The sequence below is a fragment of the Pseudophryne corroboree genome, chromosome 6 (genome assembly GCF_028390025.1).
Source record: "Pseudophryne corroboree isolate aPseCor3 chromosome 6, aPseCor3.hap2, whole genome shotgun sequence".
NCBI classification, from domain to species: Eukaryota; Metazoa; Chordata; class Amphibia; order Anura; family Myobatrachidae; genus Pseudophryne; species Pseudophryne corroboree.
The window spans coordinates 15,006,240-15,078,328 of NC_086449.1; the positions used below are offsets into that span (position 1 = coordinate 15,006,240).

Consider the following 72,089-nt stretch of genomic DNA (forward strand, 5'->3'; position numbering starts at 1 on the left):
TAATTCAAAATTATAGAAAGCTACTATGTTCCCCAGAATAGGTTTATTGATCTGTATTGTGTATAATGTCTCAGATTTTGTAGGATTTGTGCTTTTCTACTCATTGTTTACAAAACAGAGCCATTTACAGTAACACAAGTGACTAGAAGTGAAATACAGTATCTCAGAAAAAGTTAAGCAGTAAAAATTATTTGCATTCTTTAATAATGAATTTGGGAACCACAAATAAAACAGACATTGACTTTTTTATATAATCTAATAAATTACCTTCTTTTAGTCACAGAGAGAGCCTGAGGTATATTGATTAAAACAATTTTGTTCACAAGACCTTTTAGATGTAAGTGCAAAGGAAAGGAGAGCTGCACATGAAATTAGACAAGTTACACAAAATACAAAAAAGAAAAATTGGTACTTAGTACCTCCTGGCGCCAATTTTAAATGCTCAGTAATTTAAAAACAGTCTGTCTGCAGCTCTCTTAAATTAGAGGGACCACCACGCCCTCCACAAGTGAGCAATACAGAGAGAAACAACTAAGAAAGCGCTGACACACTGAACAATACTAAAATTCAATCACTTTTTATTAAAATATGTAAAATACATAAGGACTGTTCCTAGACCACCTTTATAAACTATATTGAGATCTTGATCAATCCCTATCAATATATAGACATATTAGTTCCCTATAATCACAACACTATGTGTTTTTTTTATAACCCAAACTAAATGTAATAGATATATACAGCAAGGTTAGTGCACTCAATACAGCCAGATGTTTGGATGGCAACAAAATAAATAGGTATCTTTGTAGTAGTAACTGTTGCAGTATTTGTTTCATGTAGCACAAATGGTTACAGGTCCACAAAGTTATCTCCAAATATTGTAACAAAAGTTCCAGTTGTTAAATGTTAGTTTGCCAAGCAAATTTAGAACTGTTATGCATGCAGAGTTGAAATGTATTACAGAGTTATAATTGTTAAACTCTATTAGGCATGGCCATGCTTTAAATATCTGATTGTTTTTACCGCGACCTCCCTCTGGTAAACGGGTTCCAGTCCACTCCCGGCTCTGGTGCTCCACGACCTTATATCAAGCCCTATCCGGAGTTAAAGACGGTCCCAAAGGCAATGGAGGGTAGTGATCCAGCGGTACAGAGAGGGAACCTCAGTGCGGGTCTCAGGTCACAGTCCGTATGAGACACGTTTCCCCAGCTTAGAGCAATTCAGCATCGGCGATGCTGAATTGCTCTAAGGTGGAACCCGTTTACCAGAGGGAGGTCGCGGTAAAAACAATCAGATATTTAAAGCATGGCCATGCCTAATAGAGTTTAACAATTATAACTCTGTAATACATTTCAACTCTGCATGCATAACAGTTCTAAATTTGCTTGGCAAACCAACATTTAACAACTGGAACTTTTGTTACAATATTTGGAGATAACTTTGTGGACCTGTAACCATTTGTGCTACATGAAACAAATACTGCAACAGTTACTACTACAAAGATACCTATTTATTTTGTTGCCATCCAAACATCTGGCTGTATTGAGTGCACTAACCTTGCTGTATATATCTATTACATTTATTTTTGGTTATAAAAAAAACACAGTGTTGTGATTATAGGGAACTTATATGTCTATATATTGATAGGGATTGATCTCAATATAGTTTATAAAGGTGGTCTAGGAACAGTCCTTATGTATTTTACATATTTTAATAAAAAGTGATTGAATTTTAGTATTGTTCAGTGTGTCAGCGCTTTCTTGGTTGTTTCTTTCTGTATAAATTACACAAAAGTCTTATTTTTATGCAAAATGCACTACCACAAATCATCACAGATAAATTATGTTCCTCAAAAACTTTTCATTATAATTAATAATGCATAAATTATCCACAACGTTAAATTTAGTTTTTCAGCCAAATTTGCATATTCAAAATCTTATCACTTCCACATTGAAACCATCTATAGCATAGAATATGTTCTTTGTTATTTAGATGCTACTCTATTTGAACATATTCTCACCCCTTTCTGTTTTAAGCACTGCAAATTATCACAGACAAATTATGTTCCTCAAAAACTTTTCATTATAATTAATAACGCATAAATTATCCATAACGTTAAATTTAGTTTTTCAGCCAAATTTTCATATTCAAAATCTTATTACTTCCACATTGAAACCATCGATATCATAGAATATGTTCTTTGTTATTGAGATGCTACTCTATTTGGACATATTCTCACCTTTTTCTGTTTTAAGCACTGCATCATCTGCAAAATAAAATGGAGCAATCTGTAGCCCTTTTGACATCTGAAAACAGTTATTTTTTATGATCTCTAACCAAATTTGTGATTATATAAAAATGTAAAAATGATTGAAATTGTTTCATTGATTATAGGAGGATTATCTAGTTTATCTGTTTGAAATATCCTTGATATATTTATTAAATGCTTTATGAATGTCCTTATTTCTGAAGCTATAAATGATAGGGTTAATCAATGGTGTTACCACAGTGTACAGCAGAGACAGAAGCTTACTTAATCTTTGTGAATTTGCTTTTTTAGGAACTGAATAAATACTTGTCAGGGCCCCATAAAATATAAAGACAACAAGCAGGTGAGAGCTGCAGGTAGAGAAGGCCTTATGTCTTCCAGTAAGTGATGGAATTCTTAGGATGGTGAAAGCAATATAGATATATGAAACAATAATGATGAAGAAAGGAAAAATAATTAATGGGATTGAAAGCAAGTTACATTCAAATTCAACTACATAAGTATCTGAGCAGGAAAGTTTCAGCAACGGGTAAAAATCACAAAAAAAATGGTCAATCACATGTGGCCCACAGAACCATAACTTAAGTACTGGTATAGCTTGATTAAGTAACACTAAATAACTTATAACCCAGCACATTATAACCAATTTAAGGCAAAAAATGTGGTTCATTATAGCACTGTAACGCAGTGGGTTACATATGGCCAAATAACGGTCATAAGACATCACTGCCAGAAGGAAAGACTCTGAGCTTCCTGAAGAACAAAAGATTAAATATTGAGTGATACAGCCCTTAAGAGAAATGAGGCCTCCATCATTGAGGATAACATAAAGCATATTGGGGACAATATCTGTGGCAGAAAAAATGTCACACATAGAAAGCTGTGTAAGGAAGAAGTACATAGGAGAATGGAGATTCTTGCTGTTCACCACCAGTGAGATTATCAGGAGGTTACCACATATTGTCACCCAGTAAACAACAATGAACAGAGAGAAAGATAAAATCTTATATTGCTGGAAACTTGGTATTCCTAACAGAAAGATATCTGTGATTACCGTTCTATTCCTCACCTGGAAGGTATAAAAAGAGCAGAAGTGTTTTACAGCTCATACCATACATGGTTCTATGTACTTTATTGATCCAGACTAAAAAAACAAACCAAGGTTATGCAAGTACTGTATGGTGGAGTTGATTCTGTAAGTATGTATGACAATGGTTTTCATCTCCAGTTCTTAAGTACCACCAACTGGTCATGTTTTGTGGTTTCTAAAATCATACACTAGTGAGTTCCTTTATGTTGCTAGGACAGCAATTGTCCCACCTGCTTACATAGACAGAAATCCTGATAACAAGACCTCATGTGGGTTCTTGAGGGTTAGAATTAAGAACCAATAATGCAAAATCTGATTAGAAAAAAAAGCAAAATCAATTAGTTGAGTGGATTGCTCCCAGAATCATGGTAATATCTGGCTTATTAATGGATGAATGTCTAAAGTGTTTTATTGGTTCAATAACTTCCATCAGAGCTACTGTATATCACAGACAGCAAATGCTATACAATGTGTACTGTTACTTCTTCAGCGAGCATCTGATTAGCAGAAATAGGATAAGTCATGGATCAGTATGTAGACACTAAGGGCTGGATTTAATTGAACACATTTTAATTGTCAACTCTTCTGACAACTGAACTACTTTAGTGTTGGCATTGCAATATAACAAATAATCTTTGGCAACTAAAATATAAATAATAATATAATAAATATTTCATTATTTCGATATGACATACCTAGCCATATGTTATACAATTTTTTTATTAGTTGAAAGCAATTTAAAAAGAAAACATACAAGTCTTAATTACTGTAATACGTGAGAGCTAGAAACCATGCAATAAGCAATTTCTGGTATATCACTGATTAATTAGAGTTGCACTTGTTTTTAGATATATATACTGAACAATGTCATGGTTAATCATTCTTTTTTGTACATTTGCTTTTATTTTTTCTTAAATATCTACCCTGTGTTAGAACCCACTGGACACTGCTGCCCTTAAATAGTCATCAGGTTCTATTGCTGTGCAGCTCCTTTGTGCAGTGCAGCTTAATTCTATGGTTACTGGGAACTTTTGTTAGGGTTGTAGTCTTTGTGGTATTCTTAATGATCAGCTGATTGTAAGAGTCATGAGAGTGAGCTCGGTGAGGCAATCAACCACCTGTATAGCCTGGACTCACTGATTTCTCAGTGCTGGTGATAGTCTGTTTTTACCTCAGTCAGTGGTTTGAACTCATGTAAGGTAAAGCCATGTCCACAACCAAAGACTTTGAATCCTTGTTACAGCTTCTTGCTCAAAGCAATGTCTGAAATGATCTTGTCAACAGCCACAGACTTTTGAGCTTGATCACAGCCTTGGATTGTTACTTCACCTTTGTATGTTAATCAGTGTTTGCTGCCAATACCTGCTGCAAGTGAAAACAGTTACTGGATTCCTCATTACATACCCCTACATCATCTATTGATATACAGTACTTGCTAAATACCTCACATCACAGCAAGTGCTACGTATATAGCAGTCAAGTACAAATTCTGCAAGATAACAGGATTCCCTTGCCATTATACACTAATCTATATAACTATATGGGCTGCCTCATCTCCCTGCCATTCACTCCTGCTCACTGATTTAACCTGTTACAGTGTTGCTGATTATTTCAATGCACTGCAAACTAATGTGATATTGATCACTTACTTTCATTGTATAGTGGTTATGCTATGTCCACACTTCATGAAATAGAACTGTTATTAAAAGGATTGCAGGTCTCTTATACAGTATCCAATAAGACTGAATACTGTGGAAAAATATGTCACACTTTCTGCTGAGTTAGACCTTGTTCATTACAACATGGGGGTGGGTAAACAAGAATTTTGGGTAATATATTGTATGTCAGAGAGCTTAGCAATTTGCAACCTTTTCTATGTATTGGTAGGTGTATACACTCTACTGAGTTGTATGGTGTCACAGATGTTAAATTCTGACTATTTGTGTCCTGTAGCCTCCATAGTGTCCACAATTGTCATAAAATATATTCTAAGTGTACAGCATTATTAGAACTTACCTCTGCAGCAACATGATTGAGCGCAGTGTGTCCTGTAATATTTGTCTCCCCACTGTGATACTGTATCGAGTTACCCATTCCTGTAGTAAATGGAGTTCAATATAACAATTTCAGTATTATGAAACAAGAAGTGTCACATTTCTGCTTTCCTATTAGAGACAACAGAACATCTTACCCACAGCAGGGGGATACTGTGAATGATCATCTACAGAATGATTCTTTTTATAAACCTCATGCAGAAACCCCAGGAGACCTCCAGTATTTATTCTCTATACACCTCATGTGTTTTCCTTATTAATTCAGATTTGTAGCTATACAATCTCTAGTGATTTGTAAAAATAATAATAATTATGTGATCATGTTTGTGAAAACTAACAGTTAAAAATAATGATGTTGATGTTATCCTGATTAGTGTCTGAGAGTACTTTTTCAGAATAATATTGATACTAATGATGACACTTGAAGATGATGGATCAGGGCTGACTTTGTTGTTTACGTGTGACCTTAACTGACACTTTGACTAACCCTTTGTGCACACAATACATATTTGACCATTGACATGTTCTAAATGTGAATCTATTCAAAGGCATCTTGAATTTACAGACTACTGTATATGGCTTTTTTCTCTAAGTAGATGATTGATTGGATTACATATGATATCCTGATGGTCAGGATGCCGGCAGTCAAAATCTGGACTGTGGCATACCGGAGCTGGAAATCCCAACATTGGAGGAGAGAGGTTCTTATATTCTAATCTCTAACCCCTTAGCACTAACCCTCTCTGCCCACAACCTAAACCTAACCCTCCCCCACCAGTAGCCTAAACCAATCCCTCCATGGTGGTGTCTAACCCTAAACCCCCTTCCCACAGCCTAAACCTAACCCTCACTTTACCATAGCCTAACCTTCCCAGAGGTGCCTTAACCTAACCCCCATCCCCACAACCTAAACCTACCCCCAGCCTAAACCTAGCCTCCCCTCTGGCAGCTAACCTATCCTGAGTGGCAGCAGTTCCTAATTTGGGATACCAACACAGGCGTTGTAATCCTTTTAGGGATCCCAGTGTCGGTATTCTGATCATTGTCAGGATTCCGGCATCGGTATTTCAAATGGTAGTATTCTGATTGCAGGGATCCTGACTGCATCCCACAAGATTGATAATAAAGTTTTAAGTCATTCAGAGCAAGCATCAATGAGTTGCTTTTTTAGTTTCCCTTAACCCTTCACACATTACATCTACCCTCATTATTTTCTAAGACCCTATTTGTACGTCAAACTACTTTTTAATGAAAGGTTATTGAGGCTTAAAACAAAAAAAAGATAAGGAAATGTCAGCAATAATCCCATGCAAGGGATACAGAAAGAGGAAGATAAACAAAAGTCAATTGTTTTCTGAATAAAGTGCCATGCAGCAGATGCCAGATTATTAAATAACATGGAAATGGAAGAATGGGGGTTAGGTAGAGAAGGGTAAAGAGGGAGGGAAACATTAGATATCGCTACCTAGTGGAGGGAGAAATGAGGGGTGAAAATGTCGGTCAACCATGAAAAGGTGTGGGCAACACACTAAAAGAGAAGAGCTGGGAGATAGGGGTGTTAAAACCAGGGTTCTCAAGTTTTGTTTAATGAGCCAAAGGAAACTGGTCATCTCCATCTTGTTTTGGAACCATATCTTCTGAATAAGAGAAGCTGAGGAGGTGTGTTAAAAGGGGGCTCAGGGATTTCCAGTTAGCAGCAATGAGGCATCTGGTAGCTGTCAGGACATGTCTAGCAAGCCTGCTTTGATGGTGGGACAAATCAGGGAATGGTAGGGGGAGTAGGAAATACTTGGGAAGAAAAGGTATATTGGGGTGAGGGGGGGGACCAGAAGGGAATACATTTTAGGAATGTCTGTTGAACAGGACCGGGTCCATCAGCTATGGAGGAAGGACCCAGTGGCCAAGCAACCTCAACAACACAGAGAGGACACTGATGGAAACATATTGTTGAGTCTGTTTGGAAACAGGTACCATTTATATAATTCATAAACATTTTCCTTTAAAAACACACAAATAGAGGACTTAGAAGAACCAGACCAAATGTCAGATCAATTATCCATGTCCAGGGGACCACACAAGCATTGTTCTTACTTCAATTGATGAGAATCTGTCTGAGAAGAAACATAGGTACTGTATGGACAATAATGAGATTAGCCCCTGTGGCAGGTGAACAGTGCAACAATGTTGTTAAAATAGGTGACTGGTCTAGAGGAATGTCTATTGGAGTGCAAATTGAATCAGTGTTGGAGCTGTAAGTATTGTTAAAGGTAGAGGTTGGTAGAAAGAAGCCGTTGGAAAGTTGGTAATATACCTCTGACAGTAATATCATTAAGAAATGCAACACCAACCCTAGGCCATGAAGTGAATGCAGATGGGGGGCCCAGGCAAAAAATCAGGATGTCCCAAAGTGGCATGAGAGGGGGGGAATTGGAGCTATAGAACAGAGGGCATTGCATCTGTGCCACAATGCAAGAAGTATACCTATCACTGTCTGGAAACAATACTCAGGGGTTCAGTTGGAGAGCAGGGATCAAAGATTTGCAGGTGGGGGAGATAATAGCTGTTTCCATGTCCACCCAGACCCAGGGTCCCAAGGACACATGCTAGAGAAACGGGCTTAGTATCTGCACACTCAATATGATATAAGTGTTGTATGGATGTGTGAGGTTCGTCACCACGCATCCATTGAATAAAGACCCCTCTATCCAAATAATGAATAATATTAAATACATTCAGGGGGTGCTGTCAACTACAGTATGCATATACTAGAATTTGAAGAGGAAAAAGACAGAAGGAATCTGTAGTGTTGACGCACTAACTAAAGATAGAGTATTTCTTAAAACATAACCTTTATTAGATGTTCATTAAAAATGAATTTATGAATAATTGGTCCAGACTACAGTGAAACATAGAGGTTAAAAATTACAAGGACTAACATATAATTGACTTAAGAAAAATGAAAGAATGAGAATAAAGATTTAAAAAGCGTGTCCACGTGTGTGTTTCAATGTAAGATCTCCTAAAATTGCTGTATAAGCATATATATTGCCAATATCATTCGTTTTTGTTATATTGATATCTCAAAAGATTCATCCCCCCACTGAGTCTCTATTTCTGCATACTCCTTATATACAATCAGTGTATCAAAATTTTTCTGAGATGAAAGTAATGATCCTGAAATGGAAATGATATCTTCTGATTTTAGCTGATAGGTAGAGTTCCTTTTAAGTAATATAGCAATTCCAATTTGCAAGTATCGCAACTCACATTTATATTAATATTTTACCCGTATTTGCTCTGGCTGACATTATAAGGAGTATTGCTTTCGTTAGTGGTATACCAATCCCAATTTAATTAGAAAGCAAACTAGAAAGCAGTTGACCCGCAGTGTCCTTATGTAATTTTATCAGTTAAGATTCAGAATAAGCCATATTTACTGTGTAATGTGTATGCTCCCAATGTGTATTCAAAATCTTTTTTTCAGATGTTATTGGCCAAACTGTGTCCATTGCTTTCGGATCCTTTGATACTTTGTGGTGATATAAACCTAATTTCATCTCCTTATTTAGATAGAGCTCAGGCACCCACTAGACCCTTTACTTTGCCTAAGTTAGGAGTCCATTGACTGAGAGATGACAAGCGATTGACATATGGAGGGCCCTCCACCCTATAGACAAGGAATTTACTTGTTTACCGGACGTGCACCACTCCCTCTCTAGGATAGACTATATATTGCTGTCACATTATCTCCTACCTCAGGTAACAAGTTCACACTTTGAGGCGATTGCCCTCTCCAATCATGTACTGGTCTCAACTACCCTTCACTTTCCAGACACTTCCACATCTACTAAATTGTGGAGATTTTCCTCATACTTGGCGAACTCTCTTAAATTCCAGCAATGCTTGGAATCTGCTTGAGAGACCTTCAAGAATGACAACTTACCCCATTTAGATGATGACCCTCTCCTGTTTTGGATGATGGATAAATCTGTCCTTAGAGGCGATATTATTTGTTATTTTAGCCCCTTTATTATATTATAGAGGGCCCTAATCACCTTTGTATGGTCTGAAGTATGGAATGTATGGTCTGAAGACTGCATTTGGACTTCATACCATACAGTGGTGATTGATTGCTGCTCATCAATGTAGGACATTGGACAACTATTATGAATTTTAATACATTCTTCTAAAGATATTAGCTCTAATTTATGTGTGGAATCCAATTGAGATTATTCTGTGTATGTTTTTAGCACAATTGTCCGCTTTTGCCTATGGTCTATGTCACTAGATCAACATCTGAGAATGAAAATAATTCCTGTCATCAAAATATGAAAGCTCAATTGCCTGAGAATTAACACCCCTGAAGAAGCCACCACAGATGAAATGCGTTGGGGGAAATACTCTATTATTGTATTAACAAAAAGTGAATAGGCATACAAACCCTTGAGTTGTTTAAATTTTTTCGGTGTTTAAGAAAATGTTTATGAAAATGAATTATTGAATATTTTATTTGTATTTTAACAATAAACAAAAAGTTTGTGTACATTTGGTGTACTTGTACTTAAGGTAATAATAGAAAATCCTATGTTCATATCTATAGCAGAAACATCTATTAAATTAGAGCTCTACAAGGAACAGAATACTCTTCAGCTTCTGATCCCATAAATGCTTCTCAGAACAGTGGGGGGAAGGGTGCTAGGGGGACATGTGCCCCGGGTTCTGGAATAAAAGGGGTGCTAGGAAGGCTGGTTCTGGAGACAAACTGATCTGAGGACACTGCACGCTGCTCCTGCTGACTCCTGAAAGCCTGTTGGTTTTTTGTATGGTCTCACAGATGGTGTTTGTCACATTCCACCCCCACTCGTTTCCTAGTTTGCAATACAGTATGTAGTTCTTTTTTCCCCAGCAACTACCGTGTCCCAGATTCCTATCAAAGTCTATGGCGTGATGAATGGAACAATTTTGCACAATGTTAGTACAGATGTATTTGGACAAATCTGATCCTAACGATAACAACATCCAAAATAGAGCTAATAATATTATTGTACCTAGAGCCACCCTTGAAATCTTCTAGTCCTGTTGACATCAATTTTATAGAATACACAATTTTTAACAAGATTTACCAAAAACCTATTTCTATGCTCTCATCATTTCCCACCTAAACTACTGCAGCAGCCTGGTATGCTGTATTCCCCTCAATATCTATCACTGCTTCATTTCACATAAATTGCTTTAGCAAGATTTATCTACCTATTTTATGGCTCCACATACATCAAGACATTCTGAAAATCTCTACATTGGACCCCTGTGTCATCTAAATGGAAATTATTCTTCCTAACGCTTAACTACCAAGCCTTCAGCAATGACTTTCTATATTTCATGTGTAATCTTGAAATTATACCTCTTATGCACCACTAGACCTATTGTACCTCTTTTTACACCTGAACTCTGATAACCACAACTTAATTGTACCTACAGTAACACCTATTCATCAAGACTTTAGCCCTGTAATGATCAGGAGACACACAGTGTGTTTCCATGCTACAGAGTGAAGTGGCTAATTCTGGGTGTCTGTGGGCTGGTTTCTACTCCAGAAATGGTTTCCAATGGTCATTATCTGTTTATACAGTATACAGGAAGTAATTTTTTTACTGGAAATAATCTACCACCAGAAATTAATTTCTAAGTTAGAAAAACCTCAGACCCCTGCAAAAAATGTTACATAAACTACATAATATAATTAATCTACAATTGATAAGAGATGGGACAGAAACATTGAAAAACGATATAATGTAATAATAGGGATAAAGAAGACCATATTGTTTAAAATTCAACAATGAGGGAAACACTCTAAAATAGCAGGGCATAAATGAGATTTTGTATTTTATTTATTTATTTATTTTTTCTGATGAGAGAGTGATAGATGTATTGAATAGCCTCCAAGGATCTGGAGTGGGGGTACAATGCCTATAAGAAAACTAGAAAACATAAAACAAACATAGTTTTACTGTTAAGACTTACAAAATCTAACAATAAAAAAATAACAAATTAATAACATGATGAAACAACCAAAGCAAACACACACAATGAAAAGCCAATATTATGGACTCATTGTTTTTTTTACTACTGGCAAACTGTAATTTTCTATAGTATGTTCACACAAAATTGGAACTTATTTCAATATAGTATGTTGAAATTGTTATAACTATAGGGGCTAATTCAGAGAGCAACTGTGTTTTTACTGTATATGCAGTGGCTGTGTGAAATTATGCAAATGCTGCTGGAGGTGTCATGTATAGCGTCGAAATGCGTTGGTGACAAGGCAGCCGGAGAGTGACAGATTTGAACAGCAGCAGCTGGTGCAACATACAGAAGTAAGTCCCGGGATTCCATCATCTCCTGCTATGCTGTATATGTAATATATACTTTTTGCCCATATGCATTTCTATTCTGTCACTCTGGCTGTATTACCCCCTGTTTTTTGTTATTAAAATAATGCTTTTAATTATCCCACATATACTCACCGTTTGCACATGGCCGTAGAGATTTGGAGAGCAAAAGATAGAGGGGAAAAGAAACCTTTAAGTGACTGCATATCATAAGCTCACATGTAAGCAAAAGTAAGCATCTATTTGCCTTTGTGAATATCACAGGGTGTGATTGTTCTTAATACTAGGGACACACAAATATCAGGATTTTGAGTGGAGGAGAAATCACTGTATTCCACCTTATACATCATGAAGGAGACCTATCTTGGTTAAGAAAAAGAAACAGAGAAGGTTTTACACATTCTGTGTTTTTATCTATTTGTTTTATTCACATATACCTGTACACATTGGAGTCTAATCATGGTCAAGGACTAAAAGACTGGAGATTTTATGTTTAGTATATGTGTTGAATAAATGTGGAACATTGGCTTAGCACCGTCATTGTCATATTTCTTTCTTATACTACTTTAGACTGTCACTCAGTGCCAGATTAAAGGGGAGGGCAGGGGTCAGTACCCCCAGGCCCCCATTTCAGAAAGGGGCTCTCTGGCTGGAGTTGATGCCACTCAGATCTGCCACCAAAATCATCTCTCTTGAGTCCCAGCAGCAGTGCAGGGTCATGGAGCAGTTGCTGGGAAGAACACTGAGTCCATCAGAGGTGCTGCAGGAAGTACCCTTTTGATGCCATGTCCTTGGCACCCACACCTTAGACATCATAATATTCAACATGACTCACACAATATCCCATTGAAGCCAGGAAAGAGGAGGAATAGGAATCAGGAGGAGAGAGGTGGTTGGACTGGAGAGAATATCAGGAGGCCCCAGCACTGCAGCAGAGAGGGGAGTGACACTGAGTGAGGTTGAGTCAACCTTCACAAGTTCCCAATAGCATGCTGCTGGGCTGAGGAACAGAAAGTTGAGGTGCGGAGAGGGGTTTGTGAGATACATAGGGGTGAAGTTTGGGTGAGGATGCTGAGAGACAAGGGAGATGAAGCTGAGAGATTGGGGTATGAGGATAAGAAGCACAGTGGGTGAGGATGAGTCTTAGAGACACAGTGGGGGAGGATGAAGGATAAGAGACACAGGGGGAGATAAGAGACATAGAGTGGGATGTACTAAAAGACATTGCTGCTCATCGCCGCTTATCATCACAATGCAAATCGCATATGTACTATAATTACATATGCAATTAGCATTGCGAAGGACAGCTCTTCCGATATGAGCTGTGTATGCGATCCCCGGCGGCATCCTGACATCCGGGTTTCAGCCCCGGTAGTCAGTCTCCACATGCACAGAGTGACGGGGGTGTTAACGTGTATGCTGGGAGGGATCTGATCAGATCTCTCACACCAGCACTGTGGCGAGAAGCCCATAGGCTTCTTTGGGGTATTGCAAGCAAAAGCTGGCGATCCCCTCCGCAGCACGGACATGGTGGCTGGGGCTTAGTACATTTGGAAAATGTGGCAAATAAGGGTTTACCACATTTTCCATTAAGTATATCCTGCCTATAAGGCTGAGAGACAATAGAGGGGCAATGAAGCTGAGAGATAGGGATAAGGCTGAGAGACACAGGGGGTGGGGATGAGGCTGAAAGATGGAATGTGAGCCTGAGAGATACAGGGTGTGAGACTAAGAGACATGGGGGAAGATGAGGCTGAGAGACACAGGGGGTGAGGATGAGAGACACAGGGGAGATGAGCCGCTGGCTCCCTCCAGAACCTAGGCCCTTATCATCTCTTGACAACCCTGCAGGAGTGTAGGTAGGACCTGCTGAATCATGGAGGTGGTGGGAAGATGCACACAAAGTGGGCACAGCCAGTTGGGTAATGCTGCCAAGAGGAGATGGCCCCACTATCTAAAGTGTCTTGGGCCCCACAATGGCTCAATCCAGTCATCACTCACCCGGCATCTGCAGCTGTACTGCATCCATCATCACTACTCCTGTTCTGCACATGAGCAGTGAAGCACCTGCAGATGCAAAGGTCAATAAAATAAATAAACTGAAAAAAACATTGCTACAGTACAGCATCCACCTCTGAATCAGCCCAATAGTACTTAATTGGTAATATAATGTAGCATTTTACATGCAGTGAGGTCACAAACTTTGTATATAACTTAAGCTTGTTTCTGCCATTTACAGAATTAAACTTATTGCTTATTAAAGAGTATTTTAGTTTTATACCTATATTACTGTTATTAAATAATTAAAAAAGCTAAATACTTTGTAGACTTATTTTGATATGTGTTTAGGAATACTGTAACTTATTATAAAATAATACGTGTGGAAACAAATCTATACTCTCTAATAATTTTGTATCTGAATGAATTATAATAATAATAATTACTATTATTATTATTATTGTTATTCTTCTTATTATTGTATTTATATAGCGCTCTTTCTCCAATAGGACTCATGACTCATGAAACAATGAAGTACAGAAAAGCTTTTAAAAAAATGGGACAATTATGGATTCTTAAATTATTATAGTTGCAGGTTGCCTTCCTTCCATAGACTGTACAGTCTAATTCAGACCCCGTCGCTGATTAATTAAAATTGCTAGGTAGCGATTTTTGTTCATCTGCGCATGCGCGTATGCCGGTAGCAGAATTCAATTTAAGACCTGGAAGGGGGAGCGGGAATAGGGTGTCGACACCGTGTTTTGTGGGCATTGAAGCTCTGTTTAAGGGGCATGCTCTGGACAATGCAGGCATGTCCCGACAGTTGCTGGGGCGGGTCGTGGTGTCTGCGTGACATCAAACGCAGCTGCTGCAACCAAAATCATGGTGGGTAGCCGCCTGCCACTGTGCGATGCTTTCGCACCTCTGCAGGGGGCATAGGGCCTGGCATGCGGGGTGGACTAGCCCTCTTCTGGACATCCCCACACATGTCAGAGATTTGGATCGTAAATGTGCGGGTGTTTTGCACATCTACGATCAGCTTTGAATTAAGCCAAGATCATAGATGTGCAAAACACCCGCACATTTACTAATTAAGCCAAGAGTTTGATACTACCACATTTAAAAGTGTCTGACCTCCTACTGGACCAAGCTTATCATGCTCTTCCGCCTGTTAGTCATCCACTGCATGATGTCATCATCTGGATGCAATTCTACAATGTCTAGTAGCAGCTGACGACCATCTCACAGGCCTCCCTCTGTTTCTGCTATGAAAAAACAGAGGTGCAATTCTACAATGGCATTGCTCATTCTACTTTACAGGAAGAGAAAGCTCTGCTGGATGCCATTAAAAATCTATGGCAAAATGGTTATTATTACCAGAGGATTTTTCCATCTTAGCTTCAAGTCTTCACCAAGACCAGACCTCTCTTTTCTAAACCTGTGGAAGATGGTTCTCTCTTACTCTAAGAGCTTGGACTTTATTCCTCATTGAGATCTCTTCCTCGTGCTGGATCCTATCTTACCAGCAAGACTAATAGCACTCCTACTTTTGATTGACAGATAGTTTGAACTCATTGACTGTGTTTGTCTCATTTTGTTGCATTTGCCATTTAAAAATTTATTTCTGCATGATCTAAAAAATAAATTGGGTAAAATTTATTTGTCAAATCTTGCAATGGTCTCGAATACTTTACATTTCCTGAGAAGCCTGATTTTACCAAATTGGGGAAATTCCCTTCACATTTGCCACTCTCACTTAAATTTAGAAACTGTTTGGAAGCTTCCTGGAAAAAGTGTAGGAATGACATTTCCCATTTTTAAAATTACCAAACTTATGTTTGGATATCAGCAAAATCTGTCATGAGCGGAGTTATTATCTCTTTCATCACAGCTTCTAATCAGAAGTACTTATGAACATATGTAGAGGTGCAGGGGTCCCTGTCAGCATCATATCACCTTGCCATCAGACTCTAGACAACAACTAGAGAGGGATTGACCTGGTTCATCAATTCAGTGCTGCTAAGGCCCCATCTCTTGACAAGGCTTTGGATGCCCTCTCTCCCCTTTGTATTTGCCCTTATTATGGAACTCCTGGCAGGTTACAATTAGGGCAACGCTCCTACTATCTCTGGTGTTAGAGTTGGTTGCAAGGAGTATACAGTAAAGCTGCTCTTTATGTCGACAACATATTCATAACCATAGCCAAATCCCCTACCTACCATCTGAAATTATCCAAGGAAATCCTTAAATTTGGCTATTTTTCCAATTTCAAAATCAATCCAGACAAAACTAAGTATTCAATTTCTTCCTTCCTCTGCTGACTAAAAAGCTCCTGGGCCTCCACATTATCTTAAATTGACAGCTTGCTTGGATTAAAGAATTATAGTCTCTCGCTTTAAAAATAAATATACTCTGCTTCTTACATCCAGAAGTAAACTGTGTCTTAGATTGGTCATATTATTTACATTTAAATTATTGTTTTTCCTAGGATTCTCTACCTGCTTCAGACTTTGGGGGTAATTCAGACCTGATCGTAGCAGCAAATTTGTTAGCAGTTGGGCAAAACCATGTGCACTGCAGGGGAGGGGGGCGGGGTGTTTGATGTAACATGTGCATAGAGAGTTAGATTTGCGTGGGGTGTGTTCAATCTGAAATCTAAACTGCAGTGTAAAAAAAAAGCAGCTTGTATTTACCCTGCACAGAAACAAAATAGCCCACCCAAATCTAAGTCTTTCTGCAAATGTTAAATCTGCAACACCTGCACTGCACATAGTTTTGCCCAACTGCTAACAAATTTGCTGCTATGATCAGGTCTGAATTTCCCCTTTGATGGATAATGTTCTCTCCACTTTGTTTTCTGCATCTTTCAATATCAAATTAGTCCCTTTGTTTGGTAGTTGGCCATGGATCGAGTTCAGTGTCCTGCAGCACCCTTGCATTTGTAAAGGTTTGAATATCCCCTACTTCAAGAATGAATTTTACAGAGCTCAACTACTCTATCTCCTTGCATTCTCTGGCACTCGTCCTTGGGGCTCCAGGTCTAATTAGAACAGCTGTTCTTGCCCATCACTGCCTTGTTGAATTCTTTGGTCCCCAAGCTCCTACAAGCCCTCTAAATCTTGCTCCCACCAAGTGATAGGTTTATATCTTGTACTGTGGCAGAAATGTAATGCTCTCTTTAGTACCAACACCATACCCTCGAATGCCACTCTTGGCTACTACATCTGCATTCTTCTCTTGTTCTAAGGTGGGTATTACATTTATTAATGATATTACTATCAAAGTTACAGAATATTCCAAACTTTCCAACAGATTTTTTTCTCCTAACCTCTGCAATTGGTCAGTATTTAGAGCTCTGACACTTCTTCCTCATACACTCCCATAAATATTCTGTTACATTGCTCATGCCTTTCACACAACATTGTTGTACTGCTTGTCCACCTCAGCAGCTCATCTCATTCTTGACCTCTGAAGTTCCTCAGAGATATTCTCATGATTTGAAGTGGGAGGCAGACTAGGGCGGTTGCCTGGGTGGTGGTAATTGGTCTGACTGATTAGTGCATCTAATTCCTTGTTTGTTTCTATCACGAAAAAAATGCTTACATGATACCTGGTCCCTACTAGACCTCACAATATATTTTCCTCAGCTTCCTTGTTGTGTTGGTGAGTTTGCTTGGCCATCTCCTCCTTCCTCATACTGTATCTGGTGGACCTGTCCTGTTCTATAGAACTTCTGGATAGAAGTTAATTCCTTCCATGATGATCCATGAGTGGAGACAGAGGAGGAACAGTCAGAGAGGTAGGAGGACAGCAAGGAGAGGAAAGTGTCACATACTGTAGATCAAGGGAGTGAAGGATTTGCAGGAGGAGAGGGTGGTCACAGTGTCATAATCAGCAGAGATGTCTAGGAAAATGAGCAGAGTAGTGGCTCTTAGATTTGTCAGCAAGTAGGTCATTGCTGATTTTTGTGAGGGAAGTTTCATTGTAGTGGACAGATCAGAAGCCAGACTTCAATGGGTCAAGCAGGAAGTGGGAGGAAATAAAGGTAGTAAGTCCGTTGTAGCGAATATGTTGGAGAGGTTGATTAGATCATGGGTAGGTTTTTTAAGAATAGGGGAGATGAATTCATGTTTGATGGCAGAGGGGACAGAGCCTGAAAAGAGGGAGAGATTAAGGAGGTGGGCAAGGTGGGGACATGCAGAAGGAGAGAAGTAGCGGATGAGGTGGGAGGGGACAGGGCCAAGTGGGGAGGTGATGATGAGGTAAAGAACGGATGAGGGCCATGACTTCCTCACCAGATACATGGATGGAAGATGTCAGAGTTGGTAAGTGGGATGAAGAGGGTTAGTAAGGGATAGGAGGTGGCTGGTTGATGATGGTCTGGTGGGATGTGGTGTCCTGATGTATGGAGTCAATTTTGTATGTTAAGTAAGTGGCAAAGTCAATAGTAGAGAGTGAAGAGGGGAGATGAGTTGGGAGTGAGCAGAGGAGGGAGTTGACAGTTTCAAAGAAGCACCAGTGGTTGAAAAACTGGTAGGAAATGAGATTCTTGAAGTATGACTGTTTAGCGAGGGAGAGGGCATGCAATATTATTCATATGTATCAAATTAACCAGGCAGATTTTTATTGTACAATTTGATATATATTTAATGGTAGCTGCAGAAGGAGTAACATGTATTTGATCAGTAGAAAGGTGAAACTTCTCCAAAATGCAAATAGAGCAGCTTATTATAAAAAAAAATTAAATATTGCAAAAAACACATTGTAAAACTACACTGTTTTCAAAAGTACTTAAAAAAAATAAAACATTTTTAATACATTTCACAATAAATACAATGCAAGAAAATGACGTCAAATTACAGATTTAAATTGCAATGAATGTTACAGGGGCCCCTAAGTCTGTTCCCTCAAATTAGATCTACAGAATTTGTATTGTGAGATACTGTAATTACCACAAGTGATAAGGAGAGAAATCTCACAGGAAGAGTTATGGAAGAATAAGATATTTTACATTAACTCAATAAGTAATTTGGGAACCGCAAATAACGCAAATATTGAGCTTTTTAAAATTTTTTATACATTACCTTCTTTAATATCAGCGAATGCCTAAAATGATTCAAACAATTCTGGTCACAAGATGCTTCACATGTAGAGTTAATACAAAAGAAAATGAGAGCTCCATATTCTAGGTAAAGCAAGTGATAATAGACATAAACTATAAAAATATAAAATAGCACAAAAATTATCCAAGTTCCACAACCTTTGTATTTCATTTTTTTTCAAAATTCCCAGATTCAAACTCTTTTCACTTGCACATTTATAGCATTTTTTTTTTTAGCATTAAACATGTTCCCTGTTATTGAAGTATTATCCTATTCGATCATACTCACACACTTTCCAGCATTACATACTGCAACATTTCATGGGTTGATCTATAGCCCTATTGTCAGTAATACTGCAGGAAACACCAGCCTTGTGTTCTGTGAGGTCTTGTTCATCTGAAAACAGTAATTTTCCATAATCTCTCTCCAAACTTGTCATTATTAAAAAATTCAAAAGAAGCTGACAAATGGTATAACATGTTTAAATCTTGAGGCAAGAATCATCTAGTTTTACTCAATGATATATTCTTGATGAATATATCAATTGCTTTATGGATGTCCTTATTTCTGAAGCTATATATGATTGGGTTAATTATTGGTGTTACCACAGTGTACAGCAGAGACAGGAGTTTACTTAAACTTTGTGGATTTTCTTTCGTAGGTACTGAATAAATACTTGTTATGGTGCCATAATATATAGAGACAACGACTAGGTGAGAGCTGCAGGTAGAGAAGGCCTTACGTCTGCCAGTAAGTGATGGAATTCTTAGGATGGTGAAAATTATGTAGCTATAGGAAATAAAAATGATTAAGAACGGCATGATAACTATAGGTATAGAGAGCAACTTAGTTTCCATTTGAAAGGCATAAGTATCTGAGCAGGAAAGTTCAATCAAAGGAAAAAAATCACAGAAAAAATGGTCAATCACATGTGGACCACAAAACCATAGGTTAAATGATGGTATAGCTTGAGATAGTAGTAATAGAAAACTTAATACCCAGCACATGAGAACTAATTTAAAACTAAACATGTGACTCATTATAGCATTGTAATGCAGTGGGTTACATATGGCCAAATAGCGGTCATAAGACATGACTGTCAGAAGGAGACACTCTGAGGTTACTGAGGTGCAAAAGATTAAATACTGAGTAATACAGCCTAAGAGAGAAATGAGGCCTCCATCATTGAAGACCACATAAAGCATATTGGGGACAATATCTGTGGCCACCAAAATGTCACACACAGAAAGTTGGGTAAGGAAGATGTACATAGGAGAATGGAGATTCTTGCTGTGCACCACCAATGAGATGATCAGGAGGTTCCCCCATATTGTCACACAGTAAATCACAAGGAACAGAGAGAAAGTTAGAAACTTATATTGTTGAAGACTTGGAATTCCTAACAGCAATATTTCTGTGATTATCGTCATATTCCTCATCTGGAAAAATAAAAGATAAGTGTTCAGTGCCTCATATATAAGTTTATTGACCCAGACTGAGAGATAGAATAAACAAAAATGACATGAGCACAAAACCAAAACAAATTGATGCAAGTATTGTAGTATATAAGAATTTAGTAATTTATTTGAACAAAACTGTAAATCTGTTTTCTCTGAATGATCTGCTCCCATCAACTACAGTATCTAGCATTTTAGGTGACCTCAGTATAACACCTCTTAGTCTATAGTGCTGTGTTGGTCTAAAACAGTCTGAACTACTGGACATGAAGATTTGCAGAAATAATCAGACAAAAATTCACTCAATTGGCGGGATGTAATGTCGCCCGAGTCCAGAGGCCATGGTTTTGCCTTGTAAGTGATTGCCCCTTTAATAAAATATTTGAGTCCAACTGGCATTCCACTGAATGTGTCTTATTATCACTGAACAGAGTATTTACTCTGCACCAAGAGGACAATGCATGTATCAGGGTGTAGAGATCATGGGTAGATTTGTGTCACATTTTAAATTTCAATTCTTCTTAAAACTGTAATAGTGTTGGCATTGCAATATAACAATTCACTTTGGGCAATTTGCTGATAATAAAGAACACATTAAATTCTTAATTAATATGTGAGGTATAGAAATCATGCAATAAGCAGATTCCGGTATTATTAATTTGAGTAATTCATCCTTTAAAAAAAAATAAAAAAGATAACACTAGTATATACAAACTTTTGAACCCTCTTTTTATCTAAATATATTTTGTGGTTGGGTGAATCGGATCGTTGGAAAATATATGTCAGCTGATGTACCATAGCAATATGTGATATTTTCTGGTCGGTGTATACTCTCAACTGTGGTGTAGGGAGTCAAAAAGTTACATTTTGGAATGGCTATGTTCAATGTTGGCCATACTGTCCACAGTGCCCATAACATAAATTCTTAACATAAACATACAGTACATATAGTACAGAGTTAATGGTACTTACCTCTGCAGCAATATGATGTAGTGCATTATGTTCTGTAATAATTGTCTCCCTATTATAATACTGTTATGAGTCCTTATTTTCTGCAGTAATTTGAATAAAATAAAACTATTTAAGTAACATGTAACATGAAAAAGTGTCATTGATTTTGATTTCATTACAGAGACAACAGGCCGTCTTACCCACAGCAGAGAGAGACAATGAATGCTCATCTACTACTATTTTTATAATGTAATGAGTAAACTCCAAGGGCTTGTTTATTCTCTACATTCCTCCTTGCCAATCTAGATTTGAAGTTATACAATCTCTAGTGGTTTGTACATAAAAACTTAATAATACAATTAACCCCTTGCCTGGCATGGTCGCACCAGATGCAACCACACCAGGCTGGGCTTTCCCTGACATGGTTGCATCTGATGTGACCAGTCAGAAACCTCACTGTGCAGCAGCAGGAAGTGAAGCTGTCTGCAATTGCTGCTCTCAGAGAGACCTCTGGTCCCTCCACTTCCTGGTTCCCTCCCCTCCAGTGTCTGCCGTGCTGCCAATCATTGCTGGTCAGTCAGCACGGCAGCACCCTCATCCAGCGGCTGCAGACATTAGCAGCCGCTGGGGAAATATAACAAAAACACAGCCCCTCACCTTCCTGAAAGGATTTGGGGGCTACTGAGTGGCACATGCCTAAAACGAGAAGTCATGATGGTCACGATGTCCCAATCATCAATTAGGATATATATGGTCTATAATCAGTGGTGCAAGTGTGTGGGTACGGGTGGGTATGGCGTACCCATAAGAATTTAGCCGTGTGTACGCCGTACCCACACCGACGGGCCGCCGCTCCTCTTCCCTCCCTCCCTCTGCTGCTCCCCGCCGTCCCCGCCGCACCGCTGCTGATGTGAGGGAAGGAGAGCACAGCCTGCGCCTCTTCTTCCCCTCAGTCTCCGGCGGGTGTCTCAGTTTAATTCAGCGCCGATCCGTGAGCCAATCAGAGCTCGCACCACGAGCTCTGATTGGCTCACAGATCAGCGCTGAATTAAACTGAGACACCCGCCGGAGACTGAGGGGAAGAAGAGGTGCAGGCTGCGCTCTCCTCCCCTCACACAGACAGGACGGCAATAGCAGCGGCAGCGGTGAGCAGGGGAGGGGGGGCATGTATACCTGACACTGGGGGATATCTGGCACTGGGGGGGGGCATGTTATACCTGGCACTGGTGGATATCTGGCACTGGGGGGCATGTATACCTGGCACTGGGGGATATCTGGCACTGGGGGCATATCTGGCACTGGGGGATATCTGGCACTGGGGGGGCATGTATACCTGGCACTGGGGGATATCTGGCACTGGGGGCATATCTGGCACTGGGGGATATCTGGCACTGGGGGGCATGTATTCCTGGCACTGGGGGGGCATGTATACCTGGCACTGGGAGCATATCTGGCACAGGGGGGGACTTGTGTACTTGGCACTGGGGGATACCTGGCACTTGGAGCATATCTGGCACTGTGGCCATATCTGGCACTGCGGAGACATGTGTATCTGGCACTGGGGCATATCTGACACTGAGGGTATATCTGGCAATTGGGTCATACTTGTGTATCTTGCACTGGGGGCATTTCTGTATCTGGCACTGTGGGCATATCTGGCACTGGGGGCATACTTGTGTATCTGGCACTGGGGGCATTTCTGTATCTGGCACTGGGGGCATATCTGGCACTGTGAGGGCATTTGTGTATCTGGCACTGTGGGGCAATGTGTATCTGACACTGTAAGGCAATGTATATCTGGCACTCTGGGGGCATTTGTGTATCTGGCACTGTGGGGCAATGTGTATCTGGCACTCTGGGGACATTTGTGTATCTGGCACTCTGTGGGCATTTGTGTATCTGGCACTGTGAGGCAATGTGTATCTGGCACTGTGGGGCAATGTGTATCTGGCACTCTGGGGACATTTGTGTATCTGGCACTCTGTGGGCCATTGTGTATCTGGCACTGTGAGGCAATGTGTATCTGGCACAGTGAGGCAATGTGTATCTGGCACTATGGGGCAATGTATATCTGTCACTGTGGGGCAATGTGTATCTGGCACTCTGGGGACATTTGTGTATCTGGCACTCTGTGGGCCATTGTGTATCTGGCACTGTGAGGCAATGTGTATCTGGCACAGTGAGGCAATGTGTATCTGGCACTATGGGGCAATGTATATCTGTCACTGTGGGGCAACGTGTATCTGGCACTATTTGGGTCATAGGTGTATTTTCCCCTCCCCCATATGTGTATAACGCCCCCATTTTCATTGGCCACACCCCATGTTGCATTTGGCCACACTTATAAGGCATTTTTTCTACTTGCACCACTGTCTATAATATATATATATATATATATATATAATAGACCATATATATCCTAATCATATTGTTTTCAGTTATATATGAGTGAAATATAACTCACAGGTCTAATATATACAATTAAGAACTAACAGGCGGCACATGGCTTTGTTTTTAACATTTCTTTATTATTTTTCACTAGGACAAAACAAAACTTTTTTCCTTTGTTTGCCCATTTTTTCTACATCACATCCAACTATCTTTTATTGTTTTTATATTTCGCAATTTGTGGCCTCATATAGAGGTCAAAAAACTTCATATGAAATACTAATAAAGTTGATTCATTCCATATGGGTATTGGTAAAGTACTATAAATTGAGTGTCAACTCATATATATATAAAAAGTTTAAAGACACAGATACATTAATAATAACACTTTGTATTCATGGGAGTGAGTGCACCCACAGAAACTGAGCACTGTTCTCTTTTTCTTTTTTTGCATATATCTTAGGAACAGTGGGTAGCACCAGTCTACAGATTCATGTGTGCATGATAGACAAAATATAAAGAGACAATATCCCTGGAATTTTCAATTTATTAAAATAGGTCTGGTGTGGGACTTCCTTTTTCTTTACAAATAGACAAAGAATGCAAACATTGAAGCCACAGTGTGCAACTCAGAATCGGGACCTTTGTTTCCTGTGAATTTGACTAACACCTGAATTAACCCTCTGTGTCCATAATACTGTACATATTTGACCATTGGTATTTTATAAATTAAATTTTGTGCATAGGCAGCTGTAAATTTCCTTATTCTGTAACTTGATTCTCTTTCTTAAAATAGTTGATTACTTGATTATAAAGCACTAAGCAAAGAAGTGATAACATCAGTAGCTATTTCACTCATCTATACTGTATATATAAATGCAAAGGCCCTAACTCACTCACTCACTCACTCACTCACACACTCACTCACTCACTCACTGACTCATCACTAATTCTCTCACTTCCCAATATGTTAGGAAGCTGAAATTAAACATAGGCATTCTTCAGGTAGGAAATAGGAAATCTACGTAATTAGAATTTTAATACACCTAGGTGCATGAAGAGGGGGTTGACATAATGATGTCATTACCGATGCATGGCTTGTGTTGCGTGAACAATAACACCCAAATGGACAATCGGATCAAAATTTTAATTGCACCTCCAGTGTGTAGAATTTAATAAACTACAAAAATGGTCCTGTCACTTTTTACCTTATCTCTCACTCACTCACTCACTCACTCACTCACTCACTGACTCATCACTTAATCTCTTACTCCCTGATATGTTAGGAAGCTGAAATTTAACATAGGTATTCTTCAGGTTGAAAATGTGAAAACTACTTAACTAGAATTTAAAAAAAACTTCCCCTAAGGGAATGAAAAGGGTGTCGGCATAACAACGCCAATACCAATCTGTGGCTTGTGTTGCCTGAACGATAACTCCCAAATTGACAATTGGATCAAAATTTGGAATGCACCTCCAGTGTGTAGAATTTAATAAACGACAGTTCAAAAATGGTCGTGTCACTTTTTACAGCATCTGCTACGGGTGCTCTTCGGGTAATGCCAAGAACCATGGATTAATATTTACTTACGTTATGACATCTCAAATTTACATCTCTATAGATTTACCAAATTTTTAACACTCATTTTTATGTAAAGCCGTGAAAATCAGAAACTCCCGTCCGAAGAACAGGTAGAACAGCTAGTTATACAGTGTAAACAAACATTTTCCTCCAGCACACCACAGTGGACCAGAAAAAAAAGACATCCTACTGTACATGATAAAAATATGCAGATATCTCAGTTACATGAATTTGCAAATATATATTAACCCACAAAACATGACAAGGAATCTTTGCTCTGGTGGTCCTACACTACATCATAATAGCACCACTTTTGGTCATAGGTTTATGAATTTCTACATTGAGAGCCAACTCACCTGGCACTACAAGGTTTAGAATACTCTCCAACTTCTGATCCCATACATGCTTCTCAGTACAGTGATACACAGAATTGTGGAGATGCCATGCAGTAGCTGGTGGCTTACAAAATGTTTGCAAATGTATGTAACTGAGTTCTCTGCATTTCTGTCATCCTGTAGGAGGTAAGTCTCTTCTAGTCCACTGCAGTGGGCTGGGGGAATATGTTTATTCTTAGTGTATAATGTATTAAAGAGACACTGATACTAGCATTTCTTTACTGAAAGAGTAATGATCAAGTAATACTTTCAAGAGACAGAAACCACATAGATAATGATGAAAATTCCAGTTGCCTTTGCACAACTTGCCATTTATAAAATTCCAATGGTCAAATATGTACTTAATATGGACATAAATGGTTAGTCCAAGGATAAGTCAAGGATACAAGGAAACAAAGTGCATGACTTTGATTTGGACACTATTTTAAACAAAGTGCAAACATTTGAAAATGAACATTTATTTCAAGCACAGATATTTTTTGATAAAACATTGAATCCTACGGCATTGGGAATATGGATTATTGGTGATACAAAAACTACAAAATTATTAATTGTTGGGTGTATAAGACAAAAAATTCACATTCACTTTTTGGTTCCTTTTATTGAATTTCAAATAAAATACAACTTTTTTGGCATTTTAATTACAATTTTTTTACGTATTAGAAAGTTAAAAAGAAAATTTATTTTGTGAAAGCAGATTCTTCTAATAAGAAAATATGGTGTAATATGTGTGTAAATTACATACAAATTACATAGATATTGAAGATTGAATGGCATGAGTACTTACATAAAGTTGTCCCTTGGGGACATCCAGTAGTGGAGGGGTATAGAATTATTTTTTTGCATCAAACAGTCCAAGTCCAATGCCATCATTGTGGGTGCCAATCAGTCATGTTTGGCCTTATAAATTATGTAAATGTGAGTTTTGGAATCAAAACCAGACTATTTTGTCAATATATTTTGGCAAATATATTTGGCATTGGTCTATTTTTTTAATATGTTGGTAATCTTGAAATACAAATATATATCAAAAAAGAAATTGGTCAGAATATTTGATTTAGGAAACCATATTAGAGTTTGTCTGTTATAATTGAGCAAACATAGCCAACAGAACCACATATACTATATACATGAGACATAAATTCTGCAAATATCTAATCCAGTTTATAAAGGACCAAACTAAACAAATGAAAAACATAGCGACCATCATTTAAAAAAATAAGACATGAAAGTATAGATTCTCAGTTTACAAGAAATTGTCTAGTAAACATATTAGAAAGACTAGACAAAAAGGGCAGACGTGTATGCAAGCATATATGGCCATGTGATTCATTACTGGGCACATTGGGCATTCTGTTGCTGACTGGAATGATTGCCCAGTGCTCCCTGAGCTCCCACCACATCCCTATCCTGCCACCTGAGCTCCAGAGTAGTCTAGAGACTTCAGCCTACTCGCTGCCCAGAAGCCACAGCCTTGAGCTTAGGGCTCCCGTGGCAAGTCCTGCACCATCGTTACTGAGGGGAGCTGCCGGGTACTGCTGCTGCATGTGTGGGGCCCCACTGGCTCTTACCTAACAGACCCCACTACTGTTGTAACCCTCCTGCAACATGTGTACACGTGAGAGTGGATGGGGATGGTGCTGGAGATCACAGGGAGCTGCAATCTTGGAGCCAGTTTTACAGCCCTGATCTTCTACAGCACCTGGTCTACTCTGCTTGTGGCTGATGGGATTTATCAGGTACTTTATTTGTTTCTGCACTGGACGCTTATAGCTGGCTTCCCTTCTCTCTCCTGCAGTACAGCAGCCATCGGTGCACTCAGACCCTCCTCATTGTTTTCCACTGGACGGCTTACACCAAGATGTCGGTGTCTGTCCTAGAGCCCTGTGATTTATGAATGGCCTCCCTTTCCGTATTAACACCTGTCTACCTGTTACATATTCAGGGGTGACTTTGCACCTAACATCCAAGAGACCTTTGTGATTTCTTCATGCTTACCTGAGAACCTACCATATGCTATGCTGACCTCTCTATTTGCTGATTTTTTTTCTGTCTCAACATGCCATCCAAAAACTCTAAGTTGGACCTGGCTCCTTCAACCCTGTTAACTGCCCATAAAACTCTGGAATCAACAACTTCAAAAATGTTGCTAACATCCTCACCGCTGGCTCCTACAATTGGTCCTCCTGATCCTCCAGCCCCTGGCTCTGAGCCCCCCCTCCACAAACAGTCCAATCACCATCCGCACATTTCACTAAATGGTTCAGGCCCCCCATGCAGACTTTACTGTTTACTTTCAATCCTCTGTCTATCAACTTTTTAGCGGGAGGTGTCTGGCTTTGGTGATCGCACCAACCACGTGGAGAACACTATGCTGGAGCTGATGACTTCCAAAAATGAGATCCTAAACTCTCACAATGCTTTCCTTACAGAATTCTCAGCAGTTAAAGACAAGCTGACTGATGTAGAGTACAGTTCCATACAGAATAATATCAAGATTCGAAAATTGCGGTTTTCAATGATGCTCTTTGTGATTACACTTAGACCCTCTTCCAGAAGCTTCTCCACTCCTCTCGAGACAGGTATTTCATTATTGATCAGATTCACAGACTGTGAAAACCTCACTCTGCTCCCAACAATGCATAATAAGATACACTTCTTAGGGTACATTTCTTTCACATTAACACGGGTATCATAAAAGCGTCTCCACTGGTGGATGGTATGAAAGTCCTGGGTAATCTTCAGCTCTTTAGAAGGAAGGTTATCCAGCGCTCATGTAGGTGGGTATTTGATTTGCCCTAAGGCTGCTACCTATTTGCAGAAGTTCCTCAAACTTCGATAATGGTAGGTACAATATGGGGTTAGGTGCGCCAAGGGGACAAATTTGTGCTTATTTGAAAGGGATGATGTTTGAAATGATACTCAAACTAATTGTTGAATCTCACAATGGTGTTCTTTATTTTGGTCAGAAAATGGGGGGGGGGAGGGGTGGTATCGGATATGGAGGAAAGGGGAGTGAAAGAGCTGGGGGGAGGGGGAATGGAAAAAGGTTGTAATAAATAAGCTGTAAATGTAGCAATATCCGTATTGGCGGATATGTTTTTTTGGTTAATATAACGTATTGGAGGCACTCAGGTCAGTGGCGTCCCACCTCTGTAGTGCCTAGAGTCTTGTAATGCTGTCCAGAGCCTGTGTGTGGTAAATTTGTTTGGTCAGAAAAAAATGTGGAAGAATTGCAGCAAAAATGGTGGGGGTCCCCCCGGAGGGTCGGTGCGGCAAGGGGTCCTGGTGATCACTAAGGGTTAGGTAATGAGGGCTCCGGACATACCGTCCGCCCCTGGGCTCTGTCAGTACACAGTGTCGCTCTTTTGAGAACACTGTGACTATCTGTGCCAATTGGGGAAGCGGTCACCGTCTTGGAGAGGGAGAAGGACGACTGCTTCTAGCCCTGCTGGGCTGTCTGCCGTGTCCTTTCCTCTCCTACAGAGTCCCTTACCTTGTCCTCGTAGTCCCGTCTCGTTCCCTCTTGCCGGCGGCCTTCTCCGTTCTTCTTCGGCGGCGTTGTCCTCTTCCTTCCGGGTTGCTCCGATCACGTGATCAGGGTGCGAGGTCGCGATGTGTTCGGTCCGTGAAGCGGCGGCTCCCTCTCTTCCGTTTTCGTTTGCTTTACGGCTCTGTTTGTCTGGAGGTTATATTGAATATTAAAGTCGTGGATAAAAGCAAGGTGCTATGGTTCCAACGCGTATCGGCCCTTTCTGGCCTTCGTCAGGGAATCTTGTTCGGCCATGTTTGTTGTGGGCTATTTAGCCCATCTTGGAAAAAGGTCTGCAAAACTCTTATGCACACTGGTATCCACAATCACCCTTCCCCTGCAGCCTGTGTTTTCATATACATGCCCTCCAACTAATTGAACCTGCTCCTCAGACCGCCCCCAAATCAGGACCAATGAAAAAGAGAGACCTTTTTCCAAGATGGGCTAAATAGCCCACAACAAACATGGCCGAACAAGATTCCCTGACGAAGGCCAGAAAGGGCCGATACGCGTTGGAACCATAGCACCTTGCTTTTATCCACGACTTTAATATTCAATATAACCTCCAGACAAACAGAGCCGTAAAGCAAACGAAAACGGAAGAGAGGGAGCCGCCGCTTCACGGACCGAACACATCGCGACCTCGCACCCTGATCACGTGATCGGAGCAACCCGGAAGGAAGAGGACAACGCCGCCGAAGAAGAACGGAGAAGGCCGCCGGCAAGAGGGAACGAGACGGGACTACGAGGACAAGGTAAGGGACTCTGTAGGAGAGGAAAGGACACGGCAGACAGCCCAGCAGGGCTAGAAGCAGTCGTCCTTCTCCCTCTCCAAGACGGTGACCGCTTCCCCAATTGGCACAGATAGTCACAGTGTTCTCAAAAGAGCGACACTGTGTACTGACAGAGCCCAGGGGCGGACGGTATGTCCGGAGCCCTCATTACCTAACCCTTAGTGATCACCAGGACCCCTTGCCGCACCGACCCTCCGGGGGGACCCCCACCATTTTTGCTGCAATTCTTCCACATTTTTTTCTGACCAAACAAATTTACCACACACAGGCTCTGGACAGCATTACAAGACTCTAGGCACTACAGAGGTGGGACGCCACTGACCTGAGTGCCTCCAATACGTTATATTAACCAAAAAAACATATCCGCCAATACGGATATTGCTACATTTACAGCTTATTTATTACAACCTTTTTCCATTCCCCCTCCCCCCAGCTCTTTCACTCCCCTTTCCTCCATATCCGATACCACCCCTCCCCCCCCCCATTTTCTGACCAAAATAAAGAACACCATTGTGAGATTCAACAATTAGTTTGAGTATCATTTCAAACATCATCCCTTTCAAATAAGCACAAATTTGTCCCCTTGGTGCACCTAACCCCATATTGTAATCTTCAGCTCTTCCCAAACATCACAGTCCATACCATTAATAAAAGACAGTCCTTTCAGCCCAATACTATTGCACTTAGGGTCAAAAACATCTGCTATCATTGTAATCCCTGTAAAGTGCCTCATCCGTAAACATGTATCCTCTTATATTGTTTCTACTTTGGAGGCTCAGTTCAAACTCCTTGAGGAATGTCGAATCTCTGTTTATAATGTTCATCCTAACTCAGCTCTCCCTTTTCAATCAGAATGTACTTTGTTGGGCTGAAATAGTGATTTTACTTCTGCTAGATGTCATCTTTGTGTTCCCAGCAGACATGTCACTGCTTTAGGGAGCTATACCCCATTTATGCTAGATTCTACTGACTGTTCTACCCCATGGATATTGCTTGCAGCATTACCTAAGGTACTGGATGGTTTACTTTGTACTCATGGCCTGCGAGAGTGTGGTCGGCTTGTTGCAAATATCTTTTTTTATTTATTTCATTGCTATTTTTGTTTTGGACACTATGACATTACCCAATGGGTTTCTGTTATATATAGTCTCTATTTAACCTACAGTGTCCATTCTTACCCGATTTTTGTGAATTCTCTGTTATGCCTCTGCAATTTTTCACTAGACATTAATTCTATAGCATTCATTATGGTTTATGTTTATTAAGTCTGTGTTTAATATATATATTTTTTGGTATGGTCTCACGGGTTACCTAGTTTTCCATTTTTTTTTCAGCAACTACTGTGGCGGAGTTTCCTGGCTAGATGAATTTTTTTTATCCTTCCCCCTTTTTCACTAGTTTTGAGTCCTACCCTTTTTTCTCTCATGAGACTGTCTCACCTGCATTATTATACTATACTTCACATATGTCCCATGCTAATTTGGCCTATTTATCAGCAGCGCTAATAAGTTAATGGAAGTCCTGGACAAGAAAATAGCCAGCAGTGGGTGACAGGGAGAGGGTGATGCCAGAGAGAGGTTGACAGCAGTGGGTGACAGGGGTGGGTGACACAGGGGAGAGGGTGAAAGGAAAAGCATGATGCCAGGAAGAGCATGACACCAGGGAGAGGGTCACCAGGGAGAGGGTGACAGCAGTGGGTGATGCCAGGGAGAAGGTGACAGGGAGGGAGATGCCAGGGAGAGGGTGACAGCAGTAGGTGATGCCAGGGAGAGGGTGGCAGCAGTGGGTGATGCCAGAGAGAGGGTGACAGGGAGGGTGACATCAGGGAAGGGGTGAAAGCGGGGACAGGGTGAAGGGGAGGGTGACGCCATAGAGAGGGTGATAGCAGTGGGTGATGCCAGGGAGAGGGTGACCCCAGGGAGGGGGTGATAGCAGTGGGTGACACCAGGGAGAGGATGGCAGCAGTGGGTGATGCCAGGGAGATGGTGACACCAGTGAGGGGCTGACAGCAGTGAGTGATGACAGGGAGAGGGTGGCAGCAGTGGATGATGCCAGGGAGAGGGTGATGCCAGGGAGAGGGTGACAGCAGTGTATGATGCCAGGGAAAGGGTGGCTGTAGTGGGTGACAGGGATAGGGTGATGCCAGGGAAAGGGTAACAGCAGTAGCAGCAGGTGAGAGTGTAAAAGAGAAAAGTAAAGGATAATGGGAACAGACAGTGAATGACAAGTATAGTGGTATTTACTTACATGGACCTTAGCCTAGAACTGCGGGGTTCGCCAGTGACAGCCTGAAAAGGAATCCAGGGTTGGGAGAGAGAGAGTGAGAGAAGAGGAGAGAAGTGGGTGATCATGGCCCCTCTCCACCTCTGGCCAGATTAGACTCACTGGGGTATATTTACTAAGGTCCAATTTCATTTGAGTTGGCTTTTTTTTCTAAGTGTGATCTTGTGAATTTACAAAACTCAAATCTCGGCAGTGTTGAGGCTATTCATATTGAGATACACTGCCGACCACACAAATACGAATCAATAGACCATCATTCAAACATGGCTGTTATTTAATAGAACTCAGTAATTTACTAAGAATTTGTATTCTCAATCACTGCCGATAATAGCCAAACACTGCAAACACTGCTGGGAAAGCATGGAATTCATTAAAAAATGGAGCTTTCAAATAGACCTGCTTTTTGCTGTCGTGTTGTGATAGTCATGTATGAATCAGTGAGATCCGTGCATGCTTATCTGTTGTAAAGGATGTGAATGGGTTAAAAGTTAAAAAAAGAAATGCGTGGGGTCCCCCCTCCTATGTATAACCAGCTTTGGGCTCTTTGAACCGTTCCTGGTTGTTTAAATACTGGGAAAAAATTGGACAGGGGTTCCCCGTATTTAGACAACCAGCACCAGGCTCTTAGTCCAGTCCTGGTTCTAAAAATATGGGGGACAAACGATGTAGGGGTCCCCCAAATTTTCAAAACCAGCACCGGGCTCCACTAGCCAGGGAGATAATGCCACAGCCGAGGACAATTTTATATTGGTCCCTGCAGCCGTGGCATTACCCCCCAACTAGTCACCCCTGGCCGGGGTTCCATGGAGGAGTGACATAGTAACATAGTAATTAAGGTTGTAAAAAGACAATTGTCCATCGAGTTCAACCTATTTGTGGTCTCCTATGCAGTCTTATTACAGGACTAGTTATTTTTATGTTAGGACTAGTTATATTAATTATAATGCATGCCTACGCACCATAACCCTGAATATTTTTATCCAATAGGAATTTATCTAACCCATTCTTAAATGGTGTTGAATTAGTCCACCATTACTACTCTCTCAGGCACGGAATTCCAAACACGTATTGTCCTTACTGTGAAAAAACCTTTTCCCCTCAATGTGCGGAAACTCCTCTCCTGTAACCTAATCGAGTGACCACGTGTCCTCTGTGCTGATCTTATAGAAAACAGGTCCCTCCCAAGTTCTGTGTATTGACCCCTTATATATTTGTAGATGTTGATCATGTCCCCTCTTAGTCTCCTCTTTTCCAATGTAAATATGCCTAGCCTTGCAAGCCTTTCCTTGTATTCCAGCGTCTCCATGCCCTTGATTAGTTTGGTCGCCCACCTCTGAACCTTTTCTAGCTCCAGGATATTATTTTTGTAATATGGTGCCCAAAATTGCACACAGTATTCAAGATGTGGTCTCATTAGTGATTTATATAATGGGAGTATAATACTCTTGTCCCTTGCATCAATTCCCCATTTTATGCATGCTAATATCTTATTAGCCTTCTTTGCTGCACTCCTACTTTGGGTACTGCTGCTTAATTTGCTATCTATGTGAACCCCTAGGTCTTTTTCCAGTACAGAATCCCCTAATATTATCACATTTAGTATGTAGGTGTAATTATTGGTCTTGCCCCCACAGTGCATTACCTTACACTTGTTTGTAGTGTATCTCATTATCCATTTTGCCGTCCATGCTACCAGTTTAGTTAAGTCGTTCTGAAGAGACTCAGCATCCCCCTCCATATTTATAAACTTACACAATTTGGTATCATCTGTGAAAATTGACACCATGCTCTCTAGACCTACTGTTAGGTCGTTGATGAAAATGTTGAACAAAAGTGGTCCGAGTACAGACCCTTGTGGTACACCACTTAGTAATTTAGTCCAATTTGAAAATGATCCATTGACCACAACGCGCTGCTCCCTATTATCTAACCAATTACCGACCCAAGTGCATATTGTGCTCCCTAGACCTATTTCTTGTAGCTTATAGATAAGACGCATGTGTGGTACAGTGTCGAAAGCTTTGGCAAAGTCTAAAAAGATTACATCCACCTCCTTACCCTGATAAAGGTTCGCACTTACTGTTTCAGAAAAGCCAAGTAAGTTGGTCTGATATGATCTGTCCTTCACAAATCCATGTTGGTTCCTTTTAATGACCTTATTTGCTTCAAGGAACTTTTGAATACTGGGGGTAATTCCAAGTTGATCGCAGCAGGAATTCTGTTAGTAGATGGGCAAAACCATGTGCACTGCAGGGGGGGGGGGGCAGATATAACATGTGCAGAGAGAGTAAGATTTGGGTGGGTTATTTTGTTTCTGTGCAGGGTAAATACTGGCTGCTTTATTTTTACACTGCAATTTAGATTGCAGATTGAACACACCACATCCAAATCTAATTCTCTCTCCACATGTTAAATCTGCCTCCCCTGCTGTGCGCATGGTTTTGCCCAACTGCTAACAGAATTCCTGCTGCGATCAACTTGGAATTACCTCCACTGTCCCTTAGAATACCATCCAATACTTTCCCCACTATAGATGTAAGACTAACTGGTCTATAATTACCTGGTTCAGCTTTGCTCCCTTTTTGAATATCGGCACTTCCTCCGCTATACGCCAGTCTTTGGGAACCATACCCGATTTAACCGAATCCATGAAGATCAAAAATAGAGGTCTTGCTAGTTCAGCGTGCAGCTCCATAAGAACCCTCTGGTGAATTCCATCAGGACCAGGTGACTTATTAATCTTTAACTTTTTTAATCGGTCACAGACTACCTCCTCACATAAATAAGCATTTAGCAGTGGGACATTATCTTTGTTGAGATTTTGTGTTAGACCCAGCATTTGGTCCTCTCTGGTAAATACCGTTGAAAAAAATGTGTTTAGTTTGTTTGCTATGTCATTATCATTTTTGATTAAGACTCCCCTCTTGTCCTTTAAAGGGCCTATACTCTCCTTCTTTAGTCTCTTGCTGTTGATGTACTAAAAATTATTTGGGGATTCGCTTTGCTTTCCTGTGCTACTAGCTTTTCAGTTTCTACTTTAGCCGCTCTTATTCCTTTTTTGCATTTTTTGTTACAGTCCTTATAATGCTGAAATGACTCCGCATCTCCCTCAGATTTGTATTTTTTAAATGCTCATCTTTTTTTGTCCATTATTTCCTTTATATTTTTGTTAAACCACATTGGTTTGGGATTTTTATTCCTTTTTTGCTGCTGGTGGGAATAAATTTACGAGTATTATTAATTAGCAGTGATTTTAACACATCCCATTTCTCTGTAGTATTTTTTCCATGAAACAGAATTTCCCATTCAATGTCCCTTAATGCTTCCTTCATCATGTCAAAGTTGGCTTTGCTAAAGTTTAGAGTCCTAGTTGAGCCAGTACAGGACTGCTTATGAAAACTGATATTGAATGTGACCATATTGTGGTCGCTGTTACCTATGGGCTCTCCTACTTCAATATATGGGCTCTTGCCTTAAATCAAGAGGTCCCCATCCTCCAGGCACCCAAGGGCCATGGGTGAAGCCCGAGGCTGTCCCCAGTACCCCTGGGTGGTGGGTGCTTTGCTGATAGCCATAAGTGTGTTAAAAAAAGGATATTGTTTTGTTAGAGAATCACAAGTACCAGCATAGGGGGAAATAATGGGCCCGCTGGTACCTGTAGTTCTACAACACAAAAAATACCCAAATAAAAACACAACACATATCTTGAAAGTAAAAATTTATTAAAACACACTTATGCACTGATGCATACTTACCTACATCCCTCGCTGAGAATCACATCCACTTGTCCAGTAGAATCCAATAGGGGTACCTGTAAAAATGAGAGAGATTACTTACCTACATCCCACGCCGAGAATCACGTCCACCTGTCTAGTAGAATCCAATAGGGGTATCTGTAGAGAGAGAGAGAGAGAGAGAGAGAGAGAGAGAGAGAGAGAGAGAGGCGGCACACAAGTTGCTCGTTAAAAGACTTCCCTCCAAATGTACTCGGCCTCCTCTTATATTAGCAGGGCCCCACTGCTATAGAATGCATACATTTCTATAGCAGTGGATCCTTGCTAATGCAAGAGGAGGCCTGAGTGCATAGGGAGCGAAGTTGTTGGATGTTCTATTTCTTAAAATTATGAGACTTTGAGAACAATGAGAGAGAGAGAGATAGAGAGAGAAAGAGAGACTACCTTGCCGTCCGGTCTCCAGCATCATCGGGCCAACGCGGGGACAAATCGACACAGGGGGAAGGGGAGGCGGAAGGCATCGGAAATGAAGCTGTGGGTGAGAAGGAAGCAGCCACCTCACATCCCGGTGGGGTTACATAGGAGGAGGTTAATGTGTCGGGGGACAGAGCGACACTGGGAGGGGGTATGGAAGGCATCGGAAATGCAGCTGTGGGTGGGGAGGAAGCGGACGACTCACATCTGATCGGGGTGACATAAAAGGAGGTTACTATGCCGCAGGACAGAGCGACACAGGAGGGGGAGGCAAAAGTCTCCGCACATGCAGGTGGATCCCGCTAGGGTAACGGAGGATGTGGAGGAGAGAGGGGTGCGCACTTATACCGCAGCTTATGGGTGATTGGACCAGCTTTTTTGGATTTCAGTTTCATCTGTATGCAGATGATACTCAAATCTACCACTCCTCCCCAGATTTGTCACCATCTGTATTAGTCCGTGTCACTGAATGCCTTTCTGCCATTTCATCATGGATCACACCTCGCCACATCAAACTTAATATTTCCAACAGAGTTATTTATATTTCTACCATCCAGTAGCAGTTACCAACCTGATATCTCTATCACTGTTGAGAACTCAGCAATCAATCCTACCCCACAAGTTCGCTGCCTAGGCATCATTCTTGACTCTGAACTGTCCTTTGTTCCCCATCTGTCTCAAAATTATGTTACATACACCTAAGAGACATATCCAAGATATGACCATATCTTACACAAGACAACGCAAAAACTCAAATCCATGCTTTCATTATCTCCTGCATAGATTATTGCAATAATCTTTTTACTGGTCTTACCAAAATGAGACTCTCACCACTAAAATCCATTCTGAATGCTGCTGCAAGGCTAATTTTCCTTGCTAGATGTTCATCATCTGCAGATCCACTCTGTAAGTCCCTCCATTGGTTACCTGTATACTACCATATTACATTTAAAGTACTTTTACTCACACACAAGGCCATTAACAAAACTACAGACTGTACATCTCTTGGCTTATTTCAAAATTTCTCTCAACCCGACCTCTCGGCTGTTCACAAGATCTATGTCTCTCATCCACACTCATTATTTGCTCCCATTCACAATTGCAGGACTTTCTTTGGGCAGCACCCACTCTGTAGAATGAGCTACCATGCACAATAAGAATCTCCTCTAGTCTCCAAACCTTCAAGAATTCCCTGAAAATTCACATCTTCAAGCTAGCTTATCCAGAACCGCTCACTCAACCTTCATAAGTTTACCTATCCAGTTACATCGTCTCTGTACAGTCCACACATAGCCTCACATATTCTCTCGCCTCTGTACAGTCCACGCATATCTTCACATATTTTCTCTTTCGTCACTCTCCCATCCTCCTGACCCCAGGCCAACATCACAGTGTGATCTTTTCATACAGCCCACCAAGAGCCTTGCCTTCACATTTCTTACTGGTTACATGTATGTACCACTACTCTAGCAGATTTGTTTTCCCTTTATTCCTACAGTAATTACTTTTTGTGATCTATACACAAAATATGGGCTTAGGCCCTCAAACTAGTTCTTTTATCTTCTACAATGCCACTGGGGTGATACGATGGCGTCCACCCAATATGTCTTTTCTCTACCCTTACTCAAAATTTTAACTAGACTTACCACCCCCTCCTCCCATGGAGCTCTATTCTTTTGGTATGGTTATCTTTTCCCTCCTGGCCCCTTTGACAAATCCCTCATTTACATGCAATGGGAGCAGGAACCATCTTACCTATTTTTCACTGTTTCCTTATACTAACCACACTAAAATGCATGCAAACTCCTTCATAAATTATAGTTGATCCCTATAAAACTATATTGATTTCAGCATATATCCTTTAAATACTGTTGGTATTTATGCCACCAGCACAAAACAATACTACTTATCTTTTGGGACTGTCCTGTCCTAGACCACTTTTAGGGTGAGGTGTATTCCCTTATAAATAATGTATTGAATTTTTATTTCTCTAGATCCTAGCTTTGCTCTAAGGGTATCTACTAGTGGTCCCTAAGGTTGCTTGCTATGTCCTTGAACATATCTTTATTGCATCTATCACAACTAGCACCCAACACTGGAAATCCCCATCTTCAAAATCCAATTTCACTTTGAGATGAAAACCAGATATTTCCTATTTTCCATGTCCTTCTCTGTCCCATTTTTTAAATGGCTTCCCTAACACACCTACAGTACAGTATATCACAGAGGTAAGAGAGCTCCTTCCAAAGGCTTGGTTACAATCGGTCCCTTTCCTTCACCCAATCTGTATGAAACTCTAACAGCTGAATCTCCCACCTGAAGGGCTGCTGTATATTACTGTGTGTCTCATAACATGTTATATTTCTTGTTTTTACTATGCTCATGGCCTGTTTTTTTCTTGTCTCTACCTATTTTTCTTTAAATTTTGCACTAGTTACCAGCCAGTCAAAATGATCGAGCAACACAACAATGGGGGTAATTCCAAGTTGATCGCAGCAGGAAATTTTTTAGCAGTTGGGCAAAACCATGTGCACTGCAGGGGGGGCAGATATAACAAGTGCAGAGAGAGTTGGATTTGGGTGTGGTGAGTTCAATCTGCAATCTAAATTCCAGTGTAAAAATAAAGCAGCCAGTATTTACCCTGCACAGAAACAAAATAACCCACCCAAATCTAACTCTCTCTGCAGATGTTATATCTGCCCCCCCTGCAGTGCACATGGGGGGTCATTCCGAGTTGTTCGCTCGGTAAAAATCTTCGCATCGCAGCGATTTTCCGCTTAATGCGCATGCGCAATGTCCGCACTGCGACTGCGCCAAGTAAATTTGCTATGCACTTAGGAATTTTACTCACGGCTTTTTCTTCGTTCTGGCGATCGTAATGTGATTGACAGGAAATGGGTGTTACTGGGCGGAAACAGGCCGTTTTATGGGCGTGTGGGATAAAACGCTACCGTTTCCGGAAAAAACGCAGGAGTGGCTGGAGAAACGGGGGAGTGTCTGGGCGAACGCTGGGTGTGTTTGTGACGTCAAACCAGGAACGACAAGCACTGAAATGATCGCAGATGCCGCGTAAGTCTGGAGCTACTCAGAAACTGCTACGAGGTGTGTAATCGCAATATTGCGAATACATCGTTCGCAATTTTAAGATGCTAAGATTCACTCCCAGTAGGCGGCGGCTTAGCATGAGCAAATCTGCTAAAATCCGCTTGCGAGCGAACAACTCGGAATGACCCCCATGGTTTTGCTCAACTGCTAACAAATTTCCTGCTGCGATCAACTTGAAATTACCCCCAATAATGTCAGCTACAGGGGCTGTGCGCGCCCAAAAGGAGCAATACTTGAATTTAGTGGTTGCCAGTGTGTAATACACTCAAATTCCTCCCCTAGGATTAGCATTAGCCTTGTATTATATAGGATTGTGTACTGCATGCTGTTTGATATTATGCATTTTAATGTTCTGTCTTATGCCATCCCTTTCCCCTCTTATCCTTCCTTCTGTACTCATTTTCATTTTCTGTATGACTAAGGATAACTAACAGTATATTTACAGTACATATATGAGTATATTTAAAGTTACTTGTATTCATGCTACCTCCCTCAGCTTACACCACACAACTGGCCTCAGTACAGATGGGTCCTCTATTATCTTGACTGTTTCTGCACCTAGACAGTGATTTAGTCATGCCTAGGTGATAGCGTAGGTTGCTGAGTTTAATCACGGACAGGCGCGTTGAGGCATGACTAGAGACTCAGCATGCAATACACATCTCTACCACTGGGTGGCCAATGCTCCACTAATCCAGTACTTTAGTTTGAATAGTGGTGGATTGATCTACAAGCTCTGGCAAATGGTCAGTGATGACTGTAATGTTAATATACAGTCCTGTACTGCATAGTGTACACACAGATGTGACGAATGGTCAGACGGAGAGATTAAAAAAAAATAGTTTATTCAGACGCAAATGAATGTGTTAAAACACTTGTGAATGCAGATGCAACTAATGTGTGAACACTTGTGAATGCAGACGCAACTAATGTGTGAAAGGAATAATGTAGCTCATTGACTTTACAGAATGTATAGTGCACTAAATGAGTGTCCGAGTCCCCTAACGGCATAAATTAACAATTAGTGCACTGTACATACTGTAAAGTCAATGAGCTACATTGTTCCTTTCACACATTAGTTGCGTCTGCATACACAAGTGTTTTAAAACCTTTATTTGCATCTGTATAAACTATTCACACAGTGATTTGGCATCCAGGAACTTAGGGAGGAGCTTTTATCTCTCCCCATTATACTTAGTACTAGGGAATTTGGACTCTCACATATCCCTAACATCAATAGACCATACTGTATCTGTAACACATTCAGTTGCATCTGTATATGCTGTACTATTTGCATATGTGCTGTATATACTGTTATATACTGTATGACATGCTGTAGCATATTGTAGCATAATGAGACACACCGGTAAAGTAGTTCTTGCGCTGTAGTTCAGTATTGTATTTTAATGGAGACCACACGCATGCACATTGGTGATTTTAAAAAGCAACGTCTGGTGGATGATCTTAGGTATTACACTCAAAGGTAACGCCAAACGCACTGTGCGCCTCCATTTGAATAGGCGCGCCTCCTTGCTCCCAGTCACGCTGCATATGCCCGATTGTGACTAACACCTCAGTCAAGATAACGGAGGACCCATCTGTATATAGACCTTTCCTCTAAGGAGATCCAACAAGCAGTTCAATAGCTACATTGGTCCATGGCCCCTGTCTTGGTTGGATTTACTGCCTTACAATATACTGTGTCACAAACAATTCCTATAGCCCCTGACTCATGGGCTCCTCATATAATGTAACTCTTTACAGCATCCAAGTATACTAAAATAACTTAAAGACGTGCTGGTAGCACCATTGATCGAATTATTCAACCAGACATTAGCTACAGGAGTAATTCCAGAGGACTGGAAAAGAGCAAATGTAGTCCCACTGCACAAAAGTGGAAGCAAGGAAGAGGCAAACAACTACAGACCAGTGAGTCTTACATCAGTAGTAGGGAAATTGATGGAAACACTCTTAAAAGAAAGAGTTGTAGATTATCTCAAATCTGGCAATTTAGAGGATCCCAAACAGCATGGATTCACTGGGGGGAGATCATGTCAAACAAATCTTATTTACTTTTTTGACTGTGTGACTGAAGTGATGGATAAAGGTGGAGCCATGGATATAGCTTATCTAGACTTTAGTAATGCTTTTGACACTGTTCCATATCGCAGACTGCTAAGTAAACTTGAAAGTTTGGGATTGGATATTAGGATTATTGAATGGATAAGATCTTAATTGAAGGATAGAAAACAGAGAGTTGTGGTAAATGGAGTGCATTCACAGGAGGGAAATGACACCAGTGGAGTAACCCATGGATCTGTACTTGGACCAGTGCTTTTTAATATCTTTATTGGTGACATTGCAAATGGCATTAAAAGGAAAGTATGCCTTTTTTGCAGATGACACAAAGGTATGCAACAGGGTAGACACACCAGGTGGGGTAAAACAAATGACTTAGGATCTAGGTAGACTAGAGGAATGGTCAAGAGTGTGGCATTTACAGTTTAATGCCAAAAAATGCATAATCATGCACTTGGGTCTCCAAAATGCAAAAGCTAAATGTAGTATTAATGGCACTATACTGGAAACTACTAAGGAGGAAAAGGATCTAGGAGTCACTATTTCAGATGACTTAAAGGCAGGTACGCAATGTAACAAAGCAATGAGGAAGGCTAGTCAGATGCTTGGCTGCACTGGGAGAGGAATCAGCAGCAGAAAGAAAGAAAGAAGTAATAATGCCACTGTATAGGTCACTGGTACGGCCACATCTAGAATACTGTGTTCAATTCTGGAGGCCATATCTTCAAAAGGACATTAATACATTAGAAACTGTACAAAGAAGGGCAACTAAAATGGTGCATAGCACAAACATCACAAAACATACCCAGAAAGACTAAGAAATCTCAATATATGTAGTTTGGAGCAGAGAAGGGAAAGGAGGGACATGATAGAAACTTTTAAATATATCAAGGATTTTAACAAAGTCCAGGAGGGAAACATTCTCCAAATGAAGAGAAGCAATAGGACACGAGGACATGCACTGAGACTGGAGGGGGGAGGTTCAGGGGAAATTTGCAGAAAAATTACTTCACAAAAAGGGTAGTGGACAAGTGGAATAGCGTCCCATCAGAGGTGGTAGAGGCTAAGACAGTAGAGCAATTTAAACATGCATGGGAAAGACATAAGGATATCCTTACAAAGAAATAAGGATCAAATAAGGTTAGAGATAAAAAAATAATGTAAAAAAAGGGCAGACTAGATGGGCCAAGTGGTTCTTATCTGCTGACAAATTCTATTTTTCTAAATGCCTGGCAGTGCCAACAGCCTTTTCCCATACCACCTGGTCATTTCTACAGAAAACTTTACTGAGCATGGGATTCAAGAGTACTTTCTTTAAAGGGCTTCCAGCCCTATACCATACCTTTGTCTCCATCTTAGTGAACAACTTTTCTTCATATGCCTCTCAGATTAATAATGTAACCCATCAAATATTCACGTTACCTGCTGTTTACAATGCAACTCCTATCTTCCCAGGGTTCATTGAACTTGAATGTTTCTGACATCTCTGTCAGACCAAAGAGAAGCAAGTGGGAATTAGAGGTCGACGCACTGGTAAAGCCACTAAACACGTCAGTGGCTATTAGTAAATCTAATATTACCGGAGTAATTGATTGGGGCACTCAATATGTGTAATAGGGATAAATGTCAGTTAATAAAAGTCAAAATTCCATGATTGACTATTTACAGTATGATCTTGGGGTCTGACAGAGATAAAACAAAGAAAAGGAAGAAAACTCTTTTGTTTGGGGAACTGTTATAAATGAATTCTGTTAAAATATAAATTTTTATATGTGGACTAACAAATAGACACAACAAACATAAAACATTTATATAATAAAAGGCCAACTACCTGTTTATCTCAAATTCTCATCAATGGTGCCAATTATAAGTTATATAACTGTCAACATCCTTCCAAAACAGTATTATGTATTATTGCTATAATTAGACGTATTGCCACATGTGTGTTTCTAAACTGCTCTGCTGTCGGACTTAATGCTTCTATTATAATAATATTCCTTTGATTTATATCATCCCAAGTCCAAGTAGCAAAAGGCACATTATATTTTCATATGCAGGATGAGAATTGTCATTACAGTCTCCTACCTATTCTTGTTGCAAAAACAGGCTTCTGCATCATAATACAGGATATGGCTAAGCAAGTATATATTTTATTGTAATAGCTTTCATTTGTTGTAAATAAAATATTACATTCTGATTATGTGACTCCTCAGGCCATAACCACTGTGGTCACATAAATATAAGTACAGTGACTCCTCAGGCCATACATATAAGCACAGTAACTCCACAGGCTGTTCTCCACTGTTTTCACATAATTATAAGTACTTTGACTCTGCAGGCTATACTCCACTGCTTTCACATAAATATAAGTACTGTAACTCCTCAGGAGTAACCGCTGTGTTCACATAAATATAAGTACTGTGACTCATCAGGCCATACACACCATGTTCACATAAATATAAGCATTGTGACTGCACAGGCAGTACTCCATTGCTTTCACATAATTATAAGTACTTTGCCTTTCAGGCTATACCCACTGTGGTCATATAAATGTAAGCATTGTGACTCCACAGGCTGTACTCCATTGCTTTCACATAATTATAAGTACTTTGCCTCACAGGCTGTACCCACTGTGGTCATATAAATATAAGTACTGTGACTCCTCAGGCCATAACCACTGTGTTCACATAAATATAAGTACAGTGACTCCTCAGGCCATACATATAAGCACAGTAACTCCACAGGCTGTACTCCACTGTTTTCACATAATTATAAGTACTTTGACTCTGCAGGCTGTAATCCACTGCTTTCATATAAATATAAGTACTGTAACTCATCAGGAGGTAACCACTGTGTTCACATAAATATAAGTACTGTGACTCATCAGGCCATACACACCATGTTCACATAAATATAAGCATTGTGACTGCACAGGCTGTACTCCATTGCTTTCACATAATTATAAGTACTTTGCCTTTCAGGCTGTACCCACTGTGGTCATATAAATGTAAGCATTGTGACTCCACAGGCTGTACTCCATTGCTTTCACATAATTATAAGTACTTTGCCTCACAGGCTGTACCCACTGTGGTCATATAAATATAAGTACTGTGACTCCTCAGGCCATAACCACTGTGGTCACATAAATATAAGTACAGTGACTCCTCAGGCCATACATATAAGCACAGTAACTCCACAGGCTGTTCTCCACTGTTTTCACATAATTATAAGTACTTTGACTCTGCAGGCTATACTCCACTGCTTTCACATAAATATAAGTACTGTAACTCCTCAGGAGTAACCACTGTGTTCACATAAATATAAGTACTGTGACTCATCAGGCCATACACACCATGTTCACATAAATATAAGCATTGTGACTGCACAGGCTGTACTCCATTGCTTTCACATAATTATAAGTACTTTGCCTCACAGGCTGTACCCACTGTGGTCATATAAATATAAGTACTGTGACTCCTCAGGCCATAACCACTGTGGTCACATAAATATAAGTACAGTGACTCCTCAGGCCATACATATAAGCACAGTAACTCCACTGGCTGTTCTCCACTGTTTTCACATAATTATAAGTACTTTGACTCTGCAGGCTATACTCCACTGCTTATGATGAAGTCCTGAAGGACGAAACGTGTTGGGCATTCCATGATCCTTCCCAGACCAACCTCCTGAACCTAAGATAAGCACTTTTTACACATTTACTGCAAACTGATGTGTACCTTGTACTTTTAGATTTTTTCTTCTCTCTTAACCATATTTTTGTTCACATTTTTTATGAATTCTTATGCTTAAGCATGTTTTCTTAAACTAAAATTTTATCAGTGTTTTTTAATCGTGTAAAATAAATATGCTTTTATTTTCTATATAAAAAATATTTTTACGTTCCTTTACTATAGACACCATTGGTCGCTTGTCCCCATATTCTTGGTTTATATATATATATATATATATATATATATAAGTACTGTGAATCCACAGGCTGTACTCTACTGCATTCACACCAATATAAACACTGTCAGTCTGCAGTGTAAGTTGTCATTTGTAAAAAAAAGTTAAAATAATTACAATTCTTTTGTGTGATGTATGGTGCACCACTGCATTCTCTGAAATATAAGCAATGTCAGTCTGCAATGTGAGTTGTCATTACTATTATATTACATTACTGTTGTATCAATGAGTCATGGTGCAAAGAGAATCATGACTGGGGCAAAACTATTGCAGGATAAAATGTATTTAGGTAGGACAGAAAGAAAAGAATCAGAGAAAGGATTGCAATTTAAGTGAAAAAAGCATAAATGCTACAAAACATATGGATCAATGGGTCGACCTGGATAAGGTCAACAGTCATTAGGTTAACCACTATTGGTCATAATGGAAAAGGGTCGACACAGTAAAATAGTCGACATGGGATAAGTCAACACATTAAAAATGTTTTCATGTTTTCGGTGTCTTTTTTGCGTGACAAGACCAGGAACCCCAATTAGTGCACTGCATACCCTTGCATGGCTCGCATCACTTGCCATGCTGCAGGAAAGTTGCCTTGCTCTTCTACCTATGCACTCAGCACAAGTTACTATTCCCAATCGTAGTCCACGTGGATGGTAAAGTATGAAAAAGTAAAAACTTTTTTTTAAAGTCATGTTGACCTTTTCATGTGTCAAACTGCCCTGTGTCAATCTTTTCACTGTGTCGATCTTTTTCCCATTGCAACCTTGTACATGTTGACCAAAGTACTGTCAACCTAACATCCGGAGTAAGATGCTGCAAAATATTGCGAGAAAAAAACAGACCCTTCGGGTGACCATAGAAATGGTGGAGAAGGAAATTGGACCTTATTCAGCTTCAGTTGCAATTTTTGCTAAATTGCAAATGCTCGATTATCAGATGATTGCGCATGCATTGCGAAAGCATTGCACATGTGCAATCTGCAATTTGTGATTCATATGTGATCGCATCTTGCCAGTATGCAATTGCAGGCTGATTGGCAGGTGGCAGGCTTTAGTGAGCGTACACATGGTGTTTACAAGGAGTGGTTAGGGAAACGCAGGCATCTTATGGCCATTTTTGGGGCATGCATCTATTGTCAGCTGCGATTCCTGCTTTTAATAACATGGTGCCTGGTGTGACTGCATCATCATTATACTGAGTTGCCCTGTGTCATCCGCAACTGTCGATGGTACTTGATTTCTGAACATGCAACGCAATTATGTAACTGCATATGCAGTTTTGCAGTTGCATCAGTCGGTTTTTTTTACCTTTCTGGGCGGCTCTTCACATGCGCTCTTTAGCAGGATTAAGAAAATCCCTATTTCTGTCTTAATTGTTATTCAAGCTGAATGTCATCCATTATTTGCACTTGGGTGAACTATAGACCACTAGGACAGGAACAGGAACTGGACAGGAATCTATTGTAGGACATCAATAAAATGGCTTTAAAAGGTGAGGTCATTTTATTTATTTATTAACAGTTTCTTATATAGCGCAGCATATTCCGTTGCGCTTTACAATTAGAACAGTAATAGAACAATCTGGGTAAAAATAGACAGACAGACAGAGGTAGGAAGGCCCTGCTTGCAAGCTTACAATCTATAGGGAAATAGGCATTGATGATTCATGATCATGTGAGACTTTAATCTACCTAATGTAAATTGGGAGGGGTCTTTTGTAAGTTCTACTACAAGTGGCGAATTTCTAAATTCCTTACAGGGAGCATCTTTCTAGCAATTGGTGAGGAAGTCCACTTGCAAAGACACAATATTAGATTTAATACTCACAAATAGTGACAGGATATCAGACATATAGTATATGTAGATGAGAACCTTGGATCCAGTGACCATCAAGCAGTATGGTTTAGTAGAATGATAAATCTCATGTAAACAAAGGTGTTGGTTCTTAGGAAGGATGATTATGCAGAGATGGGGAGATGTGTTAATGATTAATTGGCAGATTTGAAGAACTTGAAAGAAGTGCGGGAAAACTCGGAAAACTTAAAAAGAGCAATAGTAAAAGCAAAATACATTTGTATCAAAAGGATTAGGAAAGGCACCAGGAAAAGGAAACCAATGTGGTTTGCAAAACAGGTATCAACTAGTGTACAAGTAAAAAGGATGGCCTTTAGAAAATGTAAGCAGACTCAAAATAATAATGACAAAGAGGTGTATCTTGCCAGAAGGAAGAAAGCTAAGAAGATGATCAGACATGCACAAGCGGAGGAGAAAAAGGTCCGGTCAGGAGACATAGAGGGCAATTTTTTTTAGTATGTAAGTGAAAAGAAATAATCAAATATATGAATAATTTGACTTAAAACAGAGAGTGAGAGTTTGGTTGAGGAAAACAAGAAAATAGCAAATCATCTAAATATACTTTCTTGCTCAGTATTCACCACAGGGAGAAGGTGCCACAGTCAATGTATAAGGGTATTCATAAAAATAAGATAGATGAGAGTATATTTAAAGAGGAGAAGGTCCAAATGGAACTCTCAGAACTGAAATTGGATAAATCAATGGGGCCTTGATGGGAAACATCAAAGAATACTAAAAAGCTTTCAGATGTGCTTGTAGCACCATTACCAGCATTATTCAATCAATTACAGGAGCAATTCCACTGGACTGGAAAAAATGAATGTAGTACCACTGTACAAAAGTGGAAGTAATGAAGAGACAAATATCTACAGACCTGTAAGCCTTACATCAGTAGTTGGGAAAGTAATGGAAACACTAATAAAATAGAGCATTGTGGAATATCTTAAATTCAACAAATTACAGGATCCCAAACAGCATGTATTTACTTGGGGGACATAATGCCAAATAAATCTAAATTACTTTTTTGACTCCATGTCTAAAATAATAGATCAAGGGGGACAATAAATGTAGCATATCTAGACTTTAGTAATGCATTTGATACAGTCCCACACCATAGACTAATAAATAAACTATAAAGTTCTGAGGAGAAAAATTATTCCAGTAGATATAGGTGTGCGCAGACACTGACAGGCGGGTGCCGCTCCGGACTCCCACCCCCTCCTTGGCATTATAGTGTTATCTCACCTCCCCTGTCCTGGTTATAGATTGCTTACCTGGGCCACCCAGGTGAGCAGTCTATGGGCCGCCCAGGTGAGCAGTCTATATCCAGGACAGGGGATGTGAGAGAACACTATAATGCTGTGGAGGGGGGGAAGTCCGGAGCAGCACCCACCTGTCAGTGTCTGAACACGCCTATGCCAGTAGACTACCCGAGGGTTCTGTTCTTGGACCAATGCTCTTTAGAATCTTTGTTGGTGACATTGCAAACTCTATTAAAGGGAAAGCATGCTTTTTTGCAGATAACACAAAGTTATGCAAATGGGCGGATGCACCAGGAGGAGTAAAAAAAAATGCTTGATGTAGACTTGAATAATAATCAAGAATGTGGCAATAACAGTTTAATGCAAAAGAAAAATGCTAAATTATGCACTTGGATCTCAAAACCCATAGGCTAAAATTAGTATCAAGGTTTCAATAATGGAAACTACTGAGGAGCAAAGGGATTTAGGATTTGGAAGTCTCTATTTCATGTGAATGAAAGACAGCAAAGTGATGTAACAAAGCAATGAGAAAGGCTAGTCAGATGCTTGGTTGTATAAGGAGAAGAATCAGCAGCAGGAAATTAGAAGTAATAATGCAACTGTATAGGTCATTGGCACAGCCTCATCTGGAATACTGTGTCCAGTTCTGGAGACCATATATCAAGAAATATATAAATACATTAGAGAGCATACAAAGAAAGGCAACTAAATGGGTGCATGACCTACAGCACAAAACTTACCCAGATAAACAAAAATATCTGAACATGTATTGTTTAGAGCAGAGAAGGGAAAGGGGGAACATGATAGAATCTATGAAAAACAACAAAGGTCTAAACTAGATACAGGAAGAAGACATTCTATATAAAAAAGAAGTAATTGAAAACAAGGTGCTGAAACTGGAGGGATGTAGATTAAGGGGACATTTAAGGTAAATGTACTTTACAGAAAGGGTAGTGGACAGGTGGGATAGCCTCCCATCATAGGTGGTAGAGGCTAAGACTGTAGAGCAATTTATACATGTTTGGGATAGTAAAAATACAGTTTTTGTAATATTATTTTTGTAATACAGTAGTTACTGTAATATTACTATTTATCAGAACATTGTCACTATTGAAACTTAGACAGAGGAGTTGCAATGATTATTTGCAAAACTAGAGAAATTCCATTTTAAGCAAATAATTTAATTGGTGCAATATTTCCCCAAAGCAGTCTTCTAGACAGAGATTACAAACTTACACCATCTTTTCTCTTAGTATTTTTGTTGCAGAAAGCATTTATTGTATTTGTAATCCCGAATAACTATCTATACCAGAGGTTCCCAAACTGTGTGCCGTGGCTCCCTGGGTGCCTCGGGACACTTGCAGGGGTGCCCTGGGTTGGTGGTGCAGGACCAATTCAAATTATTCATGGTCAATATAATAGGCAAAACCAGTGCTGGTGGCTGCCAGTCATAAAATATGTGGCCAAACAGAAGCAAGTCTTGCCCCTTACCACACAACTGACCCTAAGGATGACATATAAACGCGATCTACTTAATGTAATATTTCTTTCCAAATTTCTCAATAAGAAATTTTTGGCCTAGGGGTGCCGTGAAAAAAATTCCGATATTCTAGGGCGCCGTGATTCCAAAAAGTTTGGAAACCACTGATCTATACAATTGGCTGGAATGGAGAAATTAGTGGTAGGTTGCCCTTCATTCCACTGTTGTATTATATTGAGATTAATTCCTAAGCAGACACATTAATATAATGTTTTGTCAATATTTAATTTGTCATTACATTCTGATCTAAGATGAATATGTATTTTACAGGAACATTCTATAAAAAAATTCAGTATTAATGAGCTTTGACAGCTTTTACAAAAGACCTCTCAAGTTAGCTCCATCAAGATCAAGGGCAGCCTCCTCCAAATCCTGAAATCCATTTTTTGTATTTATTTGTACATGAAACTTCTAAGGAGTGTCACTGTTAAAAGTCAATAGGTGGGGGATACAAATAGGTCAGTTTTTTTTTGTTAGGAGAAAAAACTGGACTTTTTGCTATTTTTATGGTGAATGGGGATTCGCCCTATTCAATAGCAGAGCCATTTTTTTGCCTTGGTGAAAAATTCAGCAGGAGTTAAAAAATGTGGATCAGTTAATCCACATGTTCTCTCACCTCTTCCGGTGAAAACGCGGGCTGTGTTCGGTGATTTTGAGGCATTTTTTGCCAATGCCTTTTCAGTAAAAAAAAAAGTGAAATGGCATTTATGAAAATGCCTTAAAAAATGGGTAAAAACGGGATGCAATTGAATAGGCAGAGGGGCAAATCCAATAGCTCTGAGATTACCAGAGCTAATTGAATACTCCCCAAAAACAGGAACATTTCAGGATGCATTGGCAACAGCAAGAGTGTTGATTTCCTGTCTCAAGTATTCATATTTTGGAGGTGTATGTATGACAAGACTGCCATGATTCTTCCCTTTGGACAACTTAGGTCCTTACCAGTGACTAGTAAACATTGGTCCTATGTGCTCTTAGAGTTTATGGCTGAGCGATGTTTGATTGTAAGTTTAAAGTGCTAGTTACTATAACTAGGTATTTGTGTGTAACATGGAGTGTTAATGACGTGTACAAGGCCTAACCTCACATAGATTTAGTTTATCCTAATAATAACGTCTTAAAACTTTATCCCATATGACCTACTTATCAGTGCCTCCACTCAGGTCTTTGTAGTTGGACTAACACCCTCAAGCAGACCCGGGCACATCTTCAAGGTAAATAAACTTTGTGTGTAACAATTATTATGTAGTTACTACCTGATGCTTTCACTTCCTTCTAACCTTCAATACCAGATACATTTTATGCTAATTATTATACAGTAAGTTAAGCATCATCTATCAGGAAACATTTCTTCTGCTTCGAGGTGAAAGAAGAACAACTTGTTACTCTTTTTACTACCAGTTGACAACAATTAAACTTTTCACAACAATGTAGATTGTACAGAACTCTCTAGTTTATATAAATCTCAAAGATTTATGTTCAATATGTAGCCTCAATATAGTGCATTGTAAGCTTTCACCTCAATGGCTTATCTCATTAGCATAAAGCTCTTGTAAAATGTCAATGTGACAAAATCCCCTTACACATTTCAGCAGAGCTGTTACTGTATCCCCACACCACACTTATACACTCATATATGCTTCTCTAAACTAACAATATCCTCTATTGTAAATGACGGTCTATTATCTCTTTCTGGTGGTGCACATACAGTTGGAATCCTATTTTCATTCTGAATTTAGTAGGCTCATTCAGTACCTTTTGAGAGACTGATAGCTGTATTTACTTATATGCAGTAACTACTTAGTATAATACAAAGAAATTATTGAGCTTCGGCACAGAACCCAGTTTTATATATGTCATCACAGAAAATCCATTTCCAAGGCAAATTAAAGTTTTAACTAGATGTATACACTCAGAATCCTGTTCCAGTTGACAGGAGCACTTTAAGATTGTAGGAGGCCTGTGTGCAGCCTCCTCCATCAGGGCCCCATCCTACTGCACATGTGCAAAACACCGGGAAAATAGTTGCTGTGCTATTTTCCCAGCAATTTCTAGAGCATTGCTGCCATCATCATTGGACTCCGGTGGGGTAAGCATTCAATAAAGGGGAGCAGCATGTGTGGTGTGGGTCACCCTTGTACTCAGAGGCCAATGTGCACCACACACAACAGTGGTTTGATGCACTAATATATCCGAGGCTGAGCTAGCTGATCCCGCAAATTTGTCTCCAGCTTAAAGGGGCAGGATGGATGGTTTACTGGTTAGCATTACAGCCTCACAGCACTGAGGCCATAGGTATGATTCCCACCATGGGCCTAACTGTGTGGAGTTTGTATATTCTCCCCGAACTGGTATGGGCTCCCAAAAATTAACCACTGGTAGGTTAATTGGCTACCAAAAATAACAAATTAAACCCAATGTGTAAGTGTGTGTATACGTACATGGGAAGACTAGATTGGCCAAGTGGTTCTTATCTGCCGTTAAATTCTCAGTTTATATGTGTAGATCACTAGGGACAGGGATAGCCACTGAATATAGACAGACTTCATTTTTAAAAACAATTCCTTAATAGAATTTTTTTTTTATCTTCATAAATTCCGCTCATGTAACAATATATATATATATATATAGTTAATAATACAAAAAAGACCCCGGATCCATAAAGTTGTATTTAATTTATCATCCAAAATTGCAAATTCAAAAACGTGTCACTTGCACATTGAAAGCATTTTTAGCCCCTTTACGTTTCCTGTTATTGAGATATTATGCTAATAGATCATACTTTCCTCCATTATGCACTGCAACATCTGCAACATAACATGGGGCCTAATTCAGAACTGATTGCTAGGGTGCATTTTTTGCTGTCCTGCGATCAGATAGTCACCGCCTACAGGGTGAGGGAAAAAGCATTGTGCAAGTGTGCGTTCACCTCTGTAGCAGAGCTGCACAAAAATCAGTTTGTGCAGTCTATGCAAAGCCCAGGACTTACTCAGCCGCTGCGATGGAATCCTGCTAATCGGGGCCAGAGCTGACATCAGCCACCCTCCCTAAAAAGGCCTGAGGCCGCTTACGTTTTTCTGGACACTCCTGGAAAAAGGTCAGTTGACACCCACAAATGGCCACTTCCTGTAAATCATCCCGTGTGTTCGGATTTTTCACCCGTGCGTTTGTGCGCCCGTGCGTTCGGATTTTTTGATCCATCCCGTCGCTAGGCACCGATGCCTGTTGCTGTTGTGTGACACGCCAAAATGTACAGCAGTGATCAGATCTGAATTACCCCCATGGTGTGATCTGTAACCCTATTGTCAGTAATGCTGCAGGAAACACCAGCCTCGTGTTCTGTGATTTCTTGTTCATCTGAAAACAGTAATTTTCCATAATCTCTCTCCAAACTTGTCAGTATTTAAAAATTCAAAAGAAGCTGACAGTTGGTTTAAAATGTTTAGATCTCAAGATGATGATCATCTAGTTTAACTCACTGAAATATTCTTGATGAATTTATCAATTGCTTGATGGATATCTTTATTTCTGAAGCTATATATGAAAGGGTTAATCATTGGTGTTACCACAGTATACAGCAGAGACAGGAGTTTTCTTAAACTTTGTGAATTTGCTTTCTTGGGAACTGAATAAATACTTGTCAGGGCTCCATAATATATACAGACAACAGCCAGGTGGGAGCTGCAGGTAGAGAAGGCCTTACGTCTGCCAGTAATGGATGGCATTCTTAGGATGGCAGAAATGATAAAGACATAGGAAAAAATAATGATTAGGAATGGTAAGATAATTAATGGGATGGAAAGCAACATAGTTTCCATTTCAAATGCATAAGTATCTGAGCAGGAAAGTTCAAGCAAAGGCATAAAATCACAGAAAAAATGGTCAATAACATGTGGTCCACAAAACCATAACTTAAATAATGGTATAGCTTGAGATAGTAGCAAAAAAAAATTAATACCCAGCACATGAGAACTAATTTAAAGCAAAACATGTGGTTCATTATAGCACTGTAACGCAGTGGGTTACATATGGCCAAATAACGGTCATAGGACATTACTGTCAGTAGAAGACACTCTAAGCTTCCGGAGATACAAAAGATTAAATATTGAGTGATACAGCCTAAAAGAGAAATGAGGCCTCCATCTCTGAGAACAACATAAAGCATATTGGGTACAATTTCCGTGGCCACCAAAATGTCACACACAGAAAGCTGGGTTAGAAAGAAGTACATGGGAGAATGGAGATTCTTGCTGTGCACCACCAATGAGATGATCAGGAGGTTCCCACATATTGTTACAAAGTAAATCACAAGGAACAGAGAGAAAGATAAAACCTTATGTTGCTGGAGACTTGGAATTCCTAACAGCAATATTTCTGTGATCACCGTCATATTCCTCATCTGGAAGCTATAAAAAGATCAGACAAGTTCAGTAGCTCTTATAACGTTGTGAATTCTTTATTGAGATAAAACAGTCATAGGTTAGGACAGAGGTTCTCAAACTCGGTCCTCGGGGGCACACACAGTGCATGTTTTGCAGGTCTCCTCACAGAATCGCAAGTGAAATAATTAGCTCCACCTGTGGACCTTTTAAAATGTGTCAGTGAGTAATTAATACACCTGTGCACCTGCTGGGTTACCTGCAAAACATGCACTGTGTGTGCCCCCGAGGACCGAGTTTGAGAACCTCTGGGTTAGGACATAGAAACTGTGGACAGATTTATGTACACATATTTTAACTGTCAATTCTTACAACTGAACTAGGGATGGTATCGTTTTATATCAGGTCATTTTGAAAAAAGTAGTAGCTAGTGTTTGTTAAATACTAATGAAAAAGCAAACAATTAATTCTTAATTAATGCTATAGGAATAGAAAGCATTCATTACACAATTTCAAGTCAATCCCTGATTAATTTCAGTTACAGTATTTAACCGTCAAGGAAAATGAAAAAGATAACAATATTTACAACTTCAACACAACGCCATGATAAATAATTGACTCTTTTGTACATGTTATTTTTTTTTTAAATAATATACCTTGGGGTTTAATAAATGAAAGTGTTGGAAATATATATCAACTAGCTCAGCAACCTGTGTTCTTTTCTACTGTACTTACTGGTAGGTGTATACACTCCACTGTAGTGTGTAGTGCAGAGGTTCCCAAACCGTGTGCCGTGGCTCCCTGGGGTGCCTCGGGACACTTCCAGGGGTGCCCTGGGTTGGTGGTCCAGGACCAATTCAAATTATTCATGGTCAATATAATAGGCAAAACCAGTGCTGGTGGCTGCCAGTCATAAAATATGTGGCCAAACAGAAGCAAATCTTGTCCCTCACCACACAACTGACCCTAAGGATGACATATAAACGCAATCTACTTAATGTAATATTTAATTCTAAATTTCTCAATAAGAAATTTTTGGCCTAGGGGTGCCATGAAAAAAATTCTGATATTCTAGGGCGCCGTAATTCAAAAATGTTTGGAAACCACTGGTGTAGGGCATCAAGGACAATTTGTGTAAAGAGGAACACACAGAGTAAATGGCACTTGCCTCTGCAACAATATGATGGTGTGCATTCTGTCCTGTAATATTTGTCTCCCCATTATATGGTGTGAGATCACCCATTCCTGCTGTAATTGGAGTTCAATATAAATATTTCAGTGTCATGAAACTAGTAGGAGTGTCACTGTTTCTACTTACTTGTAAAGACAACAGACTGTCTGACCCACAGCAGGGGGAGACAATGAATGAATGTTTGCTATTCTACTGTATTTATAAATGTAATGCAGATACTCAAAGGGCCTGCTTATTCTCTACGTACCTCATTTGTTTGTCTAGGCAATGTAAAAATAAAGCTAGACAATCTCTGGTGATTTGTAAAATAATAGTAATAATAAATCTACAGTAGCATGTTTTGGAAAATGAACTCCAGTTTAAAATAAAAATATCTAGGAGTCTTCTTCTGTAGTAGCTGAGAACACTATGGCCCTCATTCCGAGTTGTTCGCTCGTTAGCTGCTTTTAACAGTATTGCACACGCTAAGCCGCCGCCTACTGGGAGTGAATCTTAGCTTTGCAGAATTGCGAACGAAAGATTAGCAGAATTGCGAATAGAAATTTCTTAGCAGTTTCTGAGTAGCTCGACAACTACTCCTACACTGCGATCAGTTCAGTCCTTTTCGTTCCTGGTTTGATGTCACAAACACACCCAGCGTTCACCCAGCCACTCTACCGTTTCTCCAGACACTCCCACGTTTTTCCCTGAAACGCCTGCGTTTTTTCGCACACTCCCATAAAACGATCAGTTTCCGCCCAGAAACACCCACTTCCTGTCAATTACATTACGATCAGCAGAACGATGAAAAAACCTCGTTACGCCGTGAGTAAAATACCAAACTTTTGAGCAAATTTTCTTGGTGCAGGCGCACTGCAAACATTGCGCATGCGCAGTTTGCGACTAATCGCTCCGTAGCGGAAAAAAAATAACGAGCGAACAACTCGGAATGAGGGCCTATATCAGAATAATATTGGCAATAATGAAAATAATGATAATATTGACCATGGGCCAGAACTGACCCCCTTCTACTAACCCTTTGTGCTCATAATACATATTTGTCTATTGCCAATTAATAAATTACAATTAGTGCAAAGGCAACTGCAATTGTAATAATTTTGTGTATGGTTGTGTCTCTTGTATGAAACCAGGCTGGTTTACCAGGGCTGTAACTAGTGGGTCTTTGGCTAACTGGACTCCAGGCTGGTACCAGTGAGGTCTTAACTGGTGCAACAATATTAGTAAGTAGACTGATTCACATAGCAGGTTTAGAAAATACAGTGTGGATGTACTGTGGAGGGCAGAAAGAGAGCTCATGTTGAGAGCTGAGTTTTGTTGCACTCTCAATTGACCAGCTGCCTGCAGAGTCCTTTTATAGGAGCTCACTGCTGCTGATTGGCTGTGGTTACAAAAAGACCAGGAACTATATTCCTATTGGTAGTTTTACAGTCAGCTGATGCAACTGAACATGGCTGCACCCATACTCTGGGCCAGCAAGAGTCTTAGCACATGATATGTTAGGTCCAACTCCACTCGTAACAAGCAGAGGCTTGTGTGGATGAAGATAGCATCCTGCCACAGCTGAAGACCCAGAGGATGGAGGACCCATGGGGAACAATATTAACCACAGGAATTAGCTGCTGATGAGCTCCCATTGTGCCATGGAGAAGACCCTACAGCACCCAGACAGTAAAGCAGCATGATCCTATTCTGGAATTTCCTATTAGAGCCATGACAGGTATAATATTAATGCCCTTTGAACCCAGTTTTACCTCTAAGCAAGGGAAAACACACCTGATCTAAATGATTAGGGTGCCAGAACAAAATCACTGAGGTGGACCTAACTATCAAACCTGAGAAATTGCAAATTAGCATGTGTAAGTTGTGGCCTATTCCTAAGACTAATTAAACAAATAATGTATTTCTTGCGGACTGCTGCTTACTACCAAAAGTTTGTACCCCACTACAGCACACTAGCTAATCCCCTGAAGGACTAATAAAGAAAGACGTGGCCCCCTAGTTGTTGATTTGGACCGATTACTGTAAAATAGCAGTCATTGCTTTGAATTCTACCATGTACTGCTGGCCCTTGATTTCAGTAAATGGTTTACAGTGCAGACAGATGTCTCCAGCTATGGGTTGAGAGCTGTGTTTCATCAGGTATCTGAACTAGATGAAGAATACCCCATAATTTTCCTAACAAATTACTCCCCAGAGAGGTGTCATTCACTGTAGTGGAAAAAGAGTAGTTAGCCATAGTATGCTCCCTGAAAAATTGATATCATACCTATATTGGTGAGATTTCACTGATATTACAGACCAAAATCCTCTTAGTTGACTGTAGAGGGTATTTTAGGAGATGATGGATATAACCATTACTATCCAAAATAGAAAAGGGTTCTGAATAAGATAATGCAGATGGACTCTCATGCAGGGTGAAAGTGCGATGACTGTTGAGCAGGAGAAACTGAGATGTAGGTCACTGTTTCTATTACCACCTTCTTAATGGTGATGTGTCATGATTGTTTTATGGATCAATCAATAGATATTGGACCACTCATAAGCCTTTGTGTTTATTAAGTGTATTTCTTTTTGTTACCAGCTTGGTGACCTGCAGGATTAACTTTTAGTTGTATTTACTTAGTTACTTTCTAAATGTATTGTTTCTTTTCTCTAAACAGCTTGGAGACAACAACAAAAATGTTTATGGGAAGATTGTAAAGTTTTGTATGGCTACTCTTCCTACTAATATGGCAAAGTTGACATGACATGCTGATCTACTACCAACATTCATCACAAGCCTGATCCTATTCAAAAGACCCCTCAACCTGCACTGTAACTATGGCTCTGAGAGCCCAGTGCAGGTCCTGCCCACTTTGTACATTACATCAGGATGTCACGCATATATAAGCAGGGCCATCAGCCCTGGGAACTGCAGAAGTGACCAGAGAGACTTTTAGATGCTCCAGAAGGCTTTATATTTTGCAGGAATCCTGCCTAAAGTATCAAAAGGATGCTACAGTGAAATCCTGCAGGGTGCTGTTCCAGGCATTCTGTAAGCCAGAATCAAGAGCTGTAGGACAGCAGTGGTGCATTACACAGATCACTGCACTCTGTGAGGCACATCAGTCATACACTCCTAGTTATGGCCCTGCCCTCTACCACACACCATAAAACGTTGTATTAACATGAATGTACTTGGCTATAGAAATCCAAGAAAATAAAGGGGCCTGTGTGACAATCTAGGCAAGGATAAATACCATGGTCCTAATTCAGATATGGTTGGAGTGAGAATTGCTCTTCTTCTTTGGAAGCAGCAGCAATGTTTTGATATGGTAATGCATCAGGAGGTGCCTGGTATAAGTAGATACCTACTGCATACATTAGTAATCCATGCTGCATCCTAGGATGACCTGTGATACCATTGGCAAGCTGCATGAGCTATGAGATCACAAAGAGCCAGCCCTAACCAATTTTATCCTCTTGTCAAGATATGTGCTGTTGCCCCCTAGTACCACCACTAGTTCTGCCTCTGAACCAGCACCCCTCTCCCAGAATAGCAACCATGACCCAGCAGCACAGATCATGGCAACAGCTAGCAGCACCCATCATCCCTCACTAATAGTAATCCTCATCTACAGAGCCATAACTTAGATATGTTGATACTATGCGAGCAAAAGCACTGGCACCCTCACTCAGCAGATTTTTAATAGGGAAAGTGTGTACCCCCTAAATACAGTGTCGTCTTGCTGGTTAGGGGCATGTCCACACAATAGTACCACCAAATACAATTACCCACACAGTAGTGCCCCTTATTCACATTACATCACACAGTAGTGTTCGTTATTCACATTACACCACACTGTCTTGTTCCTTATTCACATTATACCACACAAAAGTGTCCTTTATACATGTTACTTCACACACTAGCGGACCTTATACACATAATGCCATACAATAGTATGTTTATGTATGTATGTATGTATGTATGTATATTATGTGTGTATGCATGTATGTACTGTATGTATGTGTGCAATATCTGTGTATTGTGCTATGTATATGTGTGCATTGTGTATGTGTGTGGTGTGGTATATACATGTGTGCAATATCGGCACACAGTAAATTCTCTTTTGCACCTGGCACCCCCTACAAAGGCGATCTTACCAATTTATCTGTGTGACTTCTCCCACTGGTCCACTCCAGTTGGGTCCCTCTCTTGTGTCCTAGTCTCCACTACATGCACCTGAACTTCAGGTGTGCATTGGACCACACACACTTGCATGACCTCAGCAGCAGCAGCAGTAGAGCAGTCAAGAGTCACTTGTTGGGGCAGGTACTGGGTGCATCACAGCATTACTCCCCATCCCTGTACATTGTGATTCTTGCATTTCTAAAGGGGCTGGGCTTAAATTGTAGACTGTGGCTGGCAATCGCAGCACAGATCATAACAATAAATATGTCAGTCAAAACCACCACTCTCCAGTCAAGCTGAGCTAGTCGTAGGATTGGCATGCACGCCCCTTGGCATGAATGCCCATATTATGCACTGTACAAGCCATACTACAATAATCACATCGAGAATTCCCCTTGATGTCTGCTGTAATAAAGCTACAAGCATTTTCAGCAGACTGCAATTCCCCCCTCCCCCATACCATGTCCAGGCCTGGCATTTACTGAGAATGGGAGCAATGTGCAGTAACCCAGTGATAGACTGTGGCAGTGTGAGCCCATCCTAGCAACAGCACTCCTGATCATCATCCGGCGAACAGAAGAGCAGTGTAACATAGCCACTCAGCTCCCTATGCTGCTGATACAATTGTGGTTCTACCTCTAAAATGAATGAGGGAGACACAGGGGCAGTCTTCAGCACAGAGTTTTGTGTGACCAGAGGTAAAGCTTCAGGAGGAGTGTTGCATGACCAGGACGGGGGCTCCTACACTTGTGACACAGCTTCAGATGGCAGGGGGCAGGGTTTAGTGCAGCCAGGGGGTGGAGTTTTGTGTGAAAAGGGGGCTCATCCACGGTGAGAAAGCGTCTGGTGGCTGGGAGCAGAGTTCAGTGTAGTCAGGGAGTGGAGTTTCATGTGACCAGGTAATACATCCACTAGTAAAACAGCTTTGGGTGGTGTGGGCAGAGCTTACCATGGTCAGGTGTGGAGATATGGGAGGATCAAGTGGTAGGAGCCAGAGGTGCTACATGGGGTGGGATAGCCAGAGCCACCATTCAAGTGCCTAAACCTCCACTGGCCTTAGGCTTAGAATGCCCCTATGCATTTCAAATACCCTAGGAATTTGCCTAGGTTGCCTTTGCAAGGGCTGGCACAGTGGTCACACAAGGTGGTCTCTGCAGCTTCAAGAGTGGAGACCCTGGCCTTGGCACTCCCCAAAAACAGAGGCAACAATAGTCTGTTCTGGGAAGTGGAGCCCGTCAACACCTTGGGGTTTATTTACTAAAGTCCCAAATTTGTCCGAATTTTTTTTTTAAGTGACAAGGGAATTTACAAAGCACAAATCTCGGCAGTGTTGGGGCTATTTGTAATGGTTTTCACAGCAGAGGGCAGAAATATGAGTGAATAGACCATCGGTAAAATACGCCTGTTTATTCATACAACACGTTAATATACTATTAATTCGTATTTTGTTATTTGTCCGTTAATGTCCAATTGCTGATGTATTTTTTTGTGACTGGTAAAAAAAAAAAGCAGCAAAAAATTAGACCTGCTTTTTCCTAGCGTGTTTGGATAGTCATGCACGGATCAGTGAGATCCGTGCATGATTATCTGTGGGAAAGGGTCTGTTTAGGTTAAAAATTTGTAAAAAAAAATTGCGTGGGTTCCCCCCTCCTAAGCATAACCAGCCTCGGGCTCTTTGAGCCGGCCTTGGTTGTAAAAATACAGGGGAAAAAATGCATAGGGTCCCCCCATATTTATACAACCAGCACTGGGCTCTGCATCTGGTCCTGGTTCAAAAAATATGGGGGACAAAAGATGTAGGAGTCCACCATATTTTTTAAACCAGCACCGGGCTCCACTACCAGGGAGATAGTGCCACAGCCGGGGACACTTTTATATAGGTCCCTGCAGTTGTGGCATTACCCTCCCAACTAGTCACCCCTGGCCGGGGTACCCTGGAGGAGTGGGGACCCCTTAAATCAAGGGGTCCCCCCTCCAGGCACCCAAGGACCAGGGGTGAAGCCGGAGGCTGTCCACCCCATCCGTGGGCAGTGGATGGGAGGCTGATAACCTTTGTGTAAAAATAAGAATATTGTTTTTTGTACTTGGAGAACCACAAGTACCAGCATGCAGGAAAATAACGGGCCTGCCTGTACCTGTAGTTCTACAACAACAAAAAACCCAAAAACAACACAACACCCACACCGTGAAAGTAAAGCTTTAATTTACATACGTGCACACTTACACACTCACATACTTACCTAGTATCCCACGGAGCCCCTCGGTCCCCTTGTCAAGTAGAATCCATGGGGTACCTGTCAAATAAAAATGATACTTACAACCAATACAGTGTATATCTGTCCTCTTCTTATCCAACGTAATCCAGGGACTTGAATAATATAACAAACCGGAAACCCGATCCATCTTTACACATGGAACCCCTTTGACCGAATGCCGGGACCCCCCGTAACTTCTGTCACTGAAGGTCCCGCCAGCCAATCAGGGAGTGCCACATTATGGTGCTCTCCTGATTGTCTGTACGCTCCTAGCCTGTCAATCAGGTGGAGCACACTGGCTAGAATGGAGGAGAGCGCTCCTCCACTCTACCCAATGATGGGATATTTGTGGTCTGCAGTAAACTGCAAGGTTAATTTGGGTCACAGCTGGGGACACTTTTATATAGGTCCCTGCAGTTGTGGCATTACCCTCCATTCTAGCCAGTGCGCTCCTCCTGATTGACAGGCTAGGTGCGCACAGCCAACCAGGAGAGTGCCATGATGTGGCGCTCCCTGATTGGCTGGCGGATCCTTCATTGACAGAAGTCACGGGGTGTCCTGGCATTCGGGGAAAGGGGTTCCATGTGTAAACATGGAACCACTTTAGTGTCGTGGATCGGGTTTCCGGTTTGTTATTTTATTCAAGTCCCTGGATTACGTTGGATAAGAAGAGGACAGATCTACACTGGATTTGTTGTAAGTATCATTTTTATTTGACAGGTACCCCATGGATTCTACTTGACAAGGGAACCGAGGGGCTCTGTGGGATACTAGGTAAGTATGTGAGTGTGTAAGTGTGCATGTATGTAAATTAAAGCTTTACTTTCACGGTGTGTTGTATGTTGGTTATTTTTTGTTGTTGTAGAACTACTGGTAACAGTGGGCCCGTTATTTTCCTGCTTGCTGGTACTTGTGATTCTCCAAGTACCAGCTTGTGGGGGAGGCTTGCTGGGACTTGTAGTTCTGCAGCAAAAAAACAATATTCTTATTTTTACACAAAGGCTATCAGCAACCAATCCACCGCCCACGGATGGGGGGACAGCCTCAGGCTTCACTCCTGGTACTTGGGTGCCTGGAGGAGGGCCCCTTTATTTAAGGGGTCCCCACTCCTCCAGGGAACCCCAGCCAGGGGTGACTAGTTGGGGGGGTAATGCCACGGCCGTAGGGACCTATATAAAAGTGTCCCCCAGCTGTGGCATTATCTCCTTGGCTACTGCAGCCCGGTGCTGGTTTAGAAAATATGGGGGACCCCTACATCTTTTGTCCCCCATATTTTTTGAACCAGGACCGGGTGCAGAGCCCGGTACTGGTTGTATAAATATGGGGGGACCTTATGCATTTTTTCCCCTGTATTTTTACAACCAAGGCCAGCTCAAAGAGCCCGTGGCTGGTTATGCTTAGGAGGGGGGACACCACACAATTTTTTTTCTAGTTTTAACCCTTCAAACACTACTTATAATGTACACAATGAAGCCCTGCACGGATCTCACTGATCTGGCTGGGCTTCACTGTGTTATGTCCGGCAGTATTTTACTCATCACTCCTGTAAAACACTGCCCAACAATACGAATCACATCGACATCGGACGATACAAAAACAGAAAACTTGACACCATAGTAAATTAGCGTGGATGATTTCAAAAAGTTGCAGAAACAGACATCCAATGACATTAAAAAAAACTCACTAGAAATTGGCACAAACACAATTATTAGTAAATAAACCCCCTTCTCTCTGCCTTCAAATGGCTGCAGACAAATGGCTGCAGACTGTCAATCTCTTGACATCTGTAGCCATAGTGCATTCAACAGGGCAGAACCCAAAAAGTCAACACTCATTGGCGAGGGGCTGATCTCCCAACAGAATTAAAAAAGTTGAGACAAAATGGATATACGAACTAAGGACTTTACAACCATTTGGTTTAAACATTGACATTGAACTAAGTGTTTTCCTTTAAACACACTCAGCTATAAAACACTTATTTTTTATTTTTAGATAATTATTTTTATTTATTTTCATATTCACCTTTCACATATACCTATAAAATATATAGCCTAATGCTGAAACATGTGCTTACAGCCTTTTTTTTACCAAGTTTCTGTTTGGAACTTCAGTTTTTAGAAAAAAGTTTTAAATAAACTTTTTCAACAAGGAGGAATAAAAGAGGCCTCAACAGCATAACCCAACATCCTGGACAAAGTGTCGCTGCGCATGAAATGCGTTGGATACATAGTCCCGTCATAACGCTACCCGGAAATAATGTTCCGTGGCGCCTTCCGAACTTCCGATCAGGGAGGAGAGACGCTGGCACCTGCGTACATATGGATTATTGCATAACTTCAATTAAAGGACCCAAGCTAGGCTAGAGAGAGCTAGATTACCTGTTGGAGGACCATGATACTGCATCTGGTAAATACTTTCCTGTTTGCATTTGCAATTGAGACTGGGACTTTCCAAACAGCCATTAAAGAGCTGTAAACACCACCACGGGGCACATTGCACTTTATTGGAAGTTCTTTGTTTTTAAACTGTTTTTTCCTTTTCAGTATAGGCTATATACACATTTACACATAACAAGCGCTCTATGTATATACTTAATGTTAGTTCAATTTATGGATCTGCTGAAATTATAGCGCAGTAGTTTTTCTCTTTACCATATATGTGCGGGTGTGGTTCATCAAATCGACAGTGTCTAGGTCGACAATGTTTAGGTCGACCACTATAGGTCGACAGTCACTAGGTCAACATGGATGGAAGGTCGACAGGGTTTCTAGGTCGACATGTGCTAGGTCGACATGAGAATTTTTTTTTTTTGTCGTTTTCTTCGTAGAGTGACCGGGATCCCAAATTAGTGCACCGCGTCCCCACGCATGGCTCACTTCGCTCGCCATGCTTTGGGCATGGTGCCTTCGCTCCGCTACCGCTTCGCTCGGCACACTTTACCATTCCAATCGTAGTCCACGTGGATCGTTAAGTATGAAAAAATTAAAAAAAAAAAAAAAAATTTGAAAAACTCATGTCGACCTTTAGACCTGTCGACCTAGCACATGTCGACCTAGAAACCCTGTCGACCTTCCATCCATGTCGACCTAGTGACTGTCGAAATATAGTGGTCGACCTAAACATTGTCGACCTAGACACTGTCGATCTTCAGACCGGATCCCATATGCGCAGTATGGGTCTAGCACATGACTTTGTGCTTCAGATCCTTTGTGACCTGAATTAGGCCCCATATCCCACAGGCAGAGTGGTTTACAATTCTTGGGATGCCAATATGACATTGAGAATTGCTTAGTCTTCTTGCGTCTTCCCATACAGAGATTTATGTAAGAGAGACTCTTCACTTTTAACTTTTCAAGTTTAGAAAAAAAAATTGTCTAAGCTTTTCTCTTTATGTCATTATTATAAATTGTTTTTGAATATATACTTTATTCCTTATATACTTTATACATTGTATATTTTGCATATTATTTTATTTACTAATATTGGTGTATGATATTTATCAGTTTAGTTTACCTGTGGATTCATTCAATCTATGATACATACTGTATATGTATTACAGATTATTGTTTGTATAATGATAACTGGGACTAAATTGAAATTGCATAGGGAAATTGGAAACTTCCTATTTGGAGTGTGTTGTTCCTGAAATTCTTTCTGTCGTGGCAGATATATATTTGACAAATTACTAAAGAATGGGAGATACAGTATACTGGGTAGAGTAATAATTCTGTAAACAGACCAGATGGTTCTTTTTCCATTATCTCCATGTCAGACTCACTGGCTCAGGTGAGTGCTGAAGTTGACAAAGTTACAGAGAGTAGTTAGAGATTAGAGTATCTTGGAACTGGATTTGTGTCATGGATGCTTATTGGACTTCAATGTCAGGTTATTATCAAAACAATATTGTATTGTACATTAAGGATCGATTGGTCAAAGATCTCAGTGTGCGGTCCCTGCCTTGACTTGCCCCTGATTTGAGACCAGCTTCAACCTATGTTTTCATGTGTCCAATTTACTCTTGCAGCATTGGACAAATTGAGTAAGCAAAATTGGATTTGGCTCCATACCTTTCACCACTGACCCAGCTATGGAGGCATACAGTGTCATGTAGGGCCCACCAGGGAAATTCAGTGGTAGGGGCCCATGTTTAGGTGGGTACACACTAATAGATATATCTGCAGATCAATTGATCTGCAGATATATCTATGTACGGATCGGGAAGTGTGCTGAGCATACACACTGCCCGATCCATCGGGGGACTGACGTCATGAACTGGGCGGGCGCCCGACCGCCCAGTTCAGCTGTCAATCACCGCCGGCCGCCGCAGCATGTGTACGGGCGGTCGGCCGACCGCCCCGTACACACACAGCGACGCGCCAATATATCGGTAGATATATTGGCCGTCGGCTGTGCTGCGCGGCCGACGCGATACGTCTGTGAACGATGGAATTCACAGACGTATCGGCCGTACACACTGGCCGACGGTCCCGCGATATATCGGCCGTTCAAGAGAACGGCCGATATATCGACCAGTGTGTACGGGCCTCTAGAGGTGTGGCCAGTCTGCAGAGGGGGTGTGGCCTGCCACCTCATTGGTTTGACTAACCATTAGAGAGTTTAACTTTTGGGACCCTTTATAAATAAATACAGTAAAATCAGCTGCTACATGCATGATAATGTACCAGATTAATAATAGCAATGCACTGTAGAAAATACACCATAGTCCTGTATAAGGTAACATATGTATAATGTATAATTCAAGTGCACAGTCTGGAACCTGATCCTTAGAGCAGGAGATGGGACCCCAGGCAGTGGGGCCCACATGTAGTTTCCCCTGTACCATGGTGGGCCAGTCCAAGCCTGTAGACATACACAGTTTCCTATGAGCTGTATTTCCTATTACATGTGATGCTGGGTATCGGTGGGTGTGTTCAATTGAACCATCCTCTTGGTTTATTTGCTTGATGCTCCTTTGTAGAGATGTGTAAGAAGTATGCCCTACCCTTATACCTACAGTTTGAGTATATGCAAATTAAAAGCTTTGTACAATCGCAGTGCTATTCTTCAAAGCTTAGGGCTCACACTCTTTTTGAATGGCTGTATCTGCATACAGTATGAAATGCCATGTTACAGTGTTTTTCCAGGAAAACACTGTAGCATTGCATTTTTGTATGCAAGTAGTCGCAGTCACACACAGAATATATGAATGCTGCATATAATTTTAATCAGCAGAAGCTGTTTGTGCATCCTATTGCATTACATTGCAATTAAGATGAATTTTCATGTGAAAAAAATGCAGAAAAAGACAGCGCTACTGAGTCATATGGCACTCACACTTTCTGTGTAATCCGACTTGTAGCGCACAAATCAAATATGTAAGAGGACACATCTGTAGCTGGATAAAATAAATGAGAAATCCACCCAAAATAAGGGAAAATAAGACGGCAAAAATAATGGAAACAAAGTATATAAATGACTTACTTCAAGTTCCTTCTTAGGCTGATATACAGGAAGTTCACTGATCAAAAGCTGCAGCAGTATAAGCTTGGCCTCCACTGAACTACCGTTATACCCCTAGGGGAGTGACATCACTTCCTACTAGGAGTTTAGAGACAATTTTTTACTGCTCATTAAGTGTCCAATTTGAATACTTATATAAATCAGGGTTATGTGGAGTAGTTTATTGTTGTAATTATCCATTTTGTCCATTCAGTAACCATATTGCTTAGCAGTAGTGGAAGCTAGAGGAATACTGGACCGTGCTTCCTGCTTGCGTTCCACTCATCATTGGTGCACAGTGGCTTCCTTAACCTGTGGAATGCATGGGTGCCATGCTGGGCCACATGCCTTTCTCCTGTATTAATGATGTCAGCGTCATGACATCACTCCGCATCTGATGCCACGATGTCGCCCTTCCCCATCCTCTGAACAATGTGTGTTCCAAATAGGGTATACATTGCATTCCAAACAAGAGTCCGTCTTTATCACAGGGAACAATGTGCTTTCCAAACATGTTACTCTATGCATTCCATTGGGGAGCCATATTTTAAAGAAATACAGAGCATGTCTGTATTCTTTTGCATAAATTGATGATTTTAAATGCTCAAAAATGGATTACTTATAAAGTGTGAACGATGTGTACATTATTAAATACTAGACTTTTATTTTATTTTATATTACTTATTAGGTGGATTACAAAAACTTTTTTGCACATATAAAGTAACTTAAATAAATAAATAATTGTATGTGTCATTCTATAATCACCTTATCGAATCATATTCCCAATATAAAGAAGGCCGCATGGGTGTTTTATGTAGTACACCACAAATTGTCTATTGCGTGTAAATACAGATTTCATTTTAAATTTGACTCTCGACTGAGGATGTTAGAAACCATAGCTAGATTAATGGGCGATGCAGTACATGCAATAGCCAATTTGTGGTGTACTACATAAAGTGCCCGTGCCGCCTTCTTTATATTGGGAAAACAATTAGATCCTTCAATGAAAGAATGGCTATGCACCGAACCACAATAAGACATGCCTTAGAGGGATAGGTATGCAACCAGCCGGTTGCACAGCATTTTAAGAATCATAGACATGGTCTCTCTACCTTACAGTACAAAATGATTGACACAGTCGCACAGTCACCAATAGGGGGCGAGAGAGGACGTGCCCTCCTGCCACTGGAGTCTAGATGGAAAGCTAAATACAGTCCAGCATCATGGATTGAATGAACATCTCTCGTAAAGTTGCTTTTTATGATATGTGATTGAATTGTGCTGTTCATACGGTACCTGCATTTTGATAAAGTGTATATATTTATCATTACAATCTACTATTTGATTTTATTGCACAGAATGTAGCATGTAAGGGTAAGCTTTAACTGTCAATGTAACTTGGATATGTAGGTGAATTTAACCCTGGGTGCTTTAACTTTTTTATATTATATGGGTTGTTTTTGTTTACTACAGCTCCATGGCAATGCTCCATGTCATGTGGTGGCAGAGGTGCAGCCCAGTGATGTCATCAATGGGGACCCATCCAGGAAGTTAACCGGCAGAGTTTGGTGGTCTCTTCACTATCAGTATCTATTTAAGGAAAGCTATGTATGTCATACATTATATATTTACATCCTGACGAAAGAGTAAAATCTGAAATGTAGATGTAACCGTGAGATGGTGAGCAGTGGATTTATTGTTATTACAAGTCCTTTGAGTGCCACCTAGCCTATTTGAATTTATGTACAGTATGTACTTGAGGAGGGCACCAAGGCATTTTAAGTATGCATGAAGCAGAAGTTCCGGTCTATAGTGCGTGTGTGTGTGCGTGTGTGTGTATACAGTATGTATATATATATATATATATATATATATATATGTACAACAATAGAAGAATTGGCGCCAAGGGGTCGCATCAACTCCCAAATTTCTAACCCTTAAATGGTTAACACTTTTAAACATAAGATAATAACATGTTCCATCATAAAACATTTATTAAAAACATATTCAAATTAATACAGAGGAGATGTATTATTCCAACCCTGTGTTGTGAAGTTATCTCCGAACCAATTTTAAGGAGGAGGAGATTGTTGTGTTCCTTCAACACTTGTATTCAGCGCTAAGAGTCATACAACTTAAAGTGTGGAATAATACATCTCCTCTGTATTAATTTGAATATGTTTTTAATAAATGTTTTATGATGGAACATGTTATTATCTTATGTTGTACATTCCTTATCTCCAGTTCCTTCTAACAGGGGACTTAGTTGAATCAGGCTGCCTGTACCAAATATTTTATGTTTTATTCAGATTGACAGTTTTAACAAACTAGCGCAGTGGGAGAGTATTTGTTTGATTTTATATATATATATATATATATATATATATATATATATATATATATATAATTGCTTTACTAATTATCAGCACTTTGGTGCATTTTTGAAGGTTTTCCCAAAGCAATCTAACACAGTCTTTTCTCTGAGTACTTCTGCTGCAGAAAGCTATTTATTGTATAGGCAGTCATAGATAACTACTGAATACATAAAATGGGTTGGAATTGATACATTGGTGAGAGGCCTTTCCTTCCATTGTTTCATTATATTGAGATTATTATAATTTTGAAGCAGACACATTGCACTCAATTTTTGTATAGATTTATTTTACATTACATTGTCACCTAAGAATACTATAAATGCCTTCAATTAAAGTTTTTTTTACATTATTTTACATTCATAAATTTTGACAGCCATTATTGAAGACTTCTCTGGTTAGGTCAAGCTCAAGGACAGCTTCTTGGTGAACATAGCTGCCATATTTTATTTCTTCCTTATCTTCCAAAGAGTAACCTATCAGAGGATACCCTGACACCAGCAAGTCTATTGACAGACTGCTGCAATCAGAGAAGTTTTCCTTTTTTACAAAGTCTAAAAATATATTTTTATTTTTATAGGTCAGGTGTGTTTATAACTAACAAGACTCCCAGAAATCTTACTTTAGGACATCTAAAGTCTATAAAAGTAACTAACAAATATTGGACTAATGTTCTCATAGAGTTTATGGTTGAGCTATTTCTAATAAAAGGTTGAAATACTTAAGTAATACAGAATGTTATGTTTTAACAAGATAAGTATTTATAAGTATTTATAAGCAGCTTAACTGACTTTTTCTAATGTTTTGGCATTTGCTCATATTTTCATAAGCTACAGTAATGTCCCATCTTTTTTTGGAGAGTGTTCATTTTTTTATCATTTTGATTTAAGTTCTGATTTTATTTTATACCATAATTATATATTTAAAAAAAACTAGCAAAAGTATGTTATTTACATAAATATTAACCTTCTTTATTCCTGAATTATTCTATTCAACCTTGTTTTATTTGTTAACAAAAGTAAATCTGTACCACAGAAATAGGTTTATAGGATCTGTATAGCAAATCATAGCTCACATTTGGGAAGATATGTGCAATTTACCCATTACTTATAAAAAACAAGTTAACACAAATGATAAGCAGTTAAATCACTCAGTAACAGTTATGGCAGCTTAACATATTTTGCATAATTTGAATAACCTTTTTGGGATACACAAAAAACATGAATATAGAGATTTTATTAAAATAAATTAATCTAATTTTACTTAATTTAAAATACAAGAGGAATCTCTGGCACTGGGAGTATGCAACCTTAAAACTTGAGTATATGACACAGAGTTATAACTCTGCATAACCTTACTCAAACATTCATGGAGAGCAGATATGCATGTACAGTATCTGTTAGGAACCACAAGGATGTCAAAGATTAATAAATTAAAACTGGTAACTTCAGCATTAAAAACATGTTGTTGAAAAAATTGGAATAACCTAAACAGGTTTAGAAACATAGGGGGTCATTCCGAGTTGTTCGCTCGTTATTTTTTTCTCGCAGCGGAGCGATTAGTCGCTAATGCGCATGTGCAATGTCCGCAGTGTGACTGCGCCAAGTAAATTTGCTATGCAGTTAGGTATTTTACTCACGGCATTACAAGGTTTTTTCTTCGTTCTGGTGATTGTAATGTGATTGACAGGAAGTGGGTGTTTCTGGGCGGAAACTGGCCGTTTTATGGGTGTGTGCGAAAAAACGCTACCGTTTCTGGGAAAAACGCAGGAGTGGCTGGAGAAACGGAGGAGTGTCTGGGCGAACGCTGGGTGTGATTGTGACGTCAAACCAGGAACGAAACTGACTGAACTGATCGCAGATGCCGAGTAAGTCTGGAGCTACTCAGAAACTGCTAAGAAGTATCTATTCACAATTCTGCTAAT

General features: G+C 40.2%; 2 protein-coding genes and 1 pseudogene across 2 annotated transcripts; all 3 read right to left on the reverse strand.

Annotated features, from left to right (window-relative positions):
• Window positions 1–2,408: 2,408 nt before the first annotated feature.
• LOC134934012 (olfactory receptor 5P52-like) lies at window positions 2,409–19,341 on the reverse strand. The gene is made up of 4 exons (XM_063929536.1): window positions 19,212–19,341; window positions 16,986–17,042; window positions 5,376–5,455; window positions 2,409–3,338 (listed from the first exon to the last, which is right to left on the reverse strand). The coding sequence occupies exons 1-4, from the start codon at window positions 19,339–19,341 to the stop codon at window positions 2,409–2,411; spliced, it is 1,197 nt and encodes a 398-aa protein (XP_063785606.1).
• Window positions 19,342–19,402: 61 nt separating this feature from the next.
• Window positions 19,403–20,341, reverse strand: LOC134934013 (olfactory receptor 5A2-like). Its single transcript, XM_063929537.1, has one exon. It carries the CDS (start codon window positions 20,339–20,341, stop codon window positions 19,403–19,405), a length of 939 nt encoding a protein of 312 aa, XP_063785607.1.
• Window positions 20,342–53,767: 33,426 nt separating this feature from the next.
• Window positions 53,768–54,696, reverse strand: LOC134934014 (olfactory receptor 5A2-like; annotated as a pseudogene).
• Window positions 54,697–72,089: the final 17,393 nt, after the last annotated feature.

What these genes read in the sequence shown, in the direction of transcription:
- LOC134934012 (XM_063929536.1), bottom strand. Translation starts at nt 19,341, where the DNA reads ATGACAAGTTTGGAGAGAGATTATGGAAAATTACTGTTTTCAGATGAA. An exon ending in TCAACCCATGAAATGTTGCA is followed by an intron (nt 17,043 to 19,211) that starts GTATGTAATGCT and finishes TACCCACCTTAG; the next exon opens with AACAAGAGAAGAATGCAGAT. An exon ending in CATTCGAGGGTATGGTGTTG is followed by an intron (nt 5,456 to 16,985) that starts GTACTAAAGAGA and finishes CATTTACTACAG; the next exon opens with GAATGGGTAACTCGATACAG.
- LOC134934013 (XM_063929537.1), bottom strand. Translation starts at nt 20,341, where the DNA reads ATGAGGAATATGACGATAATCACAGAAATATTGCTGTTAGGAATTCCA.